The 72,089-nt window shown below is 34.6% G+C and overlaps 4 protein-coding genes and 1 pseudogene across 4 annotated transcripts; all 5 read right to left on the minus strand.

The window, feature by feature from the left end:
• Positions 1–12,468: 12,468 nt before the first annotated feature.
• On the minus strand, positions 12,469–13,935 carry LOC137398083 (octapeptide-repeat protein T2-like; annotated as a pseudogene).
• Positions 13,932–22,180, minus strand: LOC137398084 (RNA-binding protein 25-like). Its single transcript, XM_068084189.1, has 4 exons — positions 21,983–22,180; positions 21,825–21,935; positions 17,899–18,222; positions 13,932–14,300 (listed from the first exon to the last, which is right to left on the minus strand). Exons 1-4 carry the CDS (start codon positions 22,178–22,180, stop codon positions 13,932–13,934), a joined length of 1,002 nt encoding a protein of 333 aa, XP_067940290.1.
• A 74-nt stretch (positions 22,181–22,254) lies between these two features.
• Positions 22,255–23,064, minus strand: LOC137398085 (octapeptide-repeat protein T2-like). Its single transcript, XM_068084190.1, has 2 exons — positions 22,778–23,064; positions 22,255–22,696 (listed from the first exon to the last, which is right to left on the minus strand). Exons 1-2 carry the CDS (start codon positions 23,062–23,064, stop codon positions 22,255–22,257), a joined length of 729 nt encoding a protein of 242 aa, XP_067940291.1.
• Positions 23,065–26,407: 3,343 nt separating this feature from the next.
• LOC137398086 (RNA-binding protein 25-like) lies at positions 26,408–37,027 on the minus strand. Its single transcript, XM_068084191.1, has 3 exons — positions 36,963–37,027; positions 30,883–31,728; positions 26,408–26,867 (listed from the first exon to the last, which is right to left on the minus strand). The coding sequence occupies exons 1-3, from the start codon at positions 37,025–37,027 to the stop codon at positions 26,408–26,410; spliced, it is 1,371 nt and encodes a 456-aa protein (XP_067940292.1).
• A 405-nt stretch (positions 37,028–37,432) lies between these two features.
• On the minus strand, positions 37,433–37,711 carry LOC137398087 (octapeptide-repeat protein T2-like). The gene has a single exon (XM_068084192.1). The coding sequence runs from the start codon at positions 37,709–37,711 to the stop codon at positions 37,433–37,435; it is 279 nt and encodes a 92-aa protein (XP_067940293.1).
• Positions 37,712–72,089: the final 34,378 nt, after the last annotated feature.

Below are 72,089 nucleotides of genomic sequence, written 5' to 3' on the forward strand. Positions count from 1 at the left end.
GTTGTATTTTGGCTGTTTCATTATTAATTTTTGCAATTTTCAGTATTGTATTTTAACCTTTGATGCTTTGGATGTTTTAAAAGCCAAACGCACAAAATGTTTACTTTTGATTTTTTTCCATCGTCATAAATATAAAACATTTTATTAAAATTAAACCTGATCTATATTTAACCGTTTCTATTTATAGTATGAAGTATACAGTATAGCTTAAGGTGTAAAATGTTGAAAAAACTACTTTACCGAAGTATATCTCCGAATTTACCCAAGTTTTTCTCATCTTGAAACGAATTAAAATCTACATAAGCTTTTTTAATGGGAAAAATTGTTTCAGATCTCGAAAAACTCAGCAACGCTAGAACAGTTCCGCTAGAATAGGTTGAACTGTACGTTATTAAAAGCTATACGTCACTGAAAGTTATGAACTTTTAAATTTACAGTTTGATAAACTTTTCCTCATGATATGAAGCTTAAAAGTTACAGTTGTTTGAAAAAGTCTGAAAACCTTTACAGTTGTTTTTATTTTGTTAATTTTTATTTATTTTGGTAATTTTTTAATTTAATTAAACAACAAACAACAAATTAGTTAATTTATTTAATTTTTGGTAATTCATTTTAATAGCAATATAGTATAGTAACAAGCACTTTTTTTTCCTCAACAGCCGAATGTTTCGTTCATTAAATGCGTGTTTCAAAAATTTTCTATCAGTTCTCGCATTGTGTATTAGCTTACACATCCTTCCTTCTAAACCTAACCAATTAGTAATTCGTAATTATTTTCACATTTTACAACAATCATTTGTAAGATTAATGTAAGAATTTCTGTAAGATTTATCGTTAGTATCAGTAAACTTGTTAAATATTATTCATTTTAGAAATTATCTTTTTCTTTAAAGCGATATAGTATAGTAACAAGCGATATTTCCTTTCCTCAACAGCCGAATATTTCGTTCATTAAATGAGTGTTTCAAATTTTTTTTCTATCAGTGCTCACTTTGTTTATTAGCTTACACTTCTTTCCTTCTAAACCTAATCAATTAGTAATTCGTTATTATTTTCACATTTTACAACAATCATTTGTAAGATTAATGTAAGATTATCTGTAAGATTTATTGTTAGTATCAGTGAATCCTCACGCTCTTATATTTACATACATCTATATACTTTGAGAAATATATATATAGGCAGATTTACATTCTCTTATTACATTTATAAACTTTGTATAACTTTCAAAGTTTATAATATAAGTTTTTAACGTTTGTTATGTTATAGTTTTAATTGCAACTTGCATTTTTAATTTTAATTCGAGTTTAATATCTGTTTGAAGTTTAACCACTGTTCATTGTCCTATCACTGTTACCTATTATTACTTAGTTAGTTTCCATCCTTTATTATTGATATTAATTTTTCATTCAACCATTTTTGGCAGACATTGTTCTAATAAAAATTCAACCACAAAATACTACCATATTCTGTCATATTTTTTTATTAATCTATTAAATAAATGTATTCTCAAAAGTTACACATTGTCTACTACCTCCAAAGAAAAGAACCTGTTTTGCACAAAATCATTCCCTCATGATATAAAATTTGAAAGTTGCAGTTGTTTGACAAAGTTTGACAACTTTTACTGTTTTTTATTTTCTCTCCTAATTTATTTCAACTACAAAAAACACTTCTCTCATGGTATGCAGTTTGAAAGTTAGAATAGTAAATGTTGTTACATGTTAAGGACAAATCAATTTTCTGTCCAAAGACTTTTTTATTACCCAGGCAACGCCGGATGGTACAGCTAGTATATATATATATATACATATATATATATATATATATATATATTAACTAAAAGCAAGTGCAAAAGCATATAAAAAGAGAACTCTACACTCAAAACCTAAAAGATTATTAGTGGAGTATGAAATATTTGAAAAATTATTGCGAAAAAAGTAAACTTTTAGTATTTGCGTTACAAATTTGTTTCGTGCAGAGCACTCATCAGACGCAATTGTACTAAAATGAAAAGCTTTACCGAATGTGCCAAAATATCAGAAATGGGCTCGCTGTGGTAATCATGTAATTCAGTGCTAAGTGTAACCGAGAAGATAACTTCTAGCATGTCTGCAATTAGAAGTCAATTCATTTCTTTTATTTAATGTGCCTAAGTGTGGTTTGCATATTATGAAGTATTTTTCAAGTAAACATAATTTGCATCGTTTTGTTTTGTTTGTGTATGGTTGTGCTTGAGCTAGTATTTTCCATGTTATGTTGTATGTTGAGTTGCTTTCTTTCAACTTTCAAATGTGCTTGCTCAATTCTGTGTGGTGTTGTTTGTTTTTGTGGTTAAACGAGGCTTTATGGTTACTGTATCTAGTTTTAAATTCGGTTGAGCAAAGTCCTATGTAGGTTGCTACGTGGTTGTTTGTGTTGTTGCTTACTGTTGCTTGATATATCACATTTTTGGCTCTGCATTTTCCTTCCAAAGGGCAGTTGTTCTTTTGTCTGCAGTTGCAACTTTTTTCGTTGTCTTCTCTTTGTAGTGTACTGGTTTTATTAAGGGTTTTGTTGCTCCCATCAATGATTGTTTTCATGTTTGGAATTACTGAGTAGCTCAGTTTTAAGGTTTGTCTATTAAATATTGCTTGGAGTGGGTGTTTCTTTGGGAAGCATGTTGTAACTATGCTGAAGAATTTTTGTCCGATATTGGTTGCAACATTGGCGCTGAATGGTGGGTTGTACCATGTGATTTTTCTTTGTCTGTTACGTTTTTTTAGGTTTTTTCATGTTGGTTTCATATTGTAGTTTGCTGTTGTATCCACTTTTGTGGAGTGCTTCTTGGTATGGTTGTACTGTGCTGTTAAATTGTTGTTCATCTGATGAAAGTGCGTTTAGTCATTTGTTTATGTTGTCTGGTAAGTTTTTCAATATGGAACGCACTTTCATCAGATGAACAACAATTTAACAGCACAGTACAACCATACCAAGAAGCACTCCACAAAAGTGGATACAACAGCAAACTACAATATGAAACCAACATGAAAAAACCTAAAAAACGTAACAGACAAAGAAAAATCACATGGTACAACCCACCATTCAGCGCCAATGTTGCAACCAATATCGGACAAAAATTCTTCAGCATAGTTACAACATGCTTCCCAAAGAAACACCCACTCCAAGCAATATTTAATAGACAAATCTTAAAACTGAGCTACTCAGTAATGCCAAACATGAAAACAATCATTGATGGGAGCAACAAAACCCTTAATAAAACCAGTACACTACAAAGAGAAGACAACGAAAAAAGTTGCAACTGCAGACAAAAGAACAACTGCCCTTTGGAAGGAAAATGCAGAGCCAAAAAAGGTGATATATCAAGCAACAGTAAGCAACAACACAAACAACCACGTAGCAACCTACATAGGACTTTGCTCAACTGAATTTAAAACTAGATACAGTAACCATAAAGCCTCGTTTAACCACAAAAACAAACAACACCACACAAAATTGAGCAAGCACATTTGGAAGTTGAAAGAAAGCAACTCAACATACAACATAACATGGAAAATACTAGCTCAAGCACAACCATACACAAACAAAACAAAACGATGCAAATTATGTTTACTTGAAAAATACTTCATAATATGCAAACCACACTTAGGCACAATAATATAAGAAATGAATTGACTTCTAATTGCAGACATGCTAGGAGTTATCTTCTCGGTTACACTTAGCACTGAATTACATGATTACCACAGCGAGCCCATTTCTGATATTTTGGCACATTCGGTAAAGCTTTTCATTTTAGTACAATCGCGTCTGATGAGTGCTTCGCACGAAACAAATTTGTAATGCAAATACTAAAAGTTTACTTTTTTCGCAATAATTTTTCAAATATATATATATATATATATATATATTGCTTACATTAATTACCGAAAATAAAAATGGGAAATTTTTGCTATGATAAGAACCCTGTTTCTTTGTCTGAAACCCCTAGCCTTTGTTTTTTTTTGTGACATAATTCTATCGTTGTTAACCATCCTTGTAGACAACTTTCATCGTTAAAAACACGAAGCTTCTGCATCGATTTTTTGAAAACGAAGCATTTTTTATTATAGTATCAAAATAACACCAAAAATACTATTAAATAAGGTAATGACGATCGTTTTCTACAAACATGGCGACTTTTTCATGAACGAGCGCATGTGCAAACGAATAGATGACATCAAAAAACACGATGGATTAACAGTTGGAAAATGCACTCCCTCACAGAGGGTTTGAACTCAAAACTTTTGGTATGCCAACCCAACATTCTGCCACCTGAACCAATGAATGATTGCTTAACTTTAACTAGTTGTTAAAGTGGAACTTGCACACATTTTCAGTAAATTTCTGCCTGAAATAATTGAGATTTTCAATCATTTGCAATCATTTTTGGTGTGTGTGGTGATCCGACTTTCAAAGTGCTTAAATATTAAAAGTGACAAAACTTACATGTAATTATGGCTAAAACACTCAGATTGAGCAAACAAGAAATTGTGATGTTTATAGTTTCAAAGACACCAATGAAAGGCTATAGCCAATATCAACCATAGCAACAATAGTCAATAGTGATGTTATTTTACAAGTATTTTTCTTCTAAACATTTTAACCACAATAAAAGTTTACAGATTTTAGTCTTGAAAAATCGAAGTAGTCAGATCCCCTTAAGCATCAACCACAATCGCAAATGATAGAAGTAGTATGTAGAGAGCAGATCTACACAAAAAAGTGACGGATCCAGCGGGGGATAGAAAAAGGGGGTTGCGAATTAAATTGGCTAGGGGTGTAGATTGAATTGCGTGGAGTTGAATGAGATGTTGGGGTTTGGGGGGAAATTGTGGTGTAGAGTAGGGGGTTGAATTCGAGGGGGTATGGATCCGCTCCTGGCGTAATCGGCGGATTATCTGTGGATGAGTCATCCGATTAGTGGGGGATGAGTCATCCGATTAAACGTGGATTATCGCGGGATTCGTCGGGGGAATCGTTGCGGATTAGTCGGCCGAATCGTTGCGGATTATCGGTGGATTAGTGGGGGTGAATATCTGGGACATCGAGGGCTGGTTGGTTTTCCGAAGTGGATCTCGCGGATTATCGAGGAGAGCGAGAGATTACCGGATGAGTGAGGGGGTTAATATCTGGGACACCGAAGGGTTGATTTTCTGGAGATTGTTATATATTTGAAACATTGAATATATATGAGAAAGTGTTTATGTACAAAGTTATTTTTTTGAAGATTTGATGTTTTTGTAATGTTGAAGCTCTTGAATGGTTAAGAATTTTAAGGATTTTATTTTCGGTTTTTTTTTTGTATATATGTAAGATTGAAATTTGTTGGAGAAATTAATATGTTGAATGAAAGATCAGTTTTATTACAAAATTATTCACTTTAAAATTGAGAATTATTCCATGAAGTGGTAAAGCACCCATAGATCCTTTAATTAGATTAAACTAGTAGACTTGCTAGTTCCATGCACTGACACTGAACTACTTGGGAGACTAAATGAGTCAGAGCTGATAACAAATCCAATTGATAAAATTCTGAAATAAGTATATCTTGAAGTGGTGTTCGAGATTTTGCAAATGCTCTATTCGGTTATAAGTCGAAGTTACAGATTATGATTCACCATTCATAAAATGAAGGTAGGTTTGTGCAATAAGATAGACAGACTATAGGCGACATCACGTGACTTGAGGTAGGACGAGAGTTCAGTTATGGTTGTAAAGGCAAAGCCATTACGTAAACAGAAGTAGGCGTGTACGCTTGCTGATCCAATCATTAGCTGCATCCTATACATCAACAATGGTAGAGCACGTGCTTTTGTTTACGTTTTGACTACAACAATACGGTGGACTGCTCGAGTCGTAATTAGTTAATAACAGAGAATGTACGTATCGCCTCTACCCTATCTATCTCATTGGGTTGATGTAATTTTCCTGTTCATCAAGAAGAGACGAATCTTAAAATGGAATCCAAAACTTGAAAAACTTCTCAGTTGCTATCTATATGATGTAACCAATGACAAAAGCTGAACGACAAACGAATTGAATATTTCGAATAATTACAAAAAAAAATTCACTCATTCAAATATTCCCCCAACTAATCCAAATAACACCAGAATCTACTCGCATCACATTCTAACTGATATCTTCAAAATATGGAAAAGACTGTGAAGTGATATATAACACACAATCTTTCGATAAAATCATGACAAAATACTTTTGGTAAAGAGAACCCTGTTATCATTCATCAATCTTTGAGAGAATAAATGATACATACTACATTTATTCAAAACAATACATATATTCATTTTCTTTATATTCTCTTCAAAACGAATACTTACCTATACCTACCTTAGTACAATTCCTCCATCTGTCCATTGGGCCTTCTTTTTTTGCTCATCCCTCTATTTACTGGGCAAGAGACTGTTATGGAATGGTTAAGCCAAACCAAACAGGAGAATTCCATAGGCAAGCCTAGGAAAACAGTCAGGTCGAATGCCAAGGCGCTTGTCCACACGACAGCCTGAACACAGCGACACTCAACGAACTTAATCGCGAGTAGCCGGCTAACAGAATTCTAGCTGAAGCATACAAGCCTTATGGTATCAACGCTCGATTGCCCCAAAATCTCAATCTGTATATAAGTAGGCATCAGGAGCAGGACTAAGTGATGAAAAGGAAAATTACACTGAGCAAGCTTCTTATACAGGGTATTGAAGAATAGTGGCGTATCCAACAGAATCAATGAAGCGAAAATAGTAAACAGATTTTCGCGAAATTGAATTTCGCGAAAGTGAATTTCGCGAAATTACACATTATATATATATTATATAGTCAACTTTCGCGAAATTGAATTTCGCGAAAGTGAATTTCGCGAAATTCAATTTCGCGAAATTACACATTATATATATTATATAGTCAACTTTCGCGAAATTGAATTTCGCGAAAGTGAATTTCGCGAAATTCAATTTCGCGAAATTACACATTATATATATTATATAGTCAACTTTCGCGAAATTGAATTTCGCGAAAGTGAGTTTCGCGAAATTCAATTTCGCGAAATTACACATTATATATATATTATATAGTCAACTTTCGCGAAATTGAATTTCGCGAAAGTGAATTTCGCGAAATTCAATTTCGCGAAAGTGAATTTCGCGAAATTCAATTTCGCGAAATTACACATTATATATATTATATAGTCAACTTTCGCGAAATTGAATTTCGCGAAAGTGAATTTCGCGAAAGTGAATTTCGCGAAATTGGATTTCGCAAAATTACACATTATATATATTATATAGTCAACTTTCGCTAAATTGAATTTCGTGAAAGTGAATTTCGCGAAATTCAATTTCGCGAAATTACACATTATATAGTCAACTTTCGCGAAAGTGAATTTCGCAAAAATTACACATTATATATATTATATAGTCAACTTTCGCGAAATTGAATTTCGCGAAAGTGAATTTCGCGAAATTGAATTTCGCAAAATCTGTTTATATATATCATTAGGTCACAAAATTAATGAACCACGACAACACTTCTACTTGTTATAAAACCTTTGAGCGAATATGCCTTTTCAATTCAGTTCATAACTTCACAATGAGTACCAGAGACAACAGAAAAAGGATATTTCAAGAACGATTACAATGTGCAGATAAATGTGTGAAGCGATGGGGTTACTGCTCTCATGGAATGGAAATAAGCGACCGGAAGCGAAAAGCTTGTCGATTTCTCTTACGTGAAAAGTTCTATCAAGATCTCAACGAAAGATTACGGTTTACAGTAAGTACTACAAATTCAATCTAGATGTTATGTAGGAATGTTACAATGAATCTTCTCTTCTGAGTAGTAACTATGTGTTCTAGGCTAATTGTATTCATTGCAATTGCAAACTCCAATATCTTAGCAAAGTGTATGTTATATCCCTACTCAGATTAAAACAGATGAATTTGGTTCTTCGGAGTTAATTGAATGAGTTGGTTTGAATGTATATTGTAGTCTGACTGTAATCAATGCTATTGTAGATTCCCATATCTCACCAGCAAAATGGATATATCCCTAAACATACTCAGAAAAGGATGGAAGAATTTGCTTCTTCAGTAAGTATTACATGTATTTATTTCCTTAGTTCAACTGAATGAACTAATTTGTCTGAATGTTTTAGTTTTACTATAAGTCCTATTTTGTCATAGTCTGTCTGTATGTCCTATTGGGATAATCTTTTAGAAATATTGTTGAATTTCATAGTACGTGAAGTTGAGTCCTCGGAAGCTCCAATAACATAATATTTTCTTTTAAAAAGTGGTGGATCCATAACAGTGGTGGATAATTTCAGAATTTATGAAGTTTACAATCGAAGTGAATAATAAGAGGTTCTTACTTTAACCGAATTATCTAATCCGTCTGTAAACCCTATCGAGATTATTGAGCTCCAACTGACTTTATATACCACCCCTTCTGTAGCTCATCTCCTATATCATACTACCACTCAATATATATTCGAGTTCTAAAAATAACGTATAATTCCATTGCAGACACGTCATTCTCATTCGGGAACGGCAAAGAAAGAGAAGACGTACGAACGCCAACGCTCTCGCGGAGAAAACCTATACCTTAATCCTATAGTGTCAGCTTCATCGGAGCAAGTTCTAACATATTCTGAATGTGAATATTCAGTTCAAAATTCCACAATCGATATTCTAATTGATTTCAAATTATTCTACAGAGGAGAATTATGTGGATATAACTCTACTCTTTCAATGTTGCAATGTCCTCCAGGATCGAATTTTCAAGATATTGACTTTATCTGTAATCTTCAGCCTATTTCAAATTCTACTACACCTAAAGATACCTTCATATATGATAATATTGGAAATAATGAAGGATTAGATTTGTTACTTCCTGTTCAGTTTCTCAATTCTTTGGGAAAATCAACTCTTATTTTAGTTCTTCGATGTGACACAGAAATTGATGAAAGATGTATTCCAAAACTTTCCTTTTTAAAACGAATGACAGAATGATTTTGAATTTTTTGTAACATTTATAGTTTATATTTTATAATAAAAACTTATCTCTCATTCAACCAAATATATAACATTCTCCGGAAAATCAACCCCTCGGTGTCCCAGATATTAACCCCCTCACTCATCCGGTAATCTCTCGCTCTCCTCGATAATCCGCGAGATCCACTCCAGAAAAACCAACCAGCCCTCGATGTCCCAGATATTCACCCCCACTAATCCACCGATAATCCGTGACGATTCGGCCGACTAATCCGCAACGATTCCCCCGACTAATCCCGCGATAATCCACGTTTAATCGGATGACTCATCCCCCACTAATCGGATGACTCATCCACAGATAATCCACCGATTACGCCAGGAGCGGATCCATACCCCTTCGAATTCAACCCCCTACTCTACACCACAATTTCCCCCCAAACCCCAACATCTCATTCAACTCCACGCAATTCAATCTACACCCCTAGCCAATTTAATTCGCAACCCCCTTTTTCTATCCCCCCGCTGGATCCGTCACTTTTTTGTGTAGATCTGCTCTCTACATACTACTGATAGACAACATGCATACTTTTTAATAAATTCTATTAAATCTTTGTTTAAATTTATTTCTAAAAAATATAGGTGACCCGTGTATTAAGTATTAAACTATTTTGAAAAACTTTCTGTAATAATGTGAAATGTGTTTTCTAAATTTAAAATAAAGAATATTATTTTCAACTTGCTGTCATGCTTGTTGTGACACTACAACAGAATTTGGCTATCAGCTACTTCAAATATTGATTTGGTGCTTGAGTGGTAAATAGACGTCTGGCTAAATAATCGTTTCTGTTTGAAGTAGCGGGTTGAGCATCCTTCCTGAGATTATGCTCAACCTCTTGAACACAAAAATAAGTTGAGCTGACTATCAGCACCAATGGTTTTACAAACTGGAATGACCATATAAAAAATCTGAATAGTTTGAAGCATATTGAACGCTTCAGCTATCAATGACTTAACATCATCAAGTGTTGTTTTTATTGACTGTTGTGTAGTCAAGACACTTTACTGTGTCTTATCCATACATATATAAACCGGTTCCAATGATGTTGCTGCTGTATGGCGGCTGTATTGCATCTAGGCAATGTCTCATTAGAGGTAAGACATAGCGTGCAAATGGTACCTTTTAGGTAGTCTCGTCTATATTAGAAATGAGATAGCAAAGTTAAGCTTTAGTAATCTCAATAAACTCCACTAATCTACTAAGTTATAAAAAAGGATTTAGTGATTAGAAAGTTTAGAATTTTTAGTATGTTCTCAAACTAATGTTTGATAATGACACAATTAATTTTTGCTCTGCATTTAAAATTTTTTTTTAAATTTCAACCAATAAAAACGCCTATTTTTGAAAAAAATCTTTAAAAGAAATTTACTGAAAAAATATGCTTGCTAATTTAATCAAAATTTAGCTTTTTTTGTACTTAAAAATGACTTAGCAAAATATTAAAAATATATTTTAACACTTTTTTGTCAAGGTTAGGAAGCAAAAGGGTGCTAGCAAATAACAGATCAAAATTATAAAAGCCATAAAACTAAAATGGATAATCGAGGTAATGAACCAACTAGAATTATAAATACCACTCAAGCATGTTGTTAGTTGTTTACTGTTGTTAACTATTTCTAGTTAAGGTAAACAAGTGGCACAATAATAAACTGATCAAAGTAATATTGTTGAACTTATGTGGTCTAATATTTAAAGCTGAATTATCGAATTGCCTAACCTCAAAAACTACTTTATACCACACTAACTGTCCCAGCTAGCTGATTGATTTTAAAATTTGTTATTTATACAGACTAAGGAAAAGAAAGTCAACAAAAACAATGCAGTAAATAAGCTGTTGATGACTTCAGTACTGAACCGAACTTACACTGTTGATTCTCTAAGAAGTCCTTTGTACCGAAGCTACAGAGTTTATCATTGTCAACGTGGGCATTCTTTTAAATATACAAACTCATTCACTTTACTCAGTATATAATAACAGGTAGCAACTTTCCTCTGCAGAGCAAAGAACTCACTAAATTTAATTTTCAAATGCAGCAAACAGAACTTCATAATCCTTAATCTTTTACTTGGCTCTAACTTTAGCACCACTAAAACTAAGGCTTGATGTTATACATGGGTGTTCTACCTTCTGCATCTCTAGAACTAAAGCTTGATGCAATACATTGATACTCCACCTTATGCATCTCTAGAACTAAGGCTTAATGTAATACATGGGTACTCCACCTTATGCATCTCTAGAACTAAGGCTTGATGCAATACATTGATACTCCACCTTATGCATCACTAGAACTAAGGCTTGATGTAACAAATTGGTACTCCACCTTATGCATCTCTAGAACTAAGGCTTAATGTAATACACATCTATTCCACTTTATGCATATCTACAACTAAGGCTTGATGTAATACATGTCTATTTTCTACCAAATGTATCTCTACAACTAACGCTCCTTTTGTTTTACTCCCTGCTTGTTGAATTATTGCCCTTTTCTACTGTTTTGCTGTATTAGTTTTTCACTGTTTCCCTCTGTTTTCCCTTTACCCTTTGTCTTTCTACTCTCTTTATTTTTTGCTTTTCCCCTCTATTCTACTCATGCTCATTTGATCTTTTGCTTTTTCTCTCTGTTAAAATCATGCTCTTTTGATTGCTTGATATTTCCTTTTATAGAAATCAAACTCTTGAAATTTTTGCCGTTTCTCTCTATTGAATTCATGCTCCTTTGATCGCCTGCTTTCTTTATCTATTGAAGCTGTGTTCATTCGATCTCTAGTTTTATCTCACATGTGCTTCATATATCTGTGATTTTCTCATTGCTTTTTCATTTGCTCTTTAGCTCTTTTTCTGGTATTCAGTTTTAGACTACTTTGATCCTCTGTTTTTTTTTTAGTTTGAGTATTTCTCTTGTCTGCTTATTCAAACTATTGGCTATTTGACCATATGCTCTTTTTTATGTCGCCCTATGAGTCCATTGCGATCTGTCTGTTTGATTTTTCACCTTCTAACACCTTTTTCACTCACGTTCTCACTCTCATATGCTGCACTAACAAGAATTATAACCAAACACAGCACACTTAAGAAATAATGAAAATAGTTTGGCTTCACACTTTCAACTTTTCATTACTTTGCTCTTTCAATAATTCACTTTCTTTCGCCCTCAACCTCTCATTTTATTTTGCCTGCCACAATTTTACTCTTATTCTCACTGAATATTCTGCTTCACTAAATTGCTCGCTAGTTCTCTTTTATTCTGTCACTTCCTCATTTGCTGCTGCCATTTTTTGTTCTTCAAATCTTCTGCTCATTTGGACTCTCGATTTTACACTTTTGCTCGTTCAATATCTCTCTTTGTCATTATGTAGCTGTTTAGCTCTCTCTTAAGCTCCTTTTGTAGCTCTCTTTGTCGCTCTCTCTGAATGGCTCTCTGTAGCTCTTTCTCTATATCTCTCCCTCTTTCTCCCTCTCTCTCCCTCTTTCTCTCTCTCTCTCCCTCTTTCTCCCTCTCACTCCCTCTTTCTCCCTCTCTCCCTCTTTTCCCTACTCCCTCTCTCTCTTCTTTTTCTCTCTCCCTCTCTCTCCTGCTCTGTCTCTCTCTTTCTTTCTCTCTCTGTGTCTCTCTCTCTTGCCGTCTTTTTCCCTCGCTGTCTCTCCTTCTTTCTCTCTCTCCCTCTTTTTCCCTTGCTGTCCCTCATTCTCCCTCTCTTTCCCTCTCTTTACAGCTCTGTCTCTCTCTTACTTTCTTTTTCTCTATGTCTTTCTCTATCTCTTTCCCTCTGTCTATTTCTGTCACTCTATGTCTTTCTTTTTCTCTCCTTGTCTCTCCCTGTCTTTCCCTGTCTCTCCCTGTCTCTCCCTGTCTTACCCTGTTTTTCCCTGTCTCTCCCTGTCTCTCCCTGTCTCTCCCTGTCTCTCCCTGTCTCTCCCTGTCTCTCCCTGTCTCTCCCTGTCTCTCCCTGTCTCTCCCTGTCTCTCCCTGTCTCTCTTTGTCTTTCTCTCTGTCTCTCTCTGTTTCTCTGTCTGTCTCTGTATACTTCTGTTTCTCTCTCTCTCTCTGTCTCTCTGTGTTTCCATGTCTTTGTTTCCGTGTCTCTGTTTGTGTGTCTCAGTGTCTGTGTTTATGTCTCCGTGTCTCTGTCTCTTTGTCACTGTGTCTCTGTCTTTGTGTCTCTGTCTTTGTGTCTCTGTTTTTGGGTCTCTGTGTCTTTACCTCTGTGTTTCTGTCTCTGTGTCTCCTTCTGTGTCTCTCTCTGTATCTCTCTGTGTCTCTCTCTCTCTCAGTTTCTTTGTCTCTCTCCGTCTCCCTTTGTCTCTCTCTCTCTGTCTCTTTTCGTCTCTCTCCGTCTCTCTCCGTCTATCTCCGTCACTCTCTGTCTTTTTCTCTCTGTCTCTCTCTCTATCTCTCTCTCTCTCTCGGTCTGTGTCTCTCTGTCTCTCTCTCTCTCTCTCTCTCTCTCTCTCTCTCTCTATCTCCCTCCCTCCCCCCCTCTCTCTCTCTCTCTGTCCTTCTGTTTCTTTCTGTCTTTGTTTCTTTGTCTCAGTGTCTCTGTTTCTGTGTATCTGTGTCTTTGTTGCTGAGTCTTTGTCTCTTTGTCTTTGTCTCTGTATCTCTGTCTCTGTTTTTGTGTCTCTGTTTTTGTGTCTTTTTCTCTCTGAGTCTTTCCCACTGTGTTTCTGTTTCTGTGTCTCCTTCTTTGTCTCTTTCTGTGTATCTCTCTGTGTCGCTCTTTCTCTGTCTCTCTCTTTGTCTCTCTCTATTTTTTATTCTCTGTTTGTTCCTGTTTTTCTCTCTGTGTCTCTCTGTGTCTATCTCTGTGTTTCTCACTGTTTCTCTTTCCGTGTTTCATCTTGTGTCTCTCTGTGTGTGTCTATCTGTCCCTCTCTTTTCCTCCCTCTTTTTCTTCTTCTCTGCTTTTCTATTTTCCTCTTTTTTCCTCTCTTCTTTTCTTGCTCTTTTCTTCTTTTCCTCTCTTTTGCCTCTCTCCATTTCGTCCCCTTCCCCTTCTCCCTCTTTCAACCTTCTCACCCTTTCTCTGTCCTTCTCTTCCTTTCTCTCTCTTTTTGTTTCCCTCCCTCTCACTCTCTCTCTCTTTCCCTCTCTGTCTTTCTCTTTTCTTCTCTTTTTATCTCTCCATTTCTCTCTTCTTTTCCCTTTTTTCGGTATTTCTGTTTTTATATTTTGTATTCCATTTTCCCTTCTTTTCTCTTTCACCTTTTCATTATATAATTTTCATAATTTCTTTCTCGTTCTTTCTTATTTTCTTTTTATTTGCTGTATTTTTTTTGTTTTGTTTCATAGAAGGATATAAAAAATCTTTGCATTTAGTTTATCAAGTTTTTACTTAAGACATTGTTTTGAAAAAATTGAATTATAATTTGAAAAATACACTCCCTCACAGAGGGTTTGAACTCAGAACTTTTGGTATGCCAACCCAACATTCTGCCACCTGAACCAATGAACAATTGCTTAACTTTAACTAGTTGTTAAAGATGAACTTGCACACAATTTTAGTAAATTTTTGCTGAAAGTACTGGGATTTTTAATCGTTTGCGATCATTTTTGATGTGTGTGGTGATCTGACTGTCAAAGTGCTTAAGTATCAAAATTGACGAAACTTGATTGTGGCTAAAACACTCAGATTAAGCAAACAAGAAATTGTGATATTCATAGTTTCAAAGACACAGATCAAAGGCTATAGCTAATATCAACCATAGCAACAATAGCAAATAGTGATATTATTTCACAAGTATTTTTCTTCTAAACATTTTAAACGCAATAAAAGTTTACAGATTTTAGTTTTTAAAAATCGAAGTACTCAGATCCCCTTAAGCATCAACCACAATTGCAAATGATAGACAACATTGATATTTTCTGATCAATTATATTAAAACTTTGTTTAAATTCATGGTTAAAAATATAGGTGAGCGGTGTATCGAGTATCAAACTATTTTGGAAAACTTTCTGTAATAATGTGAAATGTGTTTTCTAAATTTAGAATAAAGAATATTATTTTCAACTTGCTGTCATGCTTGTTGTGATAATACAAAATAAGTCGGCTGTCAGCTACTTCAAATATTGATTCGGTACTTGAGTGGTAAATAGACGTCTGGCTAAACAATAATTTCTGTTTGAAGTAACGGGTTGAGCATACTCCCTGAGATTATACTCAACCTTTTGAACACAAAAATAAGTTGAAATTACTATCAGCACCAATGGTTTTAAAAACTAGAATGGCCATATAAAGAATCCGAATAGTTTGAAACATATTGCACACTTCAGCTATCAATGACTTACATCATCATCAAGTGTTGTTTTTATTAACTGTTGCTTAGTCAAGACGCTTTACTGGGTCTTATCCACACATATATAAGTGTGTTCCAAGGATGTTGCTGTTGTATGGCAACTGTATTGCGTCTAGGCAGTCTCACATTAGAGGTAAGACATAGCGTGCAATTGGTAACTTTTTGGTAGACTCATCTATATTAGCATTGAAATAGCAAAGTTAAGCTTTAGTAATTTCAATAAACTCCATTAATCTACTAAGTTATAAAAAAGGTTTTAGCGATTGGAAAGTTTCGAATTTTTAGTATGTTATCAAACTAATGTTTGATAATGACACAACTAGTGTTGTTCTCTGCATCTAGAATTTATGGAAACTTTAACCAATATAGATGCTTATTTTGGGAAAAAATCTTCAAATGAAATTTACTGAAAGAATATGCTTGCTAATTTAATCAAAGTTTAGCGTTTTCGTACCTAAAAACGACTTATCAAAATATTAAAAATATATTTTAACACTTTGTTGCCAATATTAGGAAGCATAAGGGTGCTAGCAAAATAAAAGATCAAAGTTATAAAAGCCATATAACTAATATGGATAATTGAGTTGATGAACCAACCGGAACCCTAAATACCACTCAAGCATGTTGTTAGTTGTTTACTTTTTTTACCATTTCTAGTGAAGGTAAACAAGTGGAACAATAATAAACTGATCAAACTAATATTGTTGAAATTATGTGGTCTAATATTTAAAGCTGAATTATCGAATTGCCTAACCTCAAACTTTACCTTATACCATACTAACTGTCCTAGCCAGCTGATTGAGTTTAAGGTTTGTTATTTATACAGGCTAAGGAAAAGAAAGTCAACAAAGACAATGCAGTAAATAAGCTGTTGATGACTGCAGTACAGAACCGTACTTACACTGTTGACTCTCTAAGAAGTCGTTCGTACCGAAGCTACAGAGTTTATCATTGTGAATGTGAGCATTCTTTTAAATATACAAACTCATTCACTTTACTTAGTATATAATAACAGGTAGTAACCCTTCTCTGCAGAGCAAAGAACTCACTAAATTTAACTCTCAAATGCAGCAAACTGAATTTCGTTATCCTTCATATTTTACTTGGCTCCAACTTTAGCACCACTAAAACTAAGGCTGTATGTTATACATGGGTGTTCTACCTTCTGCATCTCTAGAACCAAAGCTTGATGTAATACATGTCAACTCTATCTGATGCATCTATAGAACTAAGGCTTGATGTAACACATTGGTACTCCACTTTATGCGTCTCCAGAACTAAGGCTTGATGTAATACATTGGTACTCCACCTTATGCATCTCTAGAACTAAGGCTTAATGTAATACATGTCTATTCCACCTTAAACATCTCTAGAACTAAGGCTTGATGTAACACATTGGTACTCCATTTTATGCGTCTCCAGAACTAAGGCTTGATGTAATACATTGGTACTCTACCTTATGCATCTCTAGAACTAAGGCTTAATTTAATACATGTCTATTCCACCTTAAACATCTCTAGAACTAAGGCTTGATGTAACACATGTTTTTTCTATCTAATGCACCCTTAGAACTAAGGCATGATGTAATACATTTCTATTCCACCTTATGCATCTCTATAACTAAGGCATGATGTAATACATGTCTATTCTATCTTACATATTTCTTGAACTAGCTCCTTCTGTTTTACTCTCTGCTTGTTGAATTGTGCCCTTTTTGCTGTTTTGCTGTATTACTTTTTCATTCTTTCTCTCTGTTTTCCAATTCCTTTTTTCTCTCTACTCTTTTCACTTTTTGCTGTTCATCTCTATTCAACTCATGCTCTTTTGATCGCTTGCTATTTCTTTCTATTGAACTCGTTTGTTTGCTAGCTATTTCCTATTATTTAAATCGAACTCCTTAAGCTTTTGCTGTTTTTCTCTATTGAAATCATGCTCCTTTGATCGTTTGTTTTTTCTATCTATTGAAGCCATGTTCTTTTGATCTCTTGCTTTATCTCACATGTGCTGCATAAATCTGTGATTTTCTCGCTGCTTTTTCATTAACTCTTTAGCTTCATTTCTGGTATTCATTTTTAGACTACTTTGATCCTCTGTTTTTTCTAGTTTAAGTGTTTCGCTTGTCTGCTTTTTCCAACTGCTGGTTATTTGACCGTCTGCTCTTTTTTATGCCACCTTATCAGTCCATTGCGTTCTGTCTGTTTGATTTCTCACCTTCTAACACCTTTTTCAATCACCTTCTCACTCTCATTTACTGCACTAATAAGCATTATAACCAAACACGACCACACTTGAGAAATAATGTAAATAGTTTGGCTTCACACTTTCAACTTTTCATTATTTTGCTCTTACAATAATTTACTTTCTTTCACTTTCAATCTCTCATTTTTACAGCCTGTCCAAATTTTACTCTTATGCTCATTGAATAATCTGCCTTCACATAATTGTTTGATAACTCATTTTTTTCTGCCACTTCCTCTTTTGCTGATGCCATTTTTTGTTCTTCAAACTTTCTGCTCTTTTGTACTCTTGACTTTACATTTTTGCTCGTTCAATATCCTGCTCTCTTTTTTGTTATTTAGCTGTTTAGCTCTCTTAAGCTTTTTCTGTAGCTCTCTTTGTAGCTCTCTCTGAAACTCTCTCTGTAGCTTTATCTCCCTCTCTCTCCCTCTTTCTCCCTCATTCCCCCTCGTTCTCACTCTCAATCCTTCTCTTCTCCTCTCTCTCCTTTTCTTTTCTTCCCTCTCTCTCTTTCCCTCTCTGTCTTTCTCTTTCCCTCTCTCCCTCTCTCTCTTTTTCTCTCCTTTTTTCTCCTTTTCCCTTTTTTTGGTCTTCTGTTTTATATTGTTGTATTCCATTGTTCCCTTATTTGCTCTTTCACCTTTTTATTCTATAATTTTGATAATTTGTTTCTTTGTTCTTTTTTATTTTCACTTGATTTGCTGTATTTTAATTATTATTTGGTTTCATAGGAAAAAATGAATAGTCTTTGCATTTAGTTTTACAACATTTTATTTCAGACATTGTTTTGAAAAACTTAGATTAAAAGTTGGAAACTTCACTCCCTCACAGAGGGTTTGAACCCAAAACTTTTGGTATGCCAACCCAACATTCTGCTACCTGAGCCAATGAATTATTGCTTAACTTTAACTAGTTGTTAAAAATGAACTTGCACACATTTTCAGTAAATTTTTGCCTGAAAAATTTGCTGAAAATTTGCCTGAAACGAGAAATTGTGATGCTTATACGTAGTTTCAAAGACACTGATCAAAGGCTATAGCTAATATCAACCATAGCAACAATAGTCAATAGTGATACTATTTTGCGACTATTTTTTTCTAGACATTTTAATCGCAATGAAAGTTTGCAGATGTTAGTCTTGAAAAATCAAAGTAGTCAGATCCCCTTAAGCATCAACCAAAATTGCAAATGATAGACAACATTGATATTTTCTGATAAATTATATTAAAACTTTGTTTAAATTTATTTCTAAAAAATATATGTGATCGGTGTATTAAGTATTAAACTATTTTGAAAAAATTTCTCTAATAATGTGAAACGTATTTTCTAAATTTAGAATAAAGAATATTATTTTCAACTTGCTGTCATGCTTGTTGTGACAATACAACATAAGTCGGCTGTCAGCTACTTCAAATATTGATTCAGTACTTGAGTGGTAAATAGACGTCTGGCTAAACAATCATTTCTGTTTGAAGTAGCGGATTGAGCATCCTCTCTGAGATTATGCTCAACCTCTTGAACACAAAAATAAGTTGAGCTTACTATCAGCACCAATGGTTTTACAAACTGGAATGGCCATATGAAGAATCCAAATAGTTTGAAACATATTGAACGCTTCAGCTATCAATGACTTACACCATCAAGTGTTGTTTTTATTGACTGTTGTGTAGTCAAGACACTTTACTGTGTCTTATCCATATATATATAAACCTGTTCCAATGATGTTGCTGCTGTATGGCGGCTGTATTGCATCTAGGCAATGTCTCATTAGAGGTAAGACATAGCGTGCAAATGGTACCTTTTAGGTAGTCTCGTCTATATTAGGAATGAGATAGCAGAGTTAAGCTTTAGTAATCTCAATAAACTCCACTAATCTACTAAGTTGTAAAAAAGGATTTAGTAATTAGAAAGTTTGAAATTTTTTAGTGTGTTCTCAAACTAACGTTTGATAATGACATAATTAATGTTTTTTTCTGCATTTAAAATTTTTTTTCAAATTTCAACCAATAAAGATGCCTATTTTTGAAAAAATCTTCAAAAGAAGTTTACTGAAAAAATATGCTTGATGGTTTAATCAAAATGGAGCTTTTTTGTACCTAAAAATGACTTAAAAAAATATTAAAATTGTATTTTAACATTTTTTTGTCAAAATTAGGAAGCATAAAGGTGCTAACAAAAAACAGATCAAAATTAGAAAAGCCATATAACTAAAAGGGATAATCGAGTTAATGAACCAACCAGAACTATAAATATCACTCAAACATGCTGTTAGTTGTTTACTCTTTTTTACCATTTCTAGCCAAAGTAAGCAAGTGGCACAATAATAAACTGATCAAACTAGTATTGTTGAATTTAAGTGGTCCAACATTTAAAGGTGAATTATCGAACCGTCTAACCTTAAATTTACTGTATACCACACTAGCTGTCCCGGCTAGCTGATTGATTTTAAAATTTGTTATTTATAAAGGGTAAAGAAAAGAAATTCAACAAAAACAATGCAGTAAATACATTGTAAGTTGTTGATGACTTCAGTACTGAACCGAACTTACACTGTTGACTCTATAAGAAGTCCTTCGTACCGAAGCTACAGAATTTATCATTGTGAACGTGAGCATTCTTTTAAATATACAAACTCATTGACTTTAGTCGGTATATAATAACAGGTAGTAACCTTCACTGCAGAGCAAAGAACTCACTAAATTTAACTCTCAAATGCAGCAAACAGAAACTCATTATCCTTCATATTTTAATTGGTTCTACCATAAGCATTTTTAGAATTAAGGCATGATGTAATACATGGATGTTCAACCTTATGCACCTCTACAACTAAGACTTAATGTAATACATGTCTATTCCATCTGATGAATCTCTGGAACTATGGTTTGATGTAACACATTTCTATTCTACCTTATGCATCTCTAGAACTAAGGCTTGATGTAATACATGTCTACTCTACCTTATACATCTCTACAACTAAGGCTTGATGTGATACATGTCTATTCTACCTTATGCATCTCTAGAACTAAGGCTTGATGTAATACATGTCTATTCAACCTTCTGCACCTCTAGAACTAAGGCTTAATGTAATACATGTCTATTCCATCTGATGAATCTCTGGAACTATGGTTTGATGTAACACATTTCTATTCTACCTTATGTATCTCTAGAACTAAGGCTTGATGTAATACATGTCTATTCCACCTTAAACATCTCTAAAACTAAGACCTGATGTAACACATGTTTATTCCACCTTAAACATCTCGAGTACTAAAGCTATTTCTGTTTTACTCTTTGCTTGTTGAATCATTGCCCTTTTTGCTGTTTTGCTGTGTTACTTTTTCACTCTTTCTCTGTTTTCCCTTTCCCATTTGTTGTTCTACTCTTTATCTTTTGCTTTTTCTCTCTGTTGAAATCTTGCTTTTTTGATCGCTTGCTATTTCCCTCTATTAAAATTATACTCTTTTAATTGCTTGCTATTTCTATCTATTGAAATCAAATTCTTGAAGTTTTTGCTGTTTTTCTCTATTGAAATAATGTTCTTTTGATCGCTTGCTTTTTCTATCTATTGAAGCCTTGTTCTTTCGATCTCTTGTTTTATCTCACATGTGCTGTATAGATCTATGATTTTTCGTTGCTTTTTCATTTGCTCTTTTGCTTCATTCTTGGTATTCACTTTTAGACTACTTCAATCTTCTGTTTTTCAGTTTAAGTGTTTTGCTTGTCTGCTTGTTCAAACTATTGGCTAATTGACCATCTGCTCTTTTTATGCCGCTCTACCAGTCAATCGCGCTCGGTCTGTTTGATCTCTCATTTTCTAACATTTTTCACTCACCCTCTCACTCTCATATACTGCACTAATAAGCATTATAACCAAACACGGCCACACTTGAGAAATATTGAAAATAGTTTGGCTTCACACTTTCAGCTTTTCATTTTTTTGCACTTTCAATACCTTAATTTCTGTAGCTTTCAATTTCTCATTTTTTCAGCCTGTCACAATTTTACTCTTATGCTCACTGAATATTCTGTCTTCACAAAATCGTCTGCTAACATTTGCTGCTGCCAATTTTTGTACTTCAAATTTTCTTCTCATTTGTACTCTTGATTTTACATTTTTCCTTGTTCAATATTTCTCTTTCACGTTATTTAGCTGTTTAGCTCTCTCTTAAGCTCTTTCTGTAGCTATCTTTGTAACTCTCTCTGAAACTCTCTGAAGCTCTTTCTGTAGCTCTCTCTCCGTCTCACTTTCTCTCCTTCTCTTTTCCTCTCTCTCACTCTCTCTCTCTCTCTTTTCTTTTTCCTTTCTCTCCCTCACATTCCCTCTTTCTCCCTCTCTCCCTCTTTCTTCCTCGCTCTCCCTCCGTTTCCTTCTCTCTCTCCCTCTCTCTCCCTCTCTCTCCCACTCTGTCTCTCTCCTTCTTTCTTTTGCTCTGTCTCTTTCTCTCTCTCTCTCTTTTTCCCCCTCTCTCTCTCTCTGTCTCTGTCTCTTTCTGTCGCTCTCTGTCTTTCTCTGTTTCTCCCTGTCTTTTCCTTTGTCTCACTCTTGCTCATCATCACTTTCCCTCTCTCTCCCTCTTTTTCCCCCTCTCTCCCACTCTGTCTCTGTCCTTCTTTTTTTTCTTGCTCTATCTCTCTCTCTCTCTCCCTCTTTCTCTGTCTCTTTCTGTCGCTCTCTGTCTTTCTCTGTTTCTCCCTGTCTTTCCCTGTCTATCCTTGTCACTCTCTGTCTCTCTCTCTCTCTGTTTCTCTCTGTCTCTTTCCTTCTCTCTCCGTTTCTCTCTCTCTCTCTGTCTATGTCTCTTTGTGTTTCCGTGTCTTTGTTTCCGTGTCTCTGTTTCTGTGTCTATGTCTCCGTGTCTCCGTGTCTCCGCGTCTCTTTGCCTCTGTGTTTCTGTTTCTGTCTTTGTGTCTTTGAGTCTTTGTGACTTTGTGTCTTTGTGTCTTTGTGTCTCTGTGTCTCTGTGTCTTTTCCTCTGTGTTTCTGTCTCTGTGTCTCCCTCTGTGTCTCCCTCTGTGTCTCTCTCTCTGTCTTTCTCTGTGTCTCTCTCTTTGTCTCTTTCTTTATCTCTATATATTTTTTTCTCTGTTTTTCCCTGTTTTTCTCTTTGTGTCTCTCTGTGTCTATCTCTGTGTTTCTCTCTGCATCACTTTCTGTGTTTCTTTTTGTGAATCTCTGTGCGTTTCTCTCTCCTTCTCTTTTCCTTTCTCTTTCTTTTCCTCTCAGTTCTTCTACTTTCTTTTTTCCTCTCTTCTTTTCGTGCTCTCTTCCTCTCTTTTTCCCTCTCTCCCCCTCTTCCCCCCTCTCTCCCTCTCTCACTCCTCTCACGTTTTCTCTCTTCTGTGCTTCCCCACTCTCTCCTTCTCTTTCCCTCTCTGTCTTTGTCTTTTTCTCTCTCCCTCTCTCTTCCTTTCTCTCCTTCTCTCTCCTTTTTCATCTTTTCGGTCTTTCCATTTTTATATTTTTGTATTCCACTTTTCCCTTCTTTTCTCTTTCAGCTTTTCATTCTATAAGTTTCATAATTTGTTTCTTTGCTCTTTCTTATTTTCACTTTATTTGCCGTATTTTATTTGTTATTTGGTTTCATAGGAAGACATAAGAAATCTTTGCATTTAGTTTTACAAGTTTTTACTTCAGACATGGTTTTGAAAAGTCTGGACTAAAAGTTGGAAAATACACTCCCTCACAGAGGATTTTAACTCCAAACTTTTGGTATGCCAACCCAACATTCTGCCATTTGAGCCAATGAATGATTGCTTAAATCTACCTTGTTGTTAAAGATGAAATTGCACACACTTAATAAATTTTTGCTGAAAGTATTGGGATTTTTAATCATTTGCGATCATTTTTTATGTGTGTGCTGATCTGACTATCAAAGTGCTTAAATATTGAAATTGACAAAACTTAATTATGGCTAAAACACTCAGATTAGGCAAACAAGAAATTGTGATGCTTATACGTAGTTTCAAAGACACTGATCAAAGGCTATAGCTAATATCAACCATAGCAACAATAGTCAATAGTGATATTATTTTGCGACTATTTTTTTCTAGACATTTTAATCGCAATGAAAGTTTACAGATGTTAGTCTTGAAAAATCAAAGTAGTCAGATCCCCTTAAGCATCAACCAAAATTGCAAATGATAGACAACATTGATATTTTCTGATAAATTATATTAAAACTTTGTTTAAATTCATTGCTAAAAAAATAGGTGGGCAGTGTATTGAGTATCAAACTATTTTGGAAAACTTTCTGTAATAATGTTAAATGTGTTTTTTTAAATTTAAAATAAAGAATATTATTTTCAACTTGCTGTCATGCTTGTTGTGACAATACAAAATAAGTTGGCTGTCAGCTACTTCAAATACTGATTCGGTACTTGAGTGGTAGATAGACGTTTGGCTAAATAATAATTTCTGTTTGAGGTAGCGGGTTGAGCATCCTCCCTGAGATTATACTCAACCTCTTGAACACCATAATAAGTTGAGCTTACTATCAGCACAATTGGTTTTACAAACTGGAATGGCCATATAAAAAATCCAAATAGTTTGAAACATATTTGATGCTTCAGCTATCAATGACTTACATCATCATCAAGTGTTGCTTTTATTGACTGTTGCGTAGTCAAGACGCTTTACTGTGTCTTATCCATACATGTATAAATGTGTTCTAAGAATGTTGCTGTTGTGTGGCAACTGTATTACGTCTAGGCAGTCTCACATTAGAGGTAAGACATAGCGTGCAAATGGTACCTTTTAGGTAAACTTGTCTATATTAGGAATGAAATAGCAAAGTTAAGCTTTAGTAATTTCAATAAACTCAACTAATCTACTAAGTTATAAAATGGTTTTAGTGATTAGAACGTTTGGAATTTTTAGTATGTTCTCAAACTAATCTTTGATAAAGGCACAAATAGTGTTGTTCTCCGCATCTGGAATTTTTTGCACCTTCAACCAGTAAAAAGGCTTATTTTTGAAAAAAATCTTCAGAAGAAATTAACTGAAAAAATATGTTAACCAGTTTAATCAAAATTTAGCTTTTTTGTACCTATAACTGACTTACCAAAAAATCAAAAATATATTTTACCAGTTTTTTGTCAAGATTAGGAAGACAAGGGTGCTAGCAAAAACACAGATCAAAATTATAAAAGCCATATAACTAAAATTGATAATCGATTAACGAACCAACCAGAACTATAAATACCACTCAAGCATGCTGTTAGTTATTAACTTTACCTTACCTTACCTTACCTTAATTTACCTTATACCACACTAACTGTCTCAGCTAGCTGATTGATTTTAAAATTTGTTATTTATAGAGGCTCGAGAAAAGAAAGTCAACAAAGACAATGCAGTAAATAAGCTGTTGATGACTTCAGTACATAACCCACCTTACACTGTTGACTCTCTAAGAAGTCCTTTGTACCAAAGCTACAGAATTTCTCATTGTCAACGTGAGCATTCTTTTAAATATACAAAATAATTGACTTTACTCAATATATAATAACAGCTAGTAACCCTTTTCTGCAGAGCAAAGAACTCATTAAATTTAACTCCTAAATGCAGAAAACAGAACGTCATTATCTTTCATATATTACTTGGCTCCAACTTTAGCACCACTAAAATAATGCTTGATGTTATACATAGGTGTTCTACCTTCTGCATCTCTGGAACTAAAGCTTGATGTAATACATGTCAACTCTACCTTATGTATCTCTAAAATTAAGGTTTATGTAGTACATGTCTACTCTACCTTATGCACCATTAGAACTAAGGCTTAATGTAATACATGTTCATTCCACCTTAAACATCTCTAGAACTAAGGCTTGATGTAATACATGCTTATTCCACCTTAAACATCTCGAGTACTAGAGCTATTTCTGTTTTACTCTTTGTTTGTTGAATCATTGCCCTTTTTGCTGTTTTACTGTATTACTTTTTCACTCTTTCTCTCTGTTTTCCCTTTCCCAATTGTTTTTCTACCCTGTATCTTTTGCTGTTCCTCTCTATTTAACTCATGCTCTTTTGATGTTTTGCTTTTTCTCTCTGTTGAAATCATGCACTTTTGATCGCTTGCTATTTCTCTATGTTGAAATCATGCTCTTTTGATTGCTTGCTATTTCTCTCTATTGAAATCATACTCCTTTGATCGCTTGCTTTTTTTATCTATTGAAGTCGTCTTCTTACGATTTCTTGCTTTATCTCAAATGCGCTGTATAGATCTATAATTTTTTCGTCGCATTTTTATTTGCTCTTTAGCTTCATTCTTGGTATTCATTTTCAAACTAATTTGATTTTCTGATTTTTAGTTTGAGTGTTTCGCTTGTCTGCTTGTTCAAATTATTGGCTAGTTGACCATTTGCTCTTTTTATGCCACTCTATCAGTCCATTGCGCTCTGTCTGTTTGATTTCTTATCTTCTAACACTTTTTTTCACTCACTCTATCACTCTCATATACTGCACTAATAAGCATTATAACCAAACACGGCCACACTTGAGAAATAATGAATATAGTTTGGCTTTACACTTTCAACTTTTCATTTTTTTACTCTTTCAATAACTTAATTTTTATCGCTTTCAATCTCTCATTTTTGCAGCCTGTTCAAATTTTACTCTTATGTTCACTGAATATTCTGTCTTCACAAAAATGTACGCTAACTTTTTTTGCTGCTTCCTCATTTGCTGCTGCCATTTTTTGTTCTTCAAGTCTTCTACTCATTTGTACTCTTGATTTTACATTTTTGCTTGTTCAATATCTCCCTTTCACGTTACTTGGCTGTTTAGCTCTCTCTTAAGCTCTTTCTGTAGCTCTCTATGTAACTCTCTCTGAAAGTCTCTTTGAAGCTCTCTCTGTACCTCTCTCCTTCTTTCTCCCTTTCTCTCCCTTTCTCCCTCTCTCTCCCTTTTTTTCTCTCTCTCTCCCTCTTTCTCCCTAACTTCCCATCTGTTTCCTTTTCTCCCACTTGGTCTCCCCTTCTTTCTTTCTCTCTCTCTGTCTCTCTCTGTTTGTTTTTCTCTGTTTTTCTCTGTCTCTCTTGGTCTGCCTCCGTTTCTCTCTCTTTTTCTCTTTCTGTCTCCGTCTTTTTGTGTTCTGGTGTCTTTGTTTTCGTGTCTCCGTTTGTGTGTTTCTGTGTCTGTGTCTCTGTCTCCGAGTTTCTGTCTCTTTTTTTCTGTGTCTCTCTCTCTGTGTCTCTTTCTGTGTCTCTCTTTTTGTCTCTGTCTTTGTCTTTCTCTTTTTTTCTGTGTTTTTCCCTGTTTTTCTCTTTGTGTCTCTCTATGTCTATCTCTGTGTTTCACTCTGTGTCTCTTTCTGTGTTTCTTTTTGTAGATCTCTGTGTGTTTCTCTCTCCCTCTCTCTTCCTCTCTTTTTCTCTTCTTCTCTGTTCTTCTATTTTCCTCTTTTTTTCTTGCTTTCTTCCTCTCTTCCTCTCTTTCTCCTTCTCTCCCTGTCTCACTCCTCTCACATTTTCTCCCTCCTTCTCTTCCCCTCACTCTCCTTTTTTGTCTCTCTCTCCCACTCTCTCTCTCTCTCTCTCTCTTCTTCCCTCTCTGTCTTTTTCTTTCCCTCTCTCCTTCTCTCTTCCTTTCTCTCCTTCTCTCTTCTTTTCCCTCTCTTCAGTCTTTCCGTTTTTATTTTTTTGTATTCCTATTTTCCCTTCTTTTCTCTTTCACCTTTTCATTTTATAATTTTCATAATTTGTTTTTTTGCTCTCTCTTGTTTTCACTATATTTGCTGTATTTTATTTTTTATTTGGGTCTATAGGAAGACATAAATAATCTTTGCATTTAGTTTTACAACTTTTTACTTCAAACATTGTTTTGAAAAATTTGGATTAAAAGTTGGAAAATACACTCCCTCACAGAGGGTTTGAACTCAAAACTTTTGGTATGCCAACCCAATATTCTGCCACCTGAGCCAATGAATGATTGCTTAACTCTAATTGGTGGTTAAAGATGAACTTTCACACATTTTCAGTAAACTTTTGCCTAAAAGTATTAGGATTTTCAATCATTTGCGATCATTTTCAATGTGTGTGGTAATCTGACTGTCAAAGTGCCTAAATATTAAAATCGACAAAACTTGATTGTGTCCAAAGCACTCAAACTAAGCAAACAAGAAATTGTGATGTTTATAGTTTCAAAGACATCAATGAAAGGCTATAGCCAATATCAACCATAGCAACAATAGCAAATAGTGATGTTATTTTACACATATTTTTCTTCTAAACATTTTAACAGCAATAAAAGTTTACATATTTTAGTCTTGAAAAATCAAATTAGTCAGATCCCCTTAAGCATCAACCAAAATTGCAAATGATAGACAACATTGATACTTTCTGATAAATTCTATTAAAACATTGTTTAAATTCATTTCTAAAACATATACATGATCAGTGTATTAAGTATCAAACTACTTTGAAAAACTTTCTGTAATAATGTGAAATGTATTTTCTAAATTTAGAATAAAGAATATTATTTTCAACTTGCTGTCATGCTTGTTGTGATAATACAAAATAAGTCGGCTGTCTGCTACTTCAAATATTGATTTGGTACTTGAGTGGTAAATAGACGTCTGGCTAAATAATCATTTCTGTTTGAGGTAGCGGGTTGAGCATCCTCCCTGAGATTATACTCAACTTTTTGAACACAAAAATAAGTTGAGCTTACTATCAGCACCAATGGTTTTACAAACTGGAATGGTCATATAAAAATCCGAATAGTTTGAAACATATTGGACGCTTCAGCTATCAATGACTTACATCATCATCAAGCGTTGTTTTTATTGACTGTTGCGTAGTCAAGACGCTTTACTGGGTTTTATCCATACATATATAAATGTGTTCCAAGGATGTTGCTGTTGTATGGCAACTGTATTGCGTTTAGGCAGTATCACATTAGAGGTAAGGCATAGTGTGCAAATGGTACCTTTTAGGCAGACTCGTCTATATTATGAATGAGGTAGCAGAGTTAAGCTTTAGTAATTTCAATAAACTCCACTAATCTAGTAAGTAATAAAAAAAATTTTAGTGATTAGAAAGTATGGAATTTTTAGTATGTTCTCAAACTAATCTTTGATAAAGACACAACTAGTGTTGTTCTCTGCATGTAGAATTTTTTGAAACTTCAACCAACAAAGATGCTTATATTTAAAAAAATTTTTCAAAAGAAGTTTATTAAAAAAATATGCTTTCTAATTTAATCAAAATTTAGCTTTTTCGTACCTAAAAATGACTTAGCAAAGTATTAAAATTATATTTTAACACTTTTTTGTCAATATTAGGAAGCATAAGGGTGCTAGCAAAATAAAAGATCGAAATTATAAAGCCATTTAACTAATATGGATAATCGAGTTAATGAACCAACCAGAACTATAAATACCACTCAATCATGCTGTTAGTTGCTTACTCTTTTTTACCATTTCTAGCCAAAGTAAGCAAGTGGCACAATAATAAACTGATCAAACTAATATTGTTGAATTTAAGTGGTCTAAAATTTAAAGCTGACTTATCGAATTGCCTAACCTTAAAATTCACCTTATACCACACTAACTGTCCCAGCTAATTGATTGAGTTTAAAATTTGTTATTTATACTGGCTAAAGAAAAGAAAGTCAACAAAAACAATGCAGTAAATAAACTGTTGATGACTGCAGTATAGAACCGTACTTACACTGTTGATTCTCTAAAAAGTCTTTTGTGCCGAAGCTACAGAATTTATCATTGTGAACGTGAGCATTTTTTTAAATCTACAAACTCATCGACTTTACTCAATATATAATAATAGGTAGTAACTTCCTCCTGCAGAGGAAAGAACTCACTAAATTTAACTCTCAAATGCAGCAAACAGAACTTCATTATCCTTCATATTTTACTTGGCTCCAACTTTAGCACCACTAAAACTAAGGCTGTATGTTATACATGGGTGTTCTACCTTCTGCATCTCGAGAACCAAAGCTTGATGTAATACCTGTTTACTCTATCTTATGTGTCTATAGAACTAAGGTTTGATGTAACACATTGGTACTCCACCTTATACATCTCTAGAACTAAGGCTTGATGTAATACATTGGTATTCCACCTTAAACATCTCTAGAGCTAAGGCTTGATGTAATACATGTACATTCTACCTTATGCACCTCTAGAGCTAAGGCTTAATGTAATACATGTCCATTCCACTTTATGCATCTCTACAACTAAGGCTTGATGTAATACATGTCTTTTTTGTCTCATGTATCTCTAGAACTAGTGCTCCTTCTGTTTTACTTTCTGCTTGTTGAATTATTGCCCTTTTTGCTATTTTGCGGTATTACTTTTTCACTCTATCTCTCTGTTTTCGTTTTCCTCTTTGTTTTTCTACTCTTTATCTTTTACTTGATCTGTGGTTTTTCTTTCTGTTAAAATCAAACTCTTAAAGCTTTTGCTGTTTTTCTCTATTGAAATCATGCTCTTTTGATTGCTTGCTTTTACTATCTATTGAAGCCGTGTTCTTTCGATCTCTTGTTTTATCTCACATGTGCTGTATAAATCTGTGATTTTCTCGTTGCTTTTTTATTTGCTTTTTAGCTTCATTCCTGGTATTCATTTTTAAACTACTTTTATCCTCGATTTTTTAGAGTTTGAGTGTTTCACTTGTCCGCTTATTCAAACTATTGGCTATTTGACCATCTGCTCTCTTTTATACCGCTCTATCAGTCCATTGCACTTTGTCAGTTTGATTTCTCATCTAACACTCTTTTGACTCACCCTCTCACTCTCATATATTGCACTAATAAGAATTATAACCAAACACGACCACACTTGAGAAATAATGAAAATAGTTTGGCTTCACACTTTCAACTTTCCATTATTTTGCTCTTTCAATAATTTACTTTCTTTTGCTTTCAATCTCTCATTTTAATTGCCAGTCACAATTTTAATCTTATGCTCACTGAATATTCTTCCTTCACAAAAGTGTTCGCTAACCCTTTTATTTTGCCGCTTCCTCATTTGCTGCTGCCATTTTTTGTTCTTCAAGTCTTCTGCTCATTTGTACTCTTGATTTTACATTTTTGCTTGTTCAATATCTCTCTTTCGCGTTATTTAGCTGTTTAGCTCTCTTAAGCTTTTTCCGCAGCTCACTTTGTAGCTCTTTCTGAAACTTTCTTTGAAGCTCTCTCTTTAGCTCTCTCTCCCTCACTCTCCCTCTTTCTCCCTCTTTCTACCTCTCTTTCCTTCGCTGTCGCTCATTCTCCTTCTCTCTCTCCCCCTCTCGCCCACTCTGTCTCTGTCTTTCTTTCTTTCTCTCTCTCTCTGCCTCTCTCTCTTTCTCTCTGTCTTTTTCTGTCTCTCCCTGTCTCTCCCTGTCTCCCCCTGTTTTTCTCTGTCTCTCTCTGTTTCTCCCCGTCTCTCTCTGTTTCTCTCTCTTTTTCTGTGTGTCTCTCTCTCTCTGTCTCTCTGTGTTTCCGTGTCTTTGTTTCCGTGTCTGTGTCTCTGTGTTGTTGTGTCTGTGTCTCTGTGTCTGTGTCTCTGTCTCCGTGTCTATGTCTCTTTCTCTCTGTGTCTCTGTCTCTGTTTCTGTCTCTGTGTTTCTGTCTATGTGTCTTTGTGTCTCTGTGTCTCTGTGTCTTTCTATCTGTGTTTCTGTCTCTGTGTCTCCCTCTGTGTCTCTCTCTGTCTCTCCCTGTGTCTCTCTCTTTGTCTCTCTCTTTGTCTCTCTCTCTCTTTTTCTGTGTTTTTCCTGTTTTTTTCTGTGGCTCTTTGTGTGTATCTCTGTGTTTCTCTTTGTGTCTCTTTTTGTGTTTTTTTTTGCTCTTTGTGTGTCTCTCTCTCCCTCTCTCTTTGTCTCTCTTTCTTTTCCTCTCTGTTCTTCTATTTTCCTCTTTTTTCCTATCTTCTTTTTTTGCTCTTTTGCTCTCTTCCTCTATTATTGCCTTTCTCCCTCTCGCCCCCTTCTCCCTCCCACCCTCTCTCACCTTTCTCACCCTTTCTCTGTCCTTTTCTTTCCCTATCTTTCCTTCTTTACCCCTCCTTATCACTCTCTCTCTCTTTCCCTCTCTGTCCTTCTCTTTCACTCTCTCTCTCTCTCTCTCTCTCTCTCTCGTTCTCTTTTCTCCCTCCTTTTCTCTACTTTACCCTTTTTTCGGTCCTTCCGATTCTATATTTTTGTATTCCATTTTTCCCTTCTTTTCTATTTCACCTTTTCTTTCTAAAAACTTCATACTTTATTTCTTTGCTCTTTCTTATTTTTACTCTATTTGCTGTATTTTAATTATTATTTTGTTTCATAGGAAGACATAAATAATCTTTGCATTTAGTTTTACAATTTTTTACTTCAGACATAGTTTTGAAAAATTTGTATTAAAAGTTGGGAAATACACTTCCTCGCAGAGGGTTTGAACTTCAAACTTTTGGTATGCCAACCCAACATTCTGCCACTTGAGCCAATGAATGATTGCTTAACTCTAACTAGTAGTTAAAAATGAACTTTCACACATTTTTAGTGAATTTATGCTTGAAAGTTTTGGAATTTTAACTCATTTGCGATCATTTTTGATGTGTGTGGTGATTTGAGTGTCAAAGTGCTTAAATATTAAAATTGACAATACTTGATTATGGCTAAAACACTCAGATTAAGCAAACGAGAAATCATGACGTTTATAGTTCTAAAAACATCGATCAAAGGCTATAGCCGATATCATCCATAGCAACAATAGCATATAGTGATGTTATTTTACAAGTAATTTTCTTATAAATATTCTCACAGCAATAAAAGTTTGCAAATTTTAATCTTGAAAAATCAAAGTAGTCAGATCCCCTTAACCCTGTCGTAAGTGAAGCGACATTAATGTCCCCCGGAGTTTTGAGCAAAGAGACATTTATGTCATTTGGGAAATTCCAAAAGCCGCTATTCATCAGCCGTTTTGTTATTGGCTATTTTTGTTTAGTTCTTCAAATATTCTATCAGGTCTATATTACTAAACATAATATTATTGTGTTCGCTATAATAGTCATTCAAACTTAACAAAATAACAAAGTTCTTATGGTCACTACGGCGATCAACTACCACCGAAACATCTTCTATCGCGAACTACTACTACGCCTAAAACTACTATCAAAACGAAACAATGGCAAGTCAAACGAACGACTGCGTCGAAAAGTTGCTACTAGAACCAACTACGAAGAAGATATTGCTGATTATGTGGTTAAAACTGCTGAATCTTGTTCCAGTAGAAACGATATTGATGCCAATGATTTTGATGTAGAGTCAGAAACCGGTAGCGATAGTGATGAATCTGAACGTGCCGACGGTCATGATCCACGACAATGGTGGAGTTATGCAAAGGTGACTGCTTCAAAAAATATTAAATGTGGTGATTTATATGTGTGTGAGTTACATGTATTTTAAATTTCATGTAGTTATTCCTGTAAATAAAAAAGTTATGATGTTTTATGTATCCCTATGTACAAATTGCTAGTTGTTTTGCAAATATATTCACTCTGTACACAAATGTTTAAATAATTAATATACTTGCAAAAGGGTTAAGCATCAACCACAATTGCAAATGATAGACAACATCGACACTTATTAATAAATTCTATTAAATCTTTGTTTAAATTCATTGCTAAAAAATATAGGTGATCAGTGTATTAAGTATCAAACTATTTTGAAAAACTTTCTGTAATATTTTGAACTGTGTTTTGTAAATTTAAAATAAAGAATATCATTTTCAACTTGCTGTCATGCTTGTTGTGACAATTCAAAATAAGTCCGCTTTCAGCTACTTCAAATATTGATTCGGTACTTGGGTGCTGAATAGACGTCTGGCTAAATAATCATTTCTGTTTGAAGTAACGGGTTGAGCATCCTCACTGAGATTATACTCAACCTCTTGAACACAAAAATAAGTTGAACTTACTATCACCACCAATGGTTTTACAAACTGGAGTGGCCATATAAAGAATCCGAATAGATTGAAACATATTGGACGCTTCAGCTATCAATGACTTACATCATCATCAAGTGTTGTTTTTATTGACGGTTGCGTAGTAAAGACGCTTTACTGTGTCTTATCCATACATATATATATATATATATATATATATATATATATATATATATATATATATATATATATATATATATGTGTTTCAAAAATGTTGCTGTTGTATGGCAACTGTATTGTGTCTAGACAGTCTCACATTAGAGGTAAGACATAGCGTGCAAATGGTAACTTTTAGGTAGACTCATCTATATTAGCATTGAAATAGCAAAGTTAAGCTTTAGTAATCTCAATAAACTCCACTAATCTACTAAGTTATAAAAAAAGGTTTTAGCGATTGGAAAGTTTCAAATTTTTAGTATGTTCTCAAACTAACATGTGATAAAGACACAACTAGTGTTGTTCTCTGCATCTAGAATTTATTGAAACTTCAACCAATATAGATTCTTATTTTGGGAAAAAATCTTCAAAAGAGATTTACTGAAAAAATATGCTTGCTAATTTAATCAAAGTTTAGCTTTTTTGTACCTAAAAATGACTTATCAAAATATTAAAAATATATTTTAACACTTTTTTTAAAGGTTAGAAAGCATAAGGGTGCTAGCAAAAAACGGATCAAAATTTCTAAAAGCCATACAACTAAAATGGATAATCGAGTTAATGAATCAACCAGAACTATAAATATCACTCAAACATGCTGTTAGTTGTTTGCTCTTTTTACTATTTTTAGTTAAGGTGAACAAGTGGCACAATAATAAACTGATCAAACTAATGTTGTTGAATTTAAGTGGTCTAACATTTAAAGCTGAACTATCGAACCGTTTAACCTTAAATTCACCTTATACCGCACTAACTGTCCACGCTAGCTGATTGATTTTAAAATTTGTTATTTATACAGGCTAAAGAAAAGAAATTCAACAAAAACAATGCAGTAAATAAGCTGTTGATGACTTCGGTACAAAACCCACCTTACACTGTTGACTCCCTAAGAAGTACTTCGTACCAAAGCTACAGAATTTATCATTGTCAACGTAAGCATTCTTTTAAATATACAAACTCATTGACTTTACTCAATATATAATAACAGGTAGTAACCTTCACTGCAGAGCAAAGTACTCACTAAATTTAACTCTCAAATGCAGCAAACTCAACTTCATTGTCCTTCATATCTTACTTGGCTTCAACTTTAGCACCACTAAAACTAAGGCTTGATGTAATACATGGGTGTTCTACCATATGCATCTCTAGAACCAAAGCTTGATGTAATACAGGTCAACTCTATTTTATGTGTCTATAGAACTAAGGTTTGCTGTAACACATTGGTACTCCACTCTACCTTATACATTTCTGGAACTAAGGCTTGATGTAATACATGTCTACTCTACCTTAAACATCTCTAAAACTAAGACCTGATGTAATACCTTTTTATTCCACCTTAAACATGTTGAGTACTAAAGCTATTTCTGTTTTACTCGTTGCTTGTTGAATCATTGCCCTTTTTGCTGTTTTGCTGTATTACTTTTTCACTCTTTCTCTCTGTTTTCCCTTTCCCATTTATTTTTCTACTCTTTATCTTTTGCTTTTTCTCTATGTTGAACTCTTGCTCTTTTGATCGCTTGCTATTTCTCTCTATTAAAATCATACTCTTTTGATCGCTTGCTATTTCCCCTTATTGAAATAAAACTGTTGAAATTTTTGCCGTTTTTCTCTATTAAAATAATGCTCCTTTGATCGCTTGTTTTTTCTATTTATTGAAGCCTTGTTCTTTCGATCTCTTGTTTTATCTCACATGCGCTGTATAGATTTATGATTTTTTCATCGCTTTTTCATTTGCTCTTTAGCTTTATTCCTAGTATTCATTTTTAGACTACTTCGATCTTCTGTTTTTCAGTTTAAGTGTTTCGCTTGTCTGCTCATTCAAACTATTGGCTATTTGACCATCTGCTTGTTTTTAAATATTATGAATATTAAATTTCATGAATATTAAAATTGACAATACTTGATTATGGCTAAAACACTCAGATTAAGCAAACAAGAAATCATGACGTTTATAGTTCCAAACACATCGATCAAAGGCTATAGCCGATATCATTCATAGCAACAATAGCAAATAGTGATGTTATTTTACAAGTAATTTTCTTCTAAACATTCTAACAGCAAGAAAAGTTTGCAGATTTTAATCTTAAAAAATCAAAGTAGTCAGATCCTCCCTGAGATTATACTCAACCTTTTGAACACAAAAGTAAGTTGAGTTTACTATCAGCACCAATGGTTTTACAAACTTGAATGGTCATATAAAGAATTCGAATAGTTTGAAACATATTGGACGCTTCAGCTATCAATGACTTGCATCATCATCAAGTGTTGCTTTTATTGACTTATGTATCTCTAGCACTAAGACCTGATGTAATACATGTTTATTCCACCTTAAACATCTCGAGTACTAGGGCTCCTTCTATTTCACTCTTTGCTTGTTAAATCATTGCCCTTTTTGCTGTTTTGATGTATTACTTTTTCACTCTTTCTCTCTGTTCTCCCTTTCCCCTTTGTTTTTCTACTCTTTATCTTTTGCTGTTCCTCTCTATTCAACTCATGCTATTTTGATCTGTTGTTTTTTTGTCTCTTTTGAAATCATGCTCTTTTGATCGCTTGCTATTTCTCTCTATTGAAATCATGCTCTTTTGATTGCTTGCTATTTCTCTCTATTGAAATCATGGTTTTTTGATCCCTGGCTATTTCTCTCTATTGAAATCATACTCTTTTGATCACTTGCTATTTTCCCTTATTAAAATCTTGAAACTCTTGAAGTTTTTGCTGTTTCTCTCTATTGAAATCATTCCCCTTTGATCGCTTGCTTTTTCTATTTATTGAAGCCGTGTTCTTTCGATTTCTTGCTTTATCTCACATGCGCTGTATAGATCTATGATTTTCTTGTTGCTTTTTCATTAGCTCTTTAGCTTCATTCTTGGTATTCATTTTTAGACTACTTTGATCTTGTGTTTTTTAGTTTGAGTGTTTCGCTTGTCCGCTTGTTGAAACTATTGGCTATGTGACCATCTGCTCTTTTTATGCCGCTCTATCAGTCCATTGCACTCTGTATGTTTGATTTCTCATCTTCTAACACTTTTTTTTACTCACCCTCTCACTCTCATATACTGCGCTAATAAGCATTATAACCAAATACGGCCACACTTTAGAAATATTGAAAATAGTTTGACTTCACACTTTCAACTTTTCATTTTTTTGCTCTTTCAATAATGTACTTTTTGTCGCTTTCAATCTCTCATTTTTGCAGCCTGTCCAAATTTTACTCTTATGCTCACTGATTATTCTGTTTCTCCAAAATTGTTTGCTAACTCTTTTTTGTCTGTTGCTTCCTCATTTGCTGCTGCCATTTTTTCTTCTTCAAATCTTCTGCTCATTTTTACTCTTGAATCTACATTTTTGCTTGTTCAATATCTCTTTTTCTCGTTGCTTAACTGTTTAGCTTTCTCTGTAACTTTCTTTGTAGCTCTCTCTGAAACTCTCTCTGAAGCTCTCTCGGTAGCTCTCTCTTCCCATTTCTCCCTCTCTTTCTTTCCCTCTCTCTCCTTCTCTCTCGCTCTCTCTCCCTCCCTCTCTCTCGCTCTCTCCCTCTCTATCCCTTTCTCTCCCTCTTCTTCTCTCTCCCTCATTCTGTCCCTCTCTGTCTCTGTCTCTCTCTTTCTCTCTCTCTGTCTCTCTCGGTTTCTCTCTGTCCCCTCTGTCTCTGTCTTTCTCTGTCTCTCTCTTTGTCTTTCTCTCCTGTCTCTCTCTCTGTCTCTGTATGTATATCTGTGTTTTTGTCTCTATATCTCTGTTTCTGTGTCTCTGTGTCTCTGTATCTCTGTGTCTCTGTTTCTGTGTCTTGTTGTCTCTGTGTCTCTGTGTTTCTGTCTCATTCTTTGTCTCTCTCTTTCTCTCTCTATGTTTTTTTCTGTGTTTTTCCCTGTTTTTCTCTCTGTGTCTCTTTCTGTTTCTATTTTTGTGTCTCTCTCTCTCTGTTTCTCTCTCCCTCTTTCTTCCTCTATCTTTCTCTCTTCTTCACTCTTTTTTTCTCTTCCTCTCTTTTTCTTTCTGCTTCTCATTCTCTCTTCCTCTCTTCCTCTCTCTTTCCCTCTTTCCCTCTTCCTCCCCTTCCCCCCCTCCTTCCCTCTCTCACCCCTTTCATCCTTTCCTCTCTTTCTTTTTCCTTCTCTCTCCTTCTCTTTCCCTCCCTCTCATTTACTCTCTCTTTCCCTTGCTTCCCTTCTCTTTCCCTCTTTCCTTCTCTTTCACTTTCTCTCTTTCTCTCTCCTTTTCCCTTTTTTTGGTCTTTCCATTTTTATATTTTTTGTATTCCATTTTCCCCTATTTTTCTCTTTCACCTTTTCATTCTATAATTTTGATAATTTTTTTCTTTGCTCTTTCTTATTTTCACTTTATTTTCTGTTTTATATTTGTATTTAGTTTCTTAGAAGACATAAATAATCTTTGCATTTAGTTTTACAAGTTTTTACTTCAGACATTGTTTTGAAAAATTGGCTCGATTGTGTGATAATTAAAGTTTATGCTAAGCTGTTTAAGATTTAATGTTTTGTAAACTAACTTTTTTAGAAGTCTCTATATTTGTCAGTTAAAATGAAATGTTTGGTTCTTTTCTGACTGAAGTTTTTTAACACATTAGTTTAATGGTGTTAGGAACTTGGTTATTTTTACACAATTGTTTGGTTGGTTCTGACAACAGTGATTAATTGTAACAACTTTAGCAATTTTATCAACCAACAGTAGTTAACCTGCACTAAAACGAATTTTTGCTGAACACCGCCCCACTGAAGAAATTTTGACAACACTCAGGGCGCTTTATAAAGAGATGTAATGCAAAAGGTCCTAAACTTGTATTAGTTCGCTTGGGAGACTGATGCTCAACAATTTGTTATAACATAGTGATTTTTTGTGGCATTGGAAAGCTCTGTATGAGGGAAGATTACAACATCGACTATTACAACATAGTTTGTCTGACAACTCAAAGCTAATGTCAAAAAATATCAAGCTCTATGGACAATCCTAAAATTTTTCCATCATAATTTATCTGATTATAAAATTAAAAATGCTTTTTCACACACATTATGGATACTTTCAATAAACACATTCCTGGTTTTTCATTGTGAACGAAGCATAGCAATATTCATAGAAAATAATACAGACTCTTTGGCAACGCTAGGCTTACAGCTGAATTATGATAGCCAGAAAGCCTTATCAGCAGCTTATTTAATAATCTGTTCCGATCAATGTCAGGCTGAACTCGCAACCTTACAATTTTTATTTTACATTTAAATTAACTGTGATTTATCAAATTAAAAACTCAAACAAAAACCTTTGCAACCATTAAATACAACTGATTTTTTAATAGCTACACACTTACTAACATAGCTTTCTTGCTTTAGCAATTTATAAAATTGTTATTGGATCTGCAAGAAACTTCAGTAGAAAAGTGGATTTATTCTGAATCACTTTGAGAAAGCTGTAGTTTTTATTAGGTTTATAAATGGTGTTTGACAGCAAATAGCATAGTTTATTAAACATGCACAATCACCTAGTTGGCTATCTGATTAGAAACAAGAAAAGAGTATAAAGTAAAATTCAAATTTTTTCTCTCTTTTATTTAGTTAAATATTGTAATAATATGTAGGCGTTAGTAAACTTATTTGGTTTCTTCTATGTAATAATTCATCTTTATAGAGTTCCTCGTTATGATCTACCTACATATGTTCCATTTTGTTGTTTTTTCGCAGGGATAGGAACAGAAACATCACAGAGTACGACATAACTTTGCAAAAAACCTCCACTGTAGATTACAAAGTGCGCAATGAATGCTTCGGACAGTTCATCACTGTTATGCATAGGAGGCCATCCCGCTGTGTATTCAGCTGTCACCATTTTTGTCAGTATAATGTTTATCCTCACAAATGTTCTGCATTTGTATATACTCAGCACTACTAAGACACTGCGCCAAGAGAGCAAACGAAACTATTTCTTACTTCTACTTCACCTAACATTAGCAGATATAATTGCTAGCTGTGGATATATAGCAAACAACAGCCCACAACCATCAAATTTATCACTACAATATTATCGTACCGCAAGCTTTTTCATGCAGGGAGTATCTTTAACTGCTGCACATGGCCGCTATAGCTTTCTTGCATTAGCGAGTTATGAAAGATACTATGCAGTTTGCAAGCCCTTTCAGTATGGAAATAGCTCTATTTTGAATCACTTTCAGAAATTTGTGGTTGTTATCTGGTTCATAAATGTTAGTAGTTCAATTACCTTGTCAGCTTTGCATGATAACTCATCATGTCTCATAAATGATCAACTATCTCCAGATATTCCTGGTGTTAAAAACATTTTATTTGTATTTTTGTCCACTGTAAGTAGTCTTGTACCCCTAGTGTTAACTACAATATGGCTCACTGCTGTATTTCGAGAAATTAGGAAAATGAAAAAGAGATGTTTGCAAGAAGATGATAAAGTTTTGATAATGACATCACACTATATCATTGGCACTATTGTCATGTTTTATGCTACTGCTATTCCTATTTTAGTGTCTCTAGTAATTTACTTTTACGCTTCTGCTGAACATGAAATCCTAGTGTATGTAAGTCTACAATTTGCTGCTGCTCTACAAACACTCTATGGAGTTGCTAATATTGGTTTCTATGCTTACTTAAACCCTGGATATTTATTGACAATTAAGAATCTAATGACATGCACCTGTACTTCTCAGGTGCATCCAGTTGAACAGTCACCTGAATCAGAACATTCTCTTTAGCTTAACTGAACTAGTAAACTTTGTTTTTAGGTTCTGAATAAACATTTTGTGTGTGTTTTCTATGTTGTTAAAACTATAAGCATCTAGAAAGAAGCAGGCTATAAACTGCTTTGACAGACATTTGTCAGCAATAATAATTGAAGTGAATAAGACAATTCATGTGAACTGGTAGGTTGAAATGTTTATTATCTAATCTTTGGTTATCTCATCTCAGATTCATCAGATATTTAATAAATATAATAATTGTTTAATTGTGTGAGTTTATCTTAGTGTAGTTTGTAATAATAAATTTGCATACACTCTTTGCAACCCCTAAATCACTTCTATGGCAACCACAGTTGAATCTTTTCTGTGAAAGCTTGAACTCAGAACTTATAACTAGTCCGTCTCGATTTGCTCACCTATTTAATAGGGATGAGCCTTCTTAAGCAAGTTAAATAAAATTATGACATAGGTCTGTATAAAAAATATTACATTTAGCAAAAAACAGACTCAAGTTTACAAATTAAAAAAATGGCAATGTGTTTTATTGTTATAATTCGACCAATCAAACAATAATCACAAGATCTTGGTTGATAAACTCTACAGAAATATATGCAGTGTTTTTAGCTGTAGCCACATTATAGTAGAAACACTACTTGGTGTGTATTCGTTGAAATCCTGTGTTACAAATATACACACTTCTGTCATACAAACTTTGTCAATTTTCTGTATAGTAGGAGTTATCAACTTTTTTGTCAGATAGTAGACAACCTTTAGCTTGGTATTTTCACACTTAATAAAACACAGTTTGTTGCCATGCTCATAACTTAACTACTACTTATCCGTGGTAATTTACAACTGCAAGCATCTGGAGCCTTGCACTCCTGTGGTAATAAAAAATAGCCCTAGTTTTAATGATCGCTGAATAATCAGATGAAAAGAAACTTAAATTTTTAACTCTTTGCACATGCGTAATATTCAGCACTACATTGAACTCAAGTGCTGCTGGTTAGTTTGCGGTCATGGCATGCATCTGCAAATCTCTAAAGGTTTATAAAAAATTGTGTAGCCAGCAAGATGTTTGATGCAATGGCTACTAATTAATTTAGGTGCAACAGAAATTATTTTCATAGCAAGCAAAAACTTTCCTATTTCATAATTTTTCTCCATATATTACCTAGCTGGCTGAATAGAATATGTATGTAGAATGGTAACTTTGTAAGGGCTCTATGGTTATTTTTCTGTATCAAGAATCCCTGTGGAAGTCATGTACTGTTTATGTGTTTAGTGTTTGGCTCAGTAGTCACTCACAAAGGTTCAGGATGTGGAACCGATTTTTGGTCGCTTTTAGGTAAGTATTTTTCTTCCAATTTCATTTATTATAATTATAAACAGCGTTTAATGACAATATTCATGTTTTTAAAACCATTCATCCCTTTAAAATACAAAGAATTTGTACCGTAAAAGATACTACTGTTACAAACCTTTGAATACTTGCTTTTTTTTGTTTAAAACAATTGCGATTTCATTATGATTGTATGAGTCATACATCACTAAATAGGTGCTGCTTTGACTGTAGAAGATTGTACATGTATTTCTGTAGCTGGATTGCTATCACTTGTCAAACTCAAATACTTATTCTGGTCTGCAAGATACAAAAATACTAATGAATGAGCAACATCACCACCATAATCACTATCACTTGTATTATTATAGCAAATATATACTATAAACAGAATCAGTGCACTATGAAGGAAGTAGTCATCTCCAGTAACAGCGAATAAGTCAAGATACGCAAAAAAGAGCCATATTTGAAACTTTGCTTGTAATAGTTTAACACAATTGCAAGTTCTAACTAGTCTACAAGTTGAAATAATACTATTGACTAAAGATCATCATTCAGCAATTTTATTATCACTTATATTAATGTAATAAATGTCTATTATTAAAAAATTCATAGTGCTAAGTAATTATCAAACGTAACAGGAAAATGTCCAAATACCTAAAATGCAAAATGTTTATCTAATGTTATTAATAGCAGTAATAACAAAATAGCATTGAATAGAGACAATAGATAACAACACTAAAGTGTAGCTTAAAGTTAACACTAAATCAAGTAACAGCTCTACTTTGCAGAACATCGATGTAGATATTACAAAAACCAAGACTTTGTTGTCAAAGTGCAATATTGACTATGTTGGCAACTTCTTTGTACGCTAATGTCCTAGTTTAAATGTAATTACTTTGAATGAATATTCATGACCTTTCCACTTCACCCAAACGATGCCTGTACCAAATGTTGCATTGCCTCTATCTACCCATTTTCTATTAGGGTTTAAAGAAAGACATCATACCACTAAGCACCTGCAAAAAATGATATTCAGTTAGAAAGTGTAAGTTGGAAGCATGACAATGATGTAATTGCAAACCTTAAAACTTAACTGCTGCTACTAGTAGGTTTGGTAAATCATTTTTTATAGAATACTATCTGAATGATTTGTTATGGTTGAAACAAGATTCTAATTACTTATGAATAAAAAGGATTGGCTTACAATATTGCAGATCTCAGACAAATGTTTGAACAAAAATCTCCAAATGAGAATGTAAAACGTAACCAATGTGAAAACTTTTTGTTTATGACACTTTTTGCTTTATATTACACTCATATTACACAAACAACAAAAGTTTAAAGAACTGCTGCACGTTTACTCACCAAGTTTTTTTATGCTAAAGGTAACAGGGTATAAGTACAACTATATTAATTAGATGCAAATCTCATTATCAGATAAGTAATAACTGGGTTAGACATGATAGTTGTTTGTGATTTCTGTAGCTGGTTAATATAATTTACTTGTAAAGACTCTTAGGTAACATATATTGTATATATAATTTATTTCTGTTATAATTAGTTGAACACAATGTCAAGTTTCAGTTAACTAAGAATTCATTAAATATTTACGCCAGTACAATATATCAGCTGCACAAAATAATCTCAGCAAAAATGTAGAGGCGCAGTTGATGTTCTACAGTCATTGTCATTAGCAAATGTAAAAAATCTTTCCCCATCATATGGTACAATCAAAGAATGACCAGCATTTCCAGTATAATCGTTTACTTGCAGATAGAGTACTGATTTGTTTAAATAGTTGGAGCAGAAATACAAACTGTTGGTTTATCACATACCAGACACATATCATAAACACTACTCAATACCAACAACCAACAAGGGTTTTTTAGTTTTTGTTTAAAAAGTACGATGAGCATTTCAGTAAAGCACAGCAAAGAATCCTTAAGGTTTTACAGATTATAACGCTATTGTCATTTTTAATTGGTACTTAACTAATTCCAAATGATATACTAAATTAAACAAGATACACATATTAAAGAATAAAGTTGTAAATAACGTAGTTGGCAAAGCATCAGTGGTGCACCAAACCTAAGGATCATTGGACTAGATTCAAAATAAACAAATTTGTTATTCTTTAACTTGAAATAAAAAGATATATAAATTTTGATGTATGAAAGCACTTTAGTCAAGTGTTTTAAATTATACTTAACCAAACTGAACTTCGTCATAAGGAAATCATCTCATGACTTTTGGAGAATTTAATAATTTCTAAAAGCTGAGGATGGCAATGATTAGGAGGATCAATAAGTGTAAATTTTTAAAACTACCATCATCAAAACGGCATTACTTTCCATATTGATTGATTGCACTTATGTCATGGATGATGCATTGTCATTTTGATTTTGATGAAATGCCGTTGCACTGTTTTGAATTATAAATGCTAGTCTACACCACTAGGAATAAAACGGTTGGATCGTTCATTGACTAAAATGCTTAATTATATATATAATGATCTTGATTAAATGTTACCTAATTTTCTTCGTAAGCTAAGTCAAAAGCGTTGGCAGTAATTTTTTATGCAAACTTCTATTTACATGCTAACAAAATAGTTCGATTTGAAAGCAGTTTTGAAAGTCATTAGTAAACACATACCGGTTATATGCAAAGTAAGTCAACCCAAGATATTACTCACTTCAGCCAATTAAACTATGGCCAAATTAGGAAAAGTATACTTGACTTCATTTGATGGGAATTTAAAAATGGACTATATTCATGCCATACATACTGTTTTCATTTAAACACAATATATCATTGGTTTATGGTAAACTATAACAACTAAAAATATTTTTTGTTTTATCATAAACTATGGCAACACACCACATGTTGTTTATGCATCATAAACTATGGCAGAACAACATATTTTCTGTTCATCATAGAATATGGCAACAAACTAATTAATGTTTGTTTATCATAAACCATAGTAACACACAACATAATGTTTGTAATAAACTCTAGTTGCTTATGAGTGTATCGTTTATGATATTTTTAAACAATAACAGCCAACAAACTGATAATAATGAAGGAAATGTATTATTTTGTCAAAGACACTCACATGAAGTTTTGTAATCCCCTTCAGCGTCATCTATGTAAAACTCTTTTTTAATTGGCAGTCCTTGATTTCCCATCATGACCTTGTATATAAACAATCAACTTTTGGTTTCTTTGAGACAGATGATAAATTAATTCTAAACATGTCAGAAACAACTAACAAATTTCTGTATTAAACATAAACAAATGGTACAAAATAGTCTATGCATCTGATTTAGTAATTTCCATTTTAATAGATGATGTACAGTGAGAGTACATTCCTTTAGTAGGTCTCTGGTAATTAAATAAATTTAAATTAAATTTTTGTATTATTTTTTAGTATGGGCTGGTAGCAAGCTAAAAAAATCTGTCGATCTTAAAACATTTGTAATCGAAAAAGAAGAGACACATTCTTAATCCTTTTTTATATTTAGGTTAATCGACAAGCTTATCAATATTATTTTAGTCTGCCACAAGTTGCTTTTTGTAGCATAGTGAAACAAATTCAAAAAGTAAAAAATGGAAGTACAGATACTAAAAGGCAAAGTTTTGTTTTTTTAAATTTATTATTATATATTAGTGTCATATAAATCACACAGTGATTTTATTTAGCTAATGTTACTAAGCTAAATATCCATAGAGAAAAACTGTATGTAAAACTGATTGGGAGCAAGAATAATACTTCATGTATTCATTGAATAATAATAATATTAAAACACAAATAGGAACTTGCTACTAGTTAGACAGAAAGCAACAGCAGTTTAACTGCAGTTTGAGGAAAAGAATATGACGCAAAGACCAAATGTTTCTAAATGATTTAACAGCTTTTACCTATCCAGTATTTAGATTTGAGATATCAAAATATATGAACATACTCCTTCTATCCGCTCTAGAAGTCTATGTTACCATCTATTCTTCTCTGCATGATAGTCCAACCAGAAACATTGTCAAACTAACAGACAACCTTTAGCACTCTCCATGTAAAATCAGGACAAAGGAAATATAATGCTCCAGAAATCGTCTCTTCTTTGTCAAATGCATCTTGGCAATCGATTTGCAAAGAAATCTTTTTATATTTAGGTAAATACTGAAATAAAAAACAACTGAAAGTTCTGGTAAAGTTCTGGAGGAATAAATCTTTATTCTTTTGCTTGACAATTCTTCCGAAGTAATAATATAAACATAACGCTATGCTAGATAATTTAACTACTAAGCATCACAGATTTTGCTTATGGAGACGCTCAAAGAACTTGTAGAGTCTGGTCGTGTCAGAAAAAACAGAATGAGAAATGGTCTGAACTGTGCTGAACCATCAAAGTGTTACCAATAATAGTGTGTTGTTTCGTTCGGTTAAATAGATTTTGATCCAGTTCATTGCGGTGATGTAAAAATTAAGAATGTAGAGTTTTTTGTACAATATGTTGGGTCAAAGGCTTTACTAAAATCCAGAAAACTGCTAAGAACACATTTGCCACCGTTTAAACATTTTAAAGCATAAATAAATTCAAATAAACTGCATCAATAGACACATGCCGCAGTCAAAAAAACTATCTATATGTATTCGATAGTATTTAAAATTTATATCCTTACATATTCCAATAACTAAAACTTAGTAACAGGGTCACATATTTTTTACATTTATTATTATTAAAATTTTTAATATGATAAATAAGTAATTATTCTTGTAGTTAAAGTTTGTTTATTTAATCTTGACTTATAATAATGGGTGGGTTTTATTTGGTAAACTTTGGTGAATGATACACTAAACGCTGGTTCTGCAAGGCCCATAGCTGGCTATATATATTTTAAGCATTTATCATGAACTACCACACTGTCGAAAATTTTGACAGTGATGCAGTTTCATTAATATGCCATGCATAGCGTTTTTATGAGTTTCATGATTCTTGCTTAGCTGTTAACATGCATTGTATTTTTCAAAAAAGAGGCAGAGTAAGAGCAAAAAAGCTCAGGAGAATCTCCATAAATTGAAGAATGCAATTGACAACAGTAGAAAATCAGCAACCACTTTTACTGGTGAGTGCTGGAGCAAACGAAATACTATCATTAAATCAATGTCGGTGTGTGCTTTCTATTCTTGTTTGTATTTGTGAATTAACAATATTGATTCTCATATTATAGATACTTCAACTTGTGATATAGAAATGGATGATTGCAGTGGAGGTGATGGCGTAACAGACACATGCTGCATAGGTATTAAATACCCAGCACACTTACCACAGGAATTATCGTAATCAAGTGCATCGATTGGTTGCAGGCTTAATTAACCACAGCCTTATACCCGTTCAGCACAACCTATACAAGGTGGCTGTGCTAATGAATCAGAACATTGACATGATGATGAGACCGGTCAAAGGTCAATCAAATCAAGTGCTGCCTACTTAACCTGGGCATGGCTCTTTTAAGGTGGGGGTTGGGGAGAGAGAGCCTGGGGACGCATAGCAAAAAAAGGTAAGATAACTTCTGCAAAACAAGCGACATATGTTACATATGACGTTCAGACTGACACTAATGGAAGCGTGTCATTAGATTCATTAGTCACGTGACTTGATCTAGTAAAAATCCCTTTGTTTTTGATAGGTTGGATGGTTACGTAATACCCTATTTGATGACAAAACGACAAGAACCATAGGTTACTCTTCTCTTGCGTTTGCACGTTTGCAGTTTCATTTCATTTTTCTGATAAAAAAATAGAGTGATTCAAAAATCATCTATCAAAGCTAGGCATAGTCACACGGAGACCAGAACAGTCTCAAGCTTTAAAACATATTTTTGCAGGTTTTGACCAATTTATAGTTCTTTCTATTGGCTTCGGAAAGAGTGTTTGCTACCAGGTGGCACCGTTCTGCAGTGGTAGGTCTGAGTTGTTCAATCAATCATCATCATATTAAGACTATGTTTTCTTCGAGCTGGATACCGGGTTTAACACAGTCTTGAATCTAAATTCAGCAATTTCTCGTTCAGGGATCAACAGCTTAAACTCATGGCAGATGTTATCGTTCAAAAAAGTTATTAAATTTAGCTTTTATAAAATAATAAAATCTCCAACCAACAATTTTAGATTTTAATCTAAATAATAAATCACAAACCTTTTATTAGATTTGTTATTTATAAATAATAAATAAATGACTACAGAAAGCCTATAAGAAAATTGTAAGCTAGGATCATAAATCTCTATCTTGTGGTTTTTGGTTGAAATAAATTTAAATTTACTGATTCAATTAATCACCCAATTGATTGAGTAAAACTTTAAGCCATTAACCTTGAATTATTAGAAATATAATATGATGGTACAGAATCAATTTGAAAAATCTGAATACTATGGTAGACAAAATCACAGGATATTAGTTCTTCCTCGCTTTAGTATTCATGTATAAGACCGTGTTGTTGTAGTAGGGCTATATCACTCCTTACAAATTTACAAAGACACCTTACCCGAAGTCAAATAGAATATTTTGTACTTACCAGAAATTAATGTTTGTCATTACATGGAATGCATGGCCGAGCCAAGGCTAGCTACTGATGCATTCTTCCCATCCATGTGACATCAATGTTCCTACATTTTAGACCTACACAATGCTTTGTCCACACATGCATGCTGGTAGGCCCCATGCCTCCTAAGAAAGCCATGCGCATGCTGGTAGCTTCATCATCAAGTATTTGCTATCGATGATATGAAGAAGCAGTCGTTGAGCTGAACTCTGATTTTGTATAGTATTATTTTTGTTGTTGCAGACCCACCTTCAAAGGTGATCATAATCATGTCATTGGAGGCACTCATGAAACAACAGCACCAGAGACTGCTTTGATCTGGACTTAATACTGTGATAGTCAAGTCTACAGATGATGCCCACTTCGTATTACAAAGGATGCTATGGTCACCCACATTTTCATGTCACTAGAAGACTTCTAGTGACAAACACTTAGTGTTTTGTGACTTCTTTGTTGCAGCTGCCATAAAATCTGCAGATACATCCTTTTTCAGCCATGTTTTTGTTGATGAGAATTACTGTGTTGTCAATTAGTGAGTAAATCAACAACATAATTATATTCAGACAGACAAATTTAGATATTATTGCTAGTTTGTTACCAGCATGGGCATAACTCTGTGTTTGTAGCAGTTTTTGCAGCAGCCTTTAGTTTATCTGATCTATTATTATTGTTTTATTAATCATAATCTGGCAAGCCCCAGCACGGTTTGACTTGTGTCGTAAACAGCGGCCTTTTTCATGATGTATTCGATTTAACTGTATACATATACATGTATATGAATGTAGATATTATGTTGTTTATTACAGGAGATTATCGGTCAAACGTACCACTGCTTTCCAGAGCAAGTTGGCACTCGTTAGTAGAATTCGGAGTGGGATGCCTGAGGCTGCCATGGTAGCCATGACAGCTACATTTGCAGTGGAGAGACAAGTTTGAGATCTACTGCAGATGACTGACTATAAGACCTTGAGGAGATCCTCTGAAAAATTAAACCTATAGTTGGTTTTTAAATGCTAGACCACTATGTTATTGAGATGGTAAGCTCGACCTCTTAGCTTGGCCATAGCTCTCTTTGGGCGGCTGGTGGTAGAGGGCCATACCCAGACTACTGACCACCCATTTTCCTCTAACCATATAACCACTATTTTAATATGCAATAAGTTGGTGGAAAAACTGTTTAGTTCATGAAGACTAATAGAGCAAGCAAATTGTTGGTATTCCATGTTAGTTATCAAATGATTAACTTTGTGCTGCCAATTCTTTTTTAGATATTCTGTGATGAAGATAGACGGTAGTGTTGACAAATGTTTTAAATAGCTTTCGAAGGAACTTAGCTCTGGCACATGCCCAAAAACTCTGGTGTTTGTTAGAATGTAAGTAGTTTGTAATTTGTAAAGTCTGAAAACTAAATTGAATTAGGAACTTAGATGATTAATGAGCAATTAAACAACTGCCTCTTAGCCTGCCCTCCCCGAGAAAACTATGCCCAGGCTAACTGCCTCTAACAATTTGTAAAAGTTGTACTATAGCTGGGGATTATAAAAGTATAGGTGTTTCAGCATTTATCATAAAGCATGCTAACTTGTGCCAAATCCATTTTTTGGCCATGGCTTTTAATCGTCACTGACACTGTAAGCAAAGAATAGATGTTTTATCAATCTTTCTGTTCTTAAGGTTGGATCATATTGGAAAGATATTCTGTCACCTTGAAGTTGAAGTGCCAGAGGGTAGCGTTGCCATGTACCACAGTAGGATATCTGAACAAGGAAAGACAGATATTACAGCCAAGCTTTGCTCAGCTGAAAACTCCATGTTAAAGTGTGTTGTCTGCACAAGCGCATTTTCTGTGGGTAAGATAATGATCAAAATTTATCTTAACTCTGTCAGAATTTAATGGTAAATGGATTCAATATCAAAAACAATAATAAACCTATGGAATAGCCTTGGCATGGCTCTCTTAGGGTTCCCACCCCCAAGAGAACTATGCCCAGGCTACCTATGATCGAATTGATGTGTTTGTTGACTACGAATGACTTCTGTTGACTAGGATGATGCAGTCATTGCTTATGTGCAAAATTGTAAAATTCTAGGCATAGACTTTTATACACAGAAGAGTAATAAGTCTTTAGTTATTGACAGATGTTGTTTTTATAGGAACAGACATAGCTGATATTTGGCGTATTGTGCATTGTGGTGCACCCTCATCTTTAAATGAATATGTGCAGGGAGTTGGACGAGGTGGGAGGGACGGTCAAGAATGTGAAGCTATTATCATTCTTTACAGACACGCTCTATCTGATTCTGTAGATGATGAGCCTAAGGCCTATGTAAAGACTGAAGATTGCCGTCGCCACTTCATACTAAAAACATTTGATTCAAATGTGCCGAAACCTTCGCCCAGAATTAGCTGCTGTGACAATTGTTTGAAGACAACAACATAATGCTGTCATGACAAAGCCATCAAATGCTATTGTGTCAAGGCTGTGATGTCATGTTACATGCAACCGGTTATAAAACAGGATTAATTTATGCGATATTTACAGTGAATGTTTCTGTGATGTTGAAAATTAGTTTCCTGCGGTAGAAGTGCCTTCATGCAAATTAAGCAAAGTAAAATGGTGTCAACTTCATTTGGATTTATAATCTCTATAAATTGAAGCAAAAGAAACTGCGAATCTATTTGAAGCACAGAAACCCAGTAGTAGTGTCTAGACATATCTTAGTACTAAAATTTTATTTCTAATTAAAGCATTTACTAAACTAATTACGGAAACAATCATCTAGCTTTTTATAAAGGTATAAAGTCTAAAAATCTGTTGATGTTTTTTCTTGATGAGCTCTGCTTCTATGCTTATTTTTGTTGTGTAAGATTGATAATACAACATAATTTGATAAATGTAACTATTAAAAATAGTAGTTGCTCGACTAGACAATTATGAAACACCGCATTATTTTAAACTCTATTTATTAGTAATATTATTAGTTTATTATCAAAGGTATTTGTTATTAAATTCAAAATGTGATTAAGAATTTGTATTTGTTATGATTAGTAGTATATTATTAAACATATTTTAGTAAAAATAAAATTTTGTTGGTTGTAAATTATGCTACCAGTAACTGCTATCAGAATAAGCAGTTCTTATTGATAATAGTATATTTTTATTGAACATGTTTATTACTAAAAATTTTATATTACTACCAACTATGTTTTTATTAATAATAGTCAAATGTTATCAAATAATTCGTCATCAAATGAGTTTGCTTATTTTGTAAATAAATTGTATCACACCTTTGAGTAGTACATATTTTTCAACCTAAAAGAAATATTAATATTTAGCTCCAATTCCAATGAAACAAAGATTCAGAAACAAAACAGAATGTAAGCCAAACTGTAGAAAATGAAGCATGGCTAATATAATCATTATAAGTGCATATAACTTACCTAAACAGTTCTGTAAAATGCTGTTTTCTCCATATATACCATTCTAAATGTAGATCCATTTGTGACCCCATTCAAAGAAAAATTAAAAACATGCACTCTTCAGATACATCATCTCTCAAAGCAGAGAAACATAAACTCTCTGATGTACACTGTTGTATGCAGTAAGAAAGGGAAAAGCTTTCTAAAAAAAGGTAGTTTTCTTACAGTTATATAGTAAAATGTAAAGTTAGTAGCCTTTATTAACATTTATAAAGCCTTAAATTTTTCAAAACTTTTGTTGGCTAGCTGATGTGATTCAATGAAGGTGATTTATGAATATTTTAATGTACAAAAACATACACATATAATCTGATTTACTACCAAAACTATTTCTCTCAGTTTAATCATGATAGAGCCTTCAGCAACAAACACAACCAATGCATTTTATAGCTTTGTTTATTTCAATAAAACAGAAGCTATAAAATATTTGTAAGTTTTGTGAGTCAAATACCTTGAATTACTTCCCTTGTAAGCAAGAAAATAGTTTATTAGGATGATAGTGGTAATATCAGCTCTCAAAAAGTATTGCAGCTTGTTATTCGATTTAAAAGTTATTTGCCTCTGCTATCATATGCAGATATGATGCTCTTTCCAACAACCTCATCCATATATCTTGTTACAGCATATTTGTGTGTACTTCTTGCATCCGCTGTAAAATACAGGGTGACAGTAGGTGCTACCTTTACAAATAAATAACTTTTTTTATTATGGATGCTGAGTGTACCACTGAAAGTGGTGATAAATTGTTTACATTTATATGGTAGCATTTTATAGATTTTTATAATGTAATATGTCAATTAGAGTAATTGAAATTTTACGGTTAAATTAAAAGTGAAATATTAGTAACACATAGTTCGATTAAAGATGGTCAGCTACATCTTAATCTAATAAATCAATGCTACAGTCCATTAGCAATTCTCATCGGTGGCTGACATGATTATTAATGAAGATGTCTAGCAAATTTAAAGAAATCAATAACATTAACTAATAATAATATCTTATGGTATATAATACTCTACATGCCATAATTGCATGAGCTTGATACAACACCTGGTCACATTTAATAACAACTAGGCATCTGTTTGGCCTTTCTTGAGATGTTTATGTCACATTCCAACTCCATAACTTGACTCTAGCTGTAACATACCCAGGTACACATGCAAATTTAGTTTAAGATTGACATTTTTTTAGCTAAAAATTTTAAAATACAAACTGAAACTTGAGCTTTGAACCGGTGCTACCACAAAAATAAATGATTTTTTATGAGCTCATAGTTGGAGTATCGAATTACCAACACTGAATGCCTCATTTACTCAGGAATATTTCTTCATTTTAGTATTAGCAAGAATCTACTACTTCACCAAACAGAACCATAAAATGAGTTCTACTTTGAAACATGTGATGGGTGTTTCAGAACTGACTATCATTCTACCCTAAAAATTCTCCTGTCATACAGCCCACGACCTGATAATGGAATAGGTGATAATGGAAAAAAGGTACTGCTGGTTGTTGAAAAATTAGTTGTCAAAAAGTATGTTTTAAAACAATAAATCACACCTAATCACACAAAAATCACACTAAATCTACTACTATCTCAAACATGTTTTACAACAATAAATCACACCTAATCACACAAGAAATCACAGCTAATCTATTACCATCTCAAAGCTATGTTTTACAACAATAAATAACACCCAATCACACAAAAATTCACACCTAATCTACAACTATCTCAAAGCTATGTTTTACAACAATAAAATAACTAGAAATTCCCGTCATACAGCTCACGACCAAAGTAATAATTGAAAAAAAGAAAGGGTACTGCTGGTTGTTGAAAAGTAATTACAAAAGGTCAGAATTCTACAAAAGTAGAATTATTTAGTTAGATGTTGTAGGCTTTGCCTACAACATCTACTAAAGAATTTTCTGAATCAGATGAGTTGTTGTTATTATTTTGAGTAGCGTGTTGTTGAAAATTAGCATTTGATGTTGGTGGTTGCTGTAAGAACCTTCTATTTCTCCTCCTCCGTAATAATTGGGAGACACATGGACGGCCAATGCGACGACGTGGTGTTCTTGGAGGTTGTATGTTCAGGGTAGTTGTCAAGCTGTTTGGAAGTGAAATTCAAAAGGTCAATTATGCAAAACAAAAGGTTGTATAAAAATCAGACCTAATCCACTACTATCTCAAACTTATGTTTTACAACAATGAAATAAATATTAATTCAAGCTGTAAACCAAACCTACTGTATGTAATTTAACTAAAAACATCAATAAAGAAATACAATATATTTTATTTATATCTCTGAAATGCAATATTAAAAGTAAAACGGCAAGCTGCCGTGTAATATACAGTTTGAAAGTTGGTTGTGTTGTGAATGTAGAATGGCTTTGACAGGGATATGTACCAGAAAGCAAGCATTAGAATTCACGTGTGTGGAAGTTTTATGCAAACTGGAGTGAAATAAAGAAGTATTCTTGTCATAAAGGGGCGTTGTAGTTCTGCCCTAGCTTGTAGATATTAAGATGCAAAAATATCTGGCTAATGTTCCAGATAATTTAAAAAACCTTTGGTAATTGGACAAAAACATAGGCTGATAAACTGTGTACCACATTTTCATACCTGTAAATCGGTCTACGCCTCAAACAGTCTACATTAATTATGTAAACCTTCAACAGTTAACCAATGCCATTGACTGGTGAAATGTCCACGTTTTTCTCGTAAAATGCTGGCGACTTAATATTTCTACTCTCTGTCGCATGGCTTTATCGGCGTTTCATATGCCGACCTTAATTTCAATTACATTAGGCTTGTAAATTTTTATTTCAATTAAGGCTGAGTTGATCTGTCTATTTATGTATAATCCAACCAGATGGGTTAGTTTCAGGGTATTGCAGTAGCTTTTCAAAGACTTGGTAACATATTTAAAAAGGTTTATATGTGTTTTGTATTGTTATTATATTTAAACGACTCTACACAAAAATGGTTAAACTTGTTGATGAGATTTCTGTACAAGGGATTGCGACGGCCGATAAGGAATAATTTTCGAGAGTTGTGTGCACATGTGCATTTATCATAAATCTGCCAGCCAATCGCTTTGCTCGAGTTTGGTCGCGGTAATATTAATTAAAGCTGTAGGTCTAACATACTCTAATGTAAGTTAACAACAATAAGGAAATATGTTTATTATAACCCTGAAATGCAAAATTAGAAGTAAAATGGCAAGCTACTTTGTACTATACACAGTTTGAAAGTTGGTTGTGTTGAATGCAGAATGGTTTTGATAGCGATCTTTAACAGAAAGCAAGTATGAGCGTTCACGCGTCTGGAAGTTTTCTGCAAACTGGAGCAAAATCAAAAAAATGTTATCGTCATGAAAGGGCATTGTAGTTCGGCCCTAGCTTGTACGTGAGTTGTAAAGAATTTTGGCTATTGTTTTAAATAATTTAATGAAACTTTCAGTGATTGGACAAAAAAACATAAGCTGATAAACTGTGAACCACAATTTTGTACCTGTAAATCGTTCTACGCCTCAAACTGTAGTAAGATTGATTTAGCACAGCCACTAGACTAGATGCGTTCGATAGATTTTCTTATTAAGTCATAACCAATCTCGTGTTGTTCTGCCCGGAAGCAAGAGTGAATGTTATATTTTTCCACATAACCTAATATATAATCCTACTGCGTTAATGCGGATACAATACACGTGTATATGTGAACGAGGGAAGACAACTACTACAACATCTCCCTTAATACAAAATAAGAAGTAGGTAAGGCATATGTGGATTGGGCATACAGAAAGAAGGCATTACAAACTATGCCGAACGGATCAAACATATAAGCCGTAAACTGAGAATAACAAAAGTGAGTATAATATGTACAAGACCTAGCAACGAATAAATTATCGGCTGTTTACAGATCCATGCGCTTTACAGGTCTACGTATGCGAGTGCTGGGGCGTAGTACTGGTGGCTGGTTGTCAGAAATTGACATAGGTTGTCGTACTGCTGCAGTGTTAGATCCGGCCTCACGCTCGACTAGTGGGAGAGTGCTTGGTTCGACAGTGTCCTGATTGTTCGATGACAATCGGCAGAGGGCTTGACAGTTGCGACATACGCTGCCATTCGTGCCTTGAGTGTGTACTTCATGCGAGCGTCTTGGAAGGCTTTTGGTAACTACACTTTCTCTGTCGAGATCCCTAATGTACATGTCATCACCTCGCGATAACGGAGATAACTCTTTCGCTCTGTGGCGGCTGTCGAAGTTTCTCTTCATGAAAAATTTGTAATCCTGCTCTTTCAACCTAACTATTTCCATGTCGGGAGGATTCGGTAGGAGTGTCTTTGGATCAACGGGTATGTCCGATCTTAAACGGCGTCCCATAAGTAGTTCGGCAGGAGAATAACCGTTCTGTATGGGCGTGTTCCTTTACGCTAGCAGCGCTCTATACGGGTCGGATGATTTGTGTAACAGATTCTTAATTGTGCGCACGGCACGCTCTGCTTCCCGTTAGCTTGTGGAAATCTTGGTGAGCTGGTTATGCTGATGAAATTGTATTCTTCAGCAAACTTCTTGAACTGTTGGCTAGCATACTGCGGGCCATTGTCAGATATGACAGACTGTGGAATACTGTGACGAGCGAATACGGACTTCAGTGCGTTGATCACGGAGTCGCTATCGGTTCGATCCAGCTTTAACACTTCTATGTACCTAGAAAAATAGTCTATAACTAGTACATAGTTTTTGCTTTGACAATGAAACATGTCAATGGCTACACGCTGCCATGGTCGGTCGGGGAAGATTGACGGTTGCAACGGTTCAGTCTTTTTGCTAGAGTATGTTTGGCATCTTCTACATGACTTTATCATTTCGGAAATCTCGGAAGAAATACCTGGCCACCAGACTGACCGGCGGGCTCTCTCTCTGCATTTTGTGATGCCCTGATGGCCACAATGCAATCTAGTAAGAATGTCTGCACGCATCGGACGAGGTATTACCAAACGGTCCATATACATGAGAACATTGTCCACCAGACTCAGATCACCTTGAACTTGCCAATATGGCTTCAGGTTCGTCTGCAAGTCTGATAAGTAAAATGGCCAGCCATGTCGCACATATTGCCTGATTTGCCTACATGTTGTATCCTTCAGCTGTGCGTGTTTAATCTTGTTAAGTCTGCGGTCCGTCGCTGGTAGTTGCGATAGAGACGATATAGTGTTTACCTCAATTTCACCGGCGAGCTTCTTGTCCTCGACATCTGGTCTACCTATTGGTCGGCGTGAAAGCAGATCTGCCACATAATTCGACTTTCCCGGTACGTGTTTAGTCACAAAAGTGTACTTCATTGCACGTAACCTTTGTTTTTGAATGCGAATCGTAAGATCGTTTACCGCCTTCGAATTAAATATGGACACTAGCGGCTTGTGATCAGTTTCGACTGTCGCGTCCTGACGTCCAAGAATGTACCTATTGAACTTAGCACATGACTACGCTATACCTAGTGCCTCTTTCTCTATAGGTGACCAATGCTGTTCGGTTTCAGTTAGAGATCGGGATTTACATGCTACTAGCCTTCGGGAGCCATCGGATTGCACTTGTAGCAAAACTGCTCTTAGACCCTGATTGGAAGCGTCACACATTATGATTATTAGTTTGTCGATGCTGTACCATGCTAAACACAAAGCCTTCGACAATTCACACTTAATGTCAGACACGGCTTGCTTTTGGGCAACATCCCAGACCCAATGTGGCAACTTGAGGACAGCACGAAGTGGTATCGTCAATTCAGTGATACGTGGCGAGAACTTTCCCAACTGATTCACGGTACCTAAGAGTGATTGTAGCTCAGTTATATTTGTCGGGTGAGCGAGATTTTGAATATCTCTGATACGATCGGGAACTGGTCTCACGCCTTCTGCATCTACCAAATGACCTAAAAATTTCATGGAGCGTTGGCTGAAGCAACATTTCTCCGCATTAAGTGTCATGCCAGCCGCCCTCAGGCTTTGGAGCACTTTGCGGACACGGTCATCATGCTCTTGTTTGCTGACAGAGCTGTATACTAATAAGTCGTCCATGTGACAGACAACACCGTCAAGACCTTCGAGAATGTTATATATATACACCGTTGAAAGATGTCGCCGGCGCTGACTAGTCCGAATGGAACCCTATTGTAGCAATAACGCCCAAAAGGAGTCACGAATGTCGTGAGTAGCCGAGATTCATCAGATAGTGGAATTTGATAATAGCCCGAGTTTGCATCAAGCGTGCTCATAAACTTTGCACCTGATATCTTAGCAAGCAAGCTATCGACTGACGTACTTGGATATGTGTCACGCCGTACGGCCTTGTTTAAATTTTTAAAGTCGACACAAATTTGGATCTGATTCTGGTCTGCCTTCGGAACCTGGACTATGCCCGCACACCAGTCTGTAGGTACGGTCACCTTTGAAATGACCTCCTTTCGTTCCATATCGTCCAGCTGTTTGTTCACAATCCGCAAATGGGGCATCGATACTTCGTACGGGATATGCAACGCTACTGGTTTCGCATCGTCTCGTATCTGTATCGTATATGGATCTGCAAGCTTGCCTAAACCACAAAAAAACATCAGGGTATTCAGATTTAAAATCATGTTTCCCTACAACATTACCAGAAACAGTGTTAACATCGAATACATGGTTTACATCACAAGTAACCAATCCTAAAGAAATACAGGCATCCTTGCTTAACAGGTTAGTGTTCTGATCAGAAACTATATAAACTTTCTCAACAATGTGTCGGTTGTCAATGCACATCCTAGCATTGGCATAGCCTAGTACAGGTAAGTGAGTGTTACCGGATCATACAAGTTGCTTGTCGGGTTTAGACAGTTTATGAATGTTACCTCCGAAAGAATCTACACTGCATACAGATACAGCAGCACCTGTATCGAGTTTGAACACACTTACGACCTCGGGACAGTTGTTGAAAGTGATATTTATTATCACCGACCAGCTGCGATTGTCTACTTTGACCGGCTTGACCTCACCTAGGAAATGTGGTGTCGAGATATTTTCAGCTACTTGAACTTCTGAAACCTTAGATAATTGTCTGCATACCAATTTCCAATGTCCGATCTTCCGGCAGTGGTTACATACAGATTTGATAGCTGGGCATCATGATTTCGGGTGGAAGCCTTTTCCACACCTGTGACAGGCTTTCGGTTTACTGGCTGGATTAGGGTTATAACTAGCAGCACCAGTCATTATGGGCCTAGCATTCTTGGCAGTCGCTTTCATAGATCTACGGTTTTTTCCATGTTTAACGCTGTCTACTGATGCCGACGAACCTTCAATGCCAGGTTTCACTACTGTCTGTGCCTGCTTTGCTGATTCATATTTTCTGCAAATGTATACAGCAGTGTTAAGAGTCAAATCTAATTCTGATTGTAGTTTGTTGCTCAGCGAATCCTCAGTAACGCCAACAATCAATCTATCACGAATGAGTTCTTCTCTCAATGAACCGTAGTTGCAATATTCAGCTTGTCTATACATTTTATTGATAAATACGTCCATGCCATTGTTGCCTTGAGTAAGCTTGTTGAATTTCGTGCGTTCTACTATCGTATTAGTACGAACACCAAAATAAGTATCGAAAGCATTAATTAGATTGTCGTGTGTATCCTCTGGGATGGTTTTGGCTAAAAGGATATCTTCTGCTTGAGGGCCTAACGTGTAGACAAGGGTGTTAATTTGTTCTCTGTCCCTTTGCTCACATAATCTACTTGCCTCCCGATACCTGAGCCATTTGGCTTTCTACCTAGTCCATTGTCCTGGGTCATTGAAGTCAAATTTGTCCGGTGGATTCAGTCTTGGAATTGAGTAATGTTTATGTACCACAGGAGCGGCATCTTCTTCCTCGCTATGCTCACTGTCTCCCATAACATTGCTGAAGACCTCCTCTCGCTGCCACCATGTAGTAAGATTGATTTAGCACGGCCACTAGACTAGATGCGTTCGATAGATTTTCTTATTAAGTCATTAACAATCTCGTGTTGTTCTGCTCGGAAGCAAGAGTGAATTTTATATTTTTCTACATAACCTAATATATAATCCCACTGCAATAATGCGGATACAATACACGTATATATGTGAACAAGGGAAGACAACTACTACAACACAAACGGTCTACGTTTATTACAGAAACCTTCGGATATATTTGATTACAAGTAAACAATGCCATGGACTAGAGAAATGAGCACGGTTTTCTCGTGAAATGCGCACTGCTAAATAGTTCTAATATCTGTCGCACAGCTTTATTGGCGTATCGTGGGCCGGTCCTAAATTTTATTAAACAGAGTTTTTCAAGCGTTTTGTTGCGATTTTTGGCCAAATTAATCTGTCTGTTTGTGTATAATCCGATCAGATGGGTAAGTTTTAAGATACTGTCGACAATTTACAATGACTTGGTAGCATATTTAAATAAGCTTATATGTGGTTTGTATCATTATTATACTTTAACGAGTCTACAAAACGATGGTTAAATTTGTTGATGAGATTTCGAAACAAGGGTTTGCGACGTTGTTGCTGAAAAATTTTCGTAAGTTGTGGTTCACTCTCAAACTTTGCTGCGCTCATTTGGTCGTGGAAATATTGCAAGATTATTTAAAGGAGTCTGCCCCATGGTGCTCCTCATCAATGTTTTGATTGCTTTAATGCCGAAAAGGATCACTCAGTCACTGCATTAGTGGCAGGCGAAACTAATACTAAATTTTTGAGCCTCTCCACTTCATCGCTAGTTGCAAGAGACTAGCGATGAAGTGAAGCGATGAGCTAAGAGCGATGAAGCAAGAGCGATGAAGCGAGCAATGAAATAAATTGCGCTAATTTACTAGCAACTAGCGCTGTAGCGTTAGTGGCTAGTTGGAAATTCCAAGTGAATGCGCTTAGACTGCAATTCTTAGTACTTAGCCACCAAAAATCATTAAAAAGTGGGGGCGGCTCAGCTGCCCAGCCGCCCCAGAGAATACGAGCCTGTATTATACTCATCTTGCATGTTATAACTCTAATTATACATGTGGTTCATTGAACAATAATTGTTTATTTTGATAGATTTTGCTCCCGTAAACCAGATGTAGTTGGACATACATAAATATGAAAATATATCGAGTAGCTTTTGTTTGTTAAGTCAGATGCAAATGAAGTTTACACTTGCTATGGTAAGCTGTTCATAATATTCTTATCTCTAGCATCTTTATGTAAAATTTAAAATTATAAATTAATTAAAAATAAATATAAACAAAATATTCAACTATAGTTTTATAGAACAAAGGTATTAAAAGTCAACAACATTTATAGTGACATTTACCTGTATTTTATTTTTATGCTGCAAGTACATTACAATGTAACTATTTATTACACTGTCTGGGCTTTTTCAACAAAATGAAAATTAGTAGCAAACTCAAGGATTCTAGGATTATACAAATGTTCATTACTTACAGCAGCCGGAGTTGGGTATTGTTAATATTGAAAACATTACTGGTAAATCATTCATTAAATAATTTAAAAGTTTGGTTTATGTAGCTGTTTTGAGTGGTTATAATGCTATAATTTAAAGCTCAGTTTAGGTAAAAATAAAAATGACAAAAATACTAATACGGTATTTAAAAAGAGTGAGTAAATTAAACAATATTTATTTTGGAAAATGATTTGAAAGTTTCTGGGCAAAGGTTATTAAATACGCAGGCTCGACTTTTCAACCAAACAAAATACTGTAATAAGCTCAAGCATTCTAGAACAGTAATAGAACATTCTAGAACAGCAAGTAAGTAAGTTATTACTAATGTATGGCGCCTTACAGTGCCTCCCGTTGCGCGTTCACAACTCGAGTTGTACAACTCGAGTTGCACAACTCAAGTTGTGAATGCGCAACGCGACTTTTCAAAAGTAAGGTGCAATATATTGGTATTACGGTAGCATAACCGTAGATCTGGTTATATTAACAATAGTACATCGATAGGCACCCGTTAGCTACTAGAAACTAAACTATGTATGTACTGTAAAATTAGAGCTAATAGCGATTTATACTGTGCCGAGTTTGCAACTCGAGTTGTACAACTCGAGTTGCACAACTCGAGTTGTACAACTCGAGTTACACAACTCAAGTTCATCAAAAATCCAGGCCGAGTTCTTTTAACAGCAACTCGAGTTCAACAACTCGGCTTGAGAACATCTCATCATTTCATTTTCTCTAGCTATATTTTCTATATATGAAATTTATTTTAGTGAATCATTAAACGACGTTGAAATAATTTCTATGTTCATTTTCGGTGTTCATTCAGTTTCTTGTCAGGTTCTAAAGAGATAACCCTTTTTTCATTTGAAAAAGAAGTGGCCTACCTCTCACATAGATTGTTTTTTAGTTTGCTTTTTACATTCTACAATTTTTTTTGTCTCGTTATATTTATAGAAATAAATATGAGCAAATATTGCCAATCTATATATAATTTAAATGTGTCTATATATTTAAATTATTAATGTTAAATTTCTGTAAATGTTCTGTAAATAAGACACCCCAATTACTCACTTTGCTATTTTTACAAACCCGTGTTAGTTTTGCTATAACACAACTCGAGTTAATCATAAACCCAGGCCGAGTTGTACAATTCGGCAACTCGAGTTGGACAACACGGCAACTCAAGTTGTAAAACTCGAGTTGTGAACGCGCAACGCGAGGCACTGTAAGGTGCCATACTAATGCCAAAGTTGCTGAATTTAGTCTTAACTCATTTGCACCCGGCGCGAATTAACCCGTTTATTTATAACGTTGCTTTGCACCCAATGTGCGTTATCTCACCTCTGAAATTAACCTACTCATTTTATCGTTATTTTTCAATTATAAAATAGAATTTTTAATTAGTTAGAAAAAAAATTTCTTGCCAATCAGACAAATTTACAAGTATGCTTCAATGATGTCTTTGGCAAAAGGTATGGCAAAAATAGTCAGCCATATCGACATCAACCTAAACAGGAAATCATCAAGGCAACCTTAAATTCTATCGTCCACAATAAATTTTTTCAGCTGAAGAAGTAAATATGCAGATTCAAAAGTGGTAAGACGGTGAAAGGCTGCATAAATCAAATCAAAACATTATTGTTAGTGTTTCAAAGTTTTTATTAACTTTTAATTGTGCCAGTTTGAACCGTTATGCTAGAATAAAAATACACTTTTTTAGGCTGTCAGCCTTAGACAGCCTAAAGCTATCATTCACTTTCGATTGCTGCGTATTGATTCTTAAAGTTGTATAAAAAGTCTGAAAAGTCAAGAACAGAGTTACTGAACATGTTTTCATTATTTGGAACATGCCAATGCCAGTTTATTTAAGTTATATCGGCATGTAAATTAGCTATGTTTTGGTTTGAAGGATGATACTCGCGAGGAAAAGTTCAAAATTAGAGTTTCATAACTTTTATGTTCATGACTAACTGTTTATGTATAAATAATATTCATAACTGCGTATATAATAAATAAGTAATTTAAGTCAAATTTTGTATATTTATCAATTTGTATGGTGCAGGTCTAACTTTGTTTCAGCAAATAACAATTTTTCCATATTTGGAAATTTTCTAAAACTACCTTCTTTGAGACACAGATCTACATAAAAGGGATTTGAGTTGTCTTATAAATGTAATATCATTTAAAAAAATACGTGGCTGGTTCTTGTGCAACTTGAATGAGTAAATTATCTCGAGTCTCTTTTTGGTAGTAGTGATTTGAATTATGGCAACTTTCTAAAAATTAGCGGTATTTGGAGCTAATCGCCTGAAAATTAGCCAGGCGCAAATGAGTTAAGGATCATGTAAAATAGTTGTTTTATTTTTTCTGATTCGGTTTACATCATTTAAATCTAATCAAATTAGCATTCTACTTTTCTGTGTTTATTTCACCAAAGATTCAACTGTAAACCAGTAGCAGATTTCAGTAGTTCTTTTTGGCAAGGCTGTTAAAGATGTGGATGCGTCAAAAAATTTGATTTAATGAAATTAAGACCAATAAAAGGCTAAAACCTCAGCTACAATTAGTTGCCATTTTTTTCTTTGTAGACCAACCATGTCCAGAGATATATGCGTTTGAATCATGCCCTCTTTTAAAAAGCTCATGTTCCAGAGGGTGCTTCTTTCGTGATGTCACTAGTAATACATCTGAAAAGAAACCACCTTAGATATATTAGACCTTATATTTATCGCTAGAGAGCGATAAATATATGGTCGTTTCATTAGCCAATCATCAGCGCGAACCTTTTTTATAGGTCGTAATAAATGTTATCACTCGTAAAACGCGTTGTCTGTGATCTCAAATTTAGGAATTTTACTCTATTATTAAATCGCATGGACATCAATATATACTAAATTGATTAACATCGTTACTTTGATGAATTACTCGATCGACACGTTTTATTGGCAAACAACATAATTGTAAAAACTGCTGTGAGATTACTGCGAAGGTGACTCCGAGTTTTCTGGGCATCAGGTGGTTAAAGTTCTACGGAAGAAGATCGGAGAATGGAGGTAAATTTACCTTTTACTTTGAGTCTCCTATAGAGTTTTCTGTTGAGTTTACATTCAGATTATATTTCCCTGTTTGAGGCTAAAACGTAAATTTCTGCGCGTGCGAGATACGTATGTACAGTGAGTTCTTGACAGCTTCTCTTTAATCCATAACATCTAGCAATACAATGGCTTAGATTGATGAATATACTAAAGGTAATATTTTAGTACTCACTAGCTGCATTACTCGTGTTCGGGAACAGATTTACGTAAAGCAATAATTTTATTGAGAGTTGTCTTTCATACTGTAAAACAACTCCAAATATGCAATCTTCTGAAATTTTTGTGCTGATCTGACTGCATACATATATGCAGTTGTACATTTCAATAATGTTGGAAAGACCAATGGAAATATGCAATGTGTTTTACAGCTAGTCTACAATGCATCAGTCTCGAACCACTCAAATCGGAATTGTCCTAAGTTTGTACACAGAACTGATAATGAAATTGACATTGCTAGGCAAACTGATGTTCTTCAAACTGGCAGTATTGAAAAGTTTTACATCTTTTAAATTACATATTTTAAGAAATTCTAGAAAATATTTTCCTATTGCACTGCTTAGCTATCACCAGCATTTATTGAATTGAGACTTCTACATGCTTGAAACACTAATCATGACTCGCCAGTTCTTCGTCTATAGCCTGTGTTTTGACATGGTATATACAAACTGTGCAGCAGTAATGTGGTCGTGTTGATAAATTTATTATCAATAAAATCTACTATATAAACTACATATATGGCCTCTCGCCTTTGCAATGTAAGGCATTACATCTGGAGCATTTTTGGACATTCGTCCCATAGAAAAATTCGACCCTTTACTATGTAGCAGGACTGTAGTCAAGTGCAAAGTTTTCTGTCCATACACGGCGCCTGGTAGCAGCTGCTGTAGTTAGTGCATCCCGCTGTTGTCGCCGTTTCATCTGCTCTGAAAATTCAGCTCACCGAGCAGCTGTTGTAGCTAGTGCATCATGTTCTTGTTGCCGCTGCATCTGCTTGGAGGTTTCTGCACGTCTGGCCGATGTAGCCGCTGCTCTGAGACGTTTGAGTCGCTGCTGGGTTGGTTCAGTAGTCTCTGCACTTCTAGTTGATGCAGCATCTATTCTAGCCTGCTCTCGATGTGCCTGTGTTTGTTCAGCGGTTTCTGCTCTTCTAGCAGATGCAGTAGCAGTTCCGCTTCGTTGTGGGCATAACTGTGTTTGCTCTGCAGTTTCTGCTCGTCTAGCTGCTGCTTTGCGAATTCAGTCTCTTTCTCTGCGGGAATCAATCTGTTCTTGCGTTTGAGCAGTAGGCTGTTTGGAAGGCATCGCACTGCTTCAAGCATTTCTAAAATTAAATGAGATGGTGTGCTTTTTTGTAATATACACTGCTCGCTTTCTTCTCACCGTCGCTTATCGCAACGCTCGGAGTGCCCGTGCAAGTTCTGTAGTAGCTGTAGATCTGTAGTACTTGTAGCTGGAAAAAAGTAAAAGTAACTCAGCTGCGGAAGGAAATGAACATGTTTACTATCACAAACAGTGGCAAATCCAGCGTTTTCAACCCTTTCACTGAAATAGACTCATTCATGCGCTTTCCATGGTCGACCGCCGTAAACACATTTTTGCCACTTTCCCAGCAATTGCTAGCAACTGAATTTTATTATTCGTTGGTAACATAACCAACGATCTTTAAGACTTTTATAGTAGTGTCAGTGTTGTCCTAAGATTTCTCTATAAAATTAGCCTAAAATTTAATTTTAAATCTTCGTTTGAGAATTTCCAACTTAAAAACGAAGATTTTTTGCGCGAGTTTATTAAATGCGTCCGAGTTAAAAATCAAATAACTACTTATGTTGATGACACTATAGCCATTTCAGATTTTGTGGTTACACAGATAATTAAAATGCACAAAGTGTAGATACAAGGATTTTTTTTGTATAGCAGTGCTTGTTAACATGTTGGCAAAATGAAATATATAACCAAAACAAACGTTATAGATGGAGTTTGAAATTGAAAAAACATCGTATACATATTAAGCAATATCGGCAAAATAGCTGGCAGTAGGCCGATAGCTAAATTTGTACACGAACGCAAGTGAAAGGTTTATGTAGTGGAAGTGTGGCAATTCATAGACAATACAGCATTGATTAAGAGATACTTACCTTTTTTATGTAGAAATGTAATAGGTGAGAACTGCGTTTTCTAGTGGCCGCGAGAAACCAACGTTTGCGTGACCTTCTCGGTACACATTGGCAGTAAATATTAATCGCATGTAAATTACTATTCATTAATTTATTTTATTTAATGATTAGTACATTTGTATAGCTGTATAGGCCGCCGAACTCTGAACGATGCTTTCTAACACGGCAACAATTTTGCTGTTTCAAACGCACCAATGTCGTTGGGCGCCGTAAAGAGGCGCGCTAACCAGATATGACGTGTTCTGGGTAAAAACGATTAATAGGTTGTACGTATAGACTATAGAGGCGTGTACTAACCAAAGATACCCCTTAACGCGCCCTAGATACCTAGTAGCTGCTGATAGTCCAAAAGGTACGGTACTCTATAAGGCGGACAATCAATCAATCAAGCACGCAGACAGACACACAACGATTGCCATTTATATAGTAGATATTGAACATGCAACTTAATAACTAATGCGATCAACAAAAACTTTAAAATAATTGCAATTTGAAGTATTTTACATCTAGATAGCACAGAAAGTGTGTAAAAAAAATTTAAAACAACTTGTTGATTGGCTTACCTACAATTTAACAAATTGAGTACTCATAATTACATGCACTTTATACCCTTGTCACGTGAGAAAAATAATTATAAAAATAATAAATTAAAAAATATGTAATAAAATAATATATATTTAAATTATATAAATATATTTTTTGTTTGTATAAATATATTTTTGTTTTTGATATGTATTTCTAAATTACTCGTAGTGTGGTGCAAAGCTACAGCTTTGTCACTGGAGAAAATTTAATAATATTTTATAAATATGTATATAATTATTTAAACTAAATGAAAGTTTCAAAATTTAATAAAATACAACTTATAAATGCAATTGTGTTTTTTTGGGTGGTTCTATATAATGTTGTGTAAGGTAGCACTCTTGACTGATTTTCTCACGTAACAAATAAATTTTTCGTACTGGCAAAGTGGCTCTTCCTGCTAAGCAAAAAAATGTTCTCTATATCAATCAACTGTCAAATCAATCCTGCGAATTTTTGTGTATGATCTGTCACCGTATTTGCAATTCTGACACAAGTTGTCTTCTCCTGAATATTTTATACTTATCTGCCAGCTCAGTAGTTGTCTTGCCTCGCTTGGGCACCAATGTATGTTCCTCTGTAGAATGAGTGTTGTTTTATCAGTATATAGCCTCTCTAGGGCGTCAATTTCAAGTGCTGGTTGCAAACTCAAATATCGCTGTCGTATCAATAATAGGTTGGCCTATCTCAGGCTTCGATATAAAGTATATTTATCAATAACAAGCCTCACTTGGGCATAAAACGAATAAAGAAAATCGTTTAAATAATTTGTAGTATAATAAGTGTATAGCTCGTCAAAATGAGCGATAGAAATGTGTCCTCAGAAACGTACAGTAAATATTATCGTAGTATTCAGCCAAATGGCTTATCTCCTCGAGGTAAAACAGTGGTAAAAGGGGTATACAATTTCACCCACTTGACCTCCCTGGCCCGCTCTCTCTGGCCTGTCCGGCGTGGCCTCTCTCTGGCCTGTTCTCTTATCTTAATCACTTTCAGAGGCTCCTTATATACAAGTCATCTGAGAATAACAACTTTTAATTGGCTTCTAGTCAGCATTTTGCAAACTTTGTGCAATTGCTGACTAGGCATATCGCAACGGATTAGCTGTGGTGGAGCGTCTGAGCTCATCTTTCTGGAAAGCCCATGATGTTTGAAAAACTTAGCCAATTTTCTGAATGTGGAATTTATAAAAGTGTTTCTATTTTTTTTGTTTTTAGCTTTAAAAATCTAGAAAAAATCTGGAGTATGTATTTTGCTCCATTCTTTTCATTACTATGAATGTCATATTTTTAAAAAATTTATTTTAGTTGTGAAAATTAGTAAAGCTTATTTTTTGAGGCTCTGCTTGCTGCTAGAAGCCAGCTCCTTGGGAAATTCCATGATTAAATGGAATCCCATGGAGACATAGTTGAAAGGACTGTTTTTCATGAGTTTGGTAGTTTCTGAGGACTGGTTTGACATTGCTAGTGTATAATAAAACAAAAATTAGCATAAAACATAAAGTTTAAAACTAACATAAAGTAAAAAGCATAAAATACAAAGATTAAAGTGTAAGCTCAAGCCATGCAGTTATTGTTTATGTAACATACTCAATATTTTTTATTGTAGCTCGGGGATGTACGCATGGAGGCTCTCTTCTACTCTGTACTGGCTCTTTATGGGAATGGATGGCTGCTCAGCTCTCACGTCTCTCCTTCCGATGTTTATGCAATATTTTGATGAGTTGTGTTGAATCTGAATAAGCATTTAAATAAATGTATATATTATGGTGAGATACAGTGATTTGTGGTTTTCCCGTCCAGCTAGCATCTGACATCCTGGGGTGGTCTGTTTGTTGTGCTAAGATGAATAGGTGATTAAATTTCCTTTCTGCGTGTATTGTTTTCATCATAGGTCATAACAGTTGCTGGTTTCCTTGGCAAAATAGGTTCTCCTGGTTTTCTTCCAGAACTGATATCTGACACCTCTCACAACTAATGCGTTTGTTTTCTTATTTTCATAAGAGATATAACTAGGTATATAAAGCAAATGTATATCCGTGTAAGATTCTCAACAAGTCAAGTTGTGTACGGATGAGTTTTTAAAAATAATATAATGCACTGTTGACATGTTTAATATTTTGATAAGCTAATAACCATTATAGTGATAATGCTTATATATAATGACTTACATGACTCATATAATCAACACTGTCATCAACTATATAAAATGTAGAGTAGTTAGCAGTTCCAAACTCTCCATCATGGGTTTCAAGGTAGATACTTAACTTCTGGTTCTTCCCAGTCAGATAGTAGATGCCTTCAAGCCCTGTATTATGCAAGCCATTAAGCATACAAACATTTACCAACAATAGTTCGCAACACTTTGAAAACTACAGAAAAGTTCAGACATTTTCTTTGTTATGTCTGCATTGCAGCTTTTTACATTGACAGGCTAGCTCCTTTTTGTTAAACAAAGTGATAAATAAAAATGCATTATGCATGTACACACATATACATAATTGTGTATATATATTGATTAGCTTCGTTTTGTCATTGTGTGCCTATGCGCGCGCGACAGTATGTGCGTAATTGTGTATGTGTGCGCATTTGCGAGTGTGTGCATTTGTGTGTGCAAGTAAAACATCATGTGTTACCATATTTCATAGTTATTAGCTGGTTGATTATCCAACTGTAAGTCATTAGCTGCAAACTTTCAGTTTTGGTAACTTGTAGTTGTAGATCATCAATCAAATTTGTAAAAATCCAACATAGATCCCAAATGCTACAGTTATAAAATAATCATATATGATGGCTGATAGCTAGTTATCTCACCTAAACAGTATTCTCCTTCCAAATCACCAAAACCATCAACATAATCATTCCAGCTTCTGTAGAAGTCAACACTGCCATCTAGTCTTCTCTGTATGAGAGTCCAACCAGACTCATCATCAAACTGACAGACCGCTCTGATCAGTTTCCAGTTTGGATCTGGACGGAGGTTGTAATTGTCTCCTGAGTTTCTCTCTCCATTCTCAAATGCATCTTGGCAATCTAGAACGAGGAGCTGCTATGAAAGCTAGTTTTTAACTTGGAGATTGTTTTCAATTTTGAAACTGAATTTTGATAGATCAATTGCATCAAGAATGAGTAGAATACAAATAACAAAACATGCAATTTCTTAATTTTTTATCAACCAAAAAGTGGTACGATAAAAGCTTTAACTTCTTACACAGACAAAGTTTGAAAAGATAAATTCATATTGAAGGTTTCAATTTATGTAAAAGCTTTGTCTACAAGACAACTGTTCAAATAAAACTAGTAAAAACATCATACTTGTACTGTACTTATAACATTACATCTGGTAGCGTTGTGGTCACTGAAACTTCATAAAATATATGGCAAATAATATGCTATAATCTTTGACTAGAGTCGTAGTTAGATGTTGAATTTTTGTTGCAAAATTTTGATCATCTAAAATGAGAGCAACAACTGAGGTTAATTTTCAACTGGTAAACTATCATATTGACAGATCAATTGCATCTAGAATCAGTAGAATATACTTTAAAACACACACTGTGTGAGACTGACTAGCTAAGTTTCAAAGTCAAAAACTCTTGGTGCTAAATCTCAACAATTGAATTTAACCCTTTCACTCCAAACTATGTACATATTTAGCTATCGGACTACTGCCAGCCATTTTACCAAAAAACTGCTGATTTAGCGTATACAATTATTTCCAACTTCAAACTCTCTTTAGAAAATTGTTGTTATAACTTTAACTTTTTCAACATGCTAACAATCAGCGCTATGGAAATAAATTTAATTTATCCATACTTTGTGAATTGCTACAGCGATGTGAACATACAATTGTTGCGAAACTAAACGATTCTGTACAAGAATTCTCACCTTTACAAAACCTTTATCTTTACGACAATCAGAATCAGTGCTGCTATTTGAATTGTTTGTGTAATCATTTAAATCTGAGTTTGAATCAACTATAATGTCATCATCATAAAGAACTTTTTGTTTTCTTACTCCGGAGGTACTTACAAAAGCCATAATAACAATTAATACTGTGGTTTGACAATCAAAATGATTTTCAGTTTTTCCTGAAAACTTTTTCCCAATTTTTTGGAAAATCTTTAAACAAAATATTGAAATTGCTTTGTGAGTTTAGGCTAATTTAATAGAAAAATCTTCAAACAACACTTCCGATACCATAAAAGTTGTAAAGATCGTTGAATACATTGTCAAAAACTAATGAATTTAAATCACTACGTGATAGCTAAGAAAGTCATAAAAGGTGCAATGGCAGTGGACCATATATTTCGCATAAATGCGCATACCACAGTGAAAGAGTTAAACCTTGAGTCATGTTCTTCTAAATATGACTTATAATAATGATATTATGAAACAACTGCTACATTGACATGTTTATAAACTAAATATTATGCTGTTATAGAATTTTTGGTATGAGCCATTTATTACTAATACTGCCATTCCCTCACCTGAGATTTTTGGTATGTGATAAAGCACCCATAAGTTTTTTTAAATATTGTGGTGGATGGCATCCCCTTACATTTAGCTAAGCCAAGCCGTTGTACAGCCGAGCCAAGCATAGCCAAGCCAGAGCCGTACCGACTGAAGACCGAGCCGAGCTGAACCGAGGCGAGCCGGCCGAGCCGTGCCGGGTCTAACCAAACAGAACAGAGATGGAGTTTAGCAGCTATATAAGCACAAACATTTGTCTAGTAGAGTAGAGCTGTTCTGGGCCTGTTCATTGCTTGTCACTTGATTCATTTCTCGTAAATCTTGATGAACTAAGCAGAAATATATGTATTGTACTCATGCATGAGTCTTGTACTAGTGGAGGAAAGTGAAGGTAGCACAAAACCTTTACACTGGTAGCAGCTGTGAAA

The sequence above is a fragment of the Watersipora subatra genome, chromosome 6, assembly GCF_963576615.1.
Source record: "Watersipora subatra chromosome 6, tzWatSuba1.1, whole genome shotgun sequence".
In the NCBI taxonomy this organism is placed as follows: domain Eukaryota; kingdom Metazoa; phylum Bryozoa; class Gymnolaemata; order Cheilostomatida; family Watersiporidae; genus Watersipora; species Watersipora subatra.

What these genes read in the sequence shown, in the direction of transcription:
- LOC137398085 (XM_068084190.1), bottom strand. Translation starts at nt 23,064, where the DNA reads ATGAAAAAGGAGAGAGAAGGAGAGAAAGGAAGAGAGAGGGAGAGAGAA. An exon ending in CACAAAAAGAAACACAGAAA is followed by an intron (nt 22,697 to 22,777) that starts GTGATGCAGAGA and finishes AAAAATATATAG; the next exon opens with AGATAAAGAAAGAGACAAAG.
- LOC137398084 (XM_068084189.1), bottom strand. Translation starts at nt 22,180, where the DNA reads ATGAGCAAGAGTGAGACAAAGGAAAAGACAGGGAGAAACAGAGAAAGA. An exon ending in GAGAAGGAAACGGAGGGAGA is followed by an intron (nt 21,936 to 21,982) that starts GCGAGGAAGAAA and finishes AATGTGAGGGAG; the next exon opens with AGAAAGGAAAAAGAAAAGAG. An exon ending in AGAGTACAAAAGAGCAGAAA is followed by an intron (nt 14,301 to 17,898) that starts GTTTGAAGAACA and finishes TATAATGAAAAG; the next exon opens with GTGAAAGAGAAAAGAAGGGA.
- LOC137398086 (XM_068084191.1), bottom strand. Translation starts at nt 37,027, where the DNA reads ATGAGCAGAAGATTTGAAGAAGAAAAAATGGCAGCAGCAAATGAGGAA. An exon ending in GAAGCAACAGACAAAAAAGA is followed by an intron (nt 31,729 to 36,962) that starts GTTAGCAAACAA and finishes AGGGTAAAGTAG; the next exon opens with AGAAAAGGAGGGAGAAAAGA. An exon ending in GAAAGAAAGACAGAGACAGA is followed by an intron (nt 26,868 to 30,882) that starts GTGGGCGAGAGG and finishes GGAAAAACACAG; the next exon opens with AAAAAAAGAGAAAGACAAAG.
- LOC137398087 (XM_068084192.1), bottom strand. Translation starts at nt 37,711, where the DNA reads ATGAGAAGCAGAAAGAAAAAGAGAGGAAGAGAAAAAAAGAGTGAAGAA.